This window comes from Falco rusticolus, chromosome 2 (assembly GCF_015220075.1).
Source record: "Falco rusticolus isolate bFalRus1 chromosome 2, bFalRus1.pri, whole genome shotgun sequence".
NCBI classification, from domain to species: Eukaryota; Metazoa; Chordata; class Aves; order Falconiformes; family Falconidae; genus Falco; species Falco rusticolus.
In genome coordinates this window covers 95,998,122-96,059,183 of record NC_051188.1, presented here as the reverse complement: position 1 = coordinate 96,059,183, position 61,062 = coordinate 95,998,122, and the positions used below count along the sequence as shown (strand labels likewise).

The window sequence follows — 61,062 nt, the reverse complement described above, 5'->3', positions numbered from 1 at the left end:
AGTATTTTCTTTTTCCTGAGACCACACAGTTGACAGAGTATCATTGGAAGAAAATACCAAAGAGTAAAGCTGATTTGGTTTTGGAATCTGTAAATGTCAGTTAAGTGATTTGCTTGCACTTTGGAAAATCTCAGTATTCTTGGAGTTAAAAGCTTCTTAGGAATGTTTCTGGTTTCTTATTATTTCTAATAGTCTCTTAAATGTGAACATAATATCTAGGTTATAGAATCACATTTTCTATAGAGAATTAGGTATTCTGTCCCTTTTAGTTTTTTTACGGTTAGACCATCCAACTAAAAATACACATTCAGCAGGAGACTCATTGAGTTCAACTGTGGTAATAGGCAAGGAAAAATTAGGAAGTGAACTGAGGAAAGTCCGTCCAGGATAAAAAAAAGAGGAATTGAGACCCTTGTGCTCACTAGGTTAATGCACAAAATTTACTACTCTGTGTCTAGGGCACGGTGTTTGTGTTACAGTGTGTCTTGTGGCACAGAAGTTCCCGGGTGCAGATGTTTGTGTCTGACCAATTAAAAGCAACTTGCTGTTTTCTGTATTTTCCCCTCATAAACTGATTAAGGCAAATTGCAGGTACATTATCAAGAAATAAACAAACACTGAGCGCTTAATTTAACTTCCTCCACAGCATTCAGTTGGCCTATTAATACTGATTTTAACGGGCCCAAAGAACAGCCCATGGCGGGAAGTTAGGGCTTTTATCGCTTTTCCAAACCTCACTGACATTGTTATACTAGGCCTGGGGCTGTTACTGATCGGGGAGTGGTAGAGAACTGTGATCTGCTGTGCTGTCTGTGAAGGGATTAATCAAATCTCTTCTCTCAAGGTGTGTTCCTCACTCCAGAAAGGTGTGAGAACTTCAGGTGAAGCAAGCTGAGTGTTCAAATTTCACAATAAAATCCAACATGTGGCTTCTGTATGGGGAGTCTGTACCAGAAATAAGGAGTACAAGAACTTTCTTCAGCTTGTAGACAACATTTGGAGGAGCTGTATAGCCATTCTGAAAAAGGGGTTTGTACACCCTGTATCAACTGGCTGGCTTTGCTGGGCCGGGGCTGCCTGCTTCGTGCATCCATAAATACCTGCTTAAACACACTGGGACTAAAAGGTCTTCCAGAACTGCATTCCTTAGCCTTTGAAGTGAGTGGAAGTCATCGTGTGCCTTCCTTCACCCCTGGATGTTTTCGTGGCTTGTGCAAGATCTCCCTCTGCCTAGCTATTGCATCTGCTTGGTAATACAAAGCACATCCCTGGATACCCTTAGGGGCAAAACCAGTCTGCACAATATTTAAATATGAGAAAATGAGCAGTAAGGTGAATGTCCTGAAATAAAACACATTGCACATGTACAAACATGTACACAATCTTTACCAAGAACAGTTACAACCTGTTGTGCCTTGTGGAACGTGAGCCTAGTGGCTTGTGGCACGGTATGTAGAGTCAGAACTTTGGAAATTATTATTTCATTTTAGAGCTCAAATACATTGTAGAGTATAATAAAATTGTTTAAAAAAGCAGAAGAAACAAACCCAAATTAAGAAAACACAACCCCCAGATCCCCCCAAAATATGATTCTGAGATGTAATAGTTAACCAAAATGTGACAGGCCAATTGCCTCCCCCCCCCCCCGACATTTTAGGATGTTCTAGTTTTTAAATATTTGATGGAAAAACTAAAGCAGAAGTTTTGAAAAGGAAGAGATGGCTGGCATATAGGACAATCTCAAGCAGCGACAGTTGCATTGAAGAAAAGGCAGAAGTCTGCAAGTGGAGGGCTGCCTGGCTGGCTGGTGGGGAGAACAAAGAAGGGAAGGTAATAGGGATGAAACCCTTGAGGTAAGCTTGCAGAGCTTGAACGTGATGCAGAAGGTAGAAGGAAGTCGGTCTGGTTAAGCTTGAAATGGAGCACTGGGAGAAGGAAAAACGCAAGGGATGGTGAAATTGTGGTTTCTCTCATTTCCAAGCTGCTGCGATGACATATTTCTTAAGAGATGAAAGAAAATCCGACACCTGGGTGTTGCTGTGGTGTCAACAGGAATACTTCTTGGTGTGCACGTTGCGTACTTACCGTGCTTTTTCCTCATGAAAAATGTATTGTTGTTGCTGTCGCAAAAATATCCACAACCCCTTTTAAAAATAATTAGCTCAGGTTAGGGAGGAAAACAGGCGCAAGTGTTCTAATGGTGACCGAGTAGGTAGGGCAGGGTAAAGAGGCTTGCAGTTTAATCCTGTGGGATTACAGCCTGGTCCATCTCCCTCTGTCCCCGTCTCCTGTCAGATATCCTATAGACTGAGGATGCAGTCACGTGATTGTTACTGCTTCCTCCCCATGACATCACTGCTTTTGCAGCCATACCACCCAAGAAAGGATGCTATTAAAATCTTTGGGACTGGGCTAAATGATGTTGCATTGCAGGTAAGCAGCATAATTCTTTGAAAAATTGATTTCCCAGTTGCTCGAGTGCTGCCGTCCTAGAGCTCCAGCTCTGTTGGGCAGAGTTTCAGCTGAAAATAAAGCGGCACAGTTTCTCTGCAAGCAGAGGGGTTGCAGGTGCAGAGGCTGCCTGCTGGCTCTGTGCTGATCTCCCGGCTGACATCTCCGTTAGAAATGCTGCCAGATGGAGCTTTAAAGCTGAAGAAGGCCCTTTGTCCCTGTATTTTGCTATGGCTCCTTCGGGTGTCTGCTGAATTCTGTATTTACGTGAGCAGCCATCATCATCCAGTCATGCAGAGAGAGAAAGCAGCAATAGTGTTTCGCTTGCATTCCCTGTTTTGTTTTGTTGTTGGTTTTTTGGTGGTTTATTTTTTCCTGGATGCCTAAAGGAAGTTATTGTACAGACAGATGTGTCTAAGCTTATAAAGGAATGAGGATTAACTTGCTTAGGGGGTTATAGACGTATTTGGGGAAAGAGGCTTTTCCTTTACTGTTAATTTTTGCTGATGTGGTTTCAGAGTACTTAGTGCGGCAGGTTTCCTGCATAATTTGCTGTAGTGTAAGGTAGGTTTTGCTTGTCATCTAAGAGAAGCATGAAAAATTATTTTCCAGGAGGAACATGCAAGATGACAAGCAGGTTTTTACTTCTTACACAAAATGCTAATCACCAAAAGGCATAAAAATCCATGCTAAACTGGTTTTTTTGACTGTTGGTATTTACATAAGCAAAGTCCAGAGTCTGCTTTCTTTTCCTGGTGTGGGTGTTTAACTACACACTCTATACAAATATATGAAGACATGTATTTGTGGAGAAAAAATGGTGACTCTTCTGTGGTTTCTTTTTCTCTTCTGTATTGCTTTTTAAATGTATATTAGGTTTTAAAAAACATTTTACTACTTTTAAAAATTATTCTAATATAAATGCTAGAATGCAAGAAGATGCGTTAATTTTTGAGCTTATGCTAGTCAGAAAAATGAAATGACACCTTTTCTTTAAGAATTCTGATAAATAATTCTGTGCCTTTGCCAGAGAATGGAGGATGACTCAGCCGCAGCTTCACCAGGCAGAAAGTCAGGTGACTTTTCACTCCCAGCCTGCAGGAAGTTTTCTTATTCTTGAAAATCCTGTTCTTTGTTCAAATGAATTTTTCCCACTATTGGAAAAATCTGAAAATCTGGCAGGCGGAGGGTCTCTGTGTGCTCACCCATACACTCATGGGGAAGACTGGATCTCCTGTGCTGAAGGAAGCTGTACATCCCGGTGAGAGATAAGGTCTGGTTTCTAGTGATCAGGTGTGCAGTCGTGTCAGGATCAGAAAATGAAGGGGAGGGAAGGATATGATGAATTATTGAAGTAAGAAAGGACAATGGTTCTTCATAACTGATTATTATAGTTAAAAAAAAATATTTTTCTCCAACAGAACCTCTGGGTTTTTTTCCAAGACTGACATGAGGTGGCAGGGGTTTGCATCCCGACGGCACCCATGCTGGGTTTGTTCTCCTGACTCCCTCTGAAGTCAAGGCTGAGTCAGTTCTCTCCAGCACTGGTCCCGGTGATCAAGCTGTGCTCTTGCTCACCAGGTGTGATGAGGCTCGGCTCTTTGCCTATGTGAAGTGCACAGCAGGGCTGCCACACATGGGCTATAAAAATGCAATGGGTTCTCCCCCCCCCCCCCCCGGGGCATATTTAAATACCCTATGGAAATATGTGCGGGGTGGTGGTTCTCCTGGTCTCCCAGTTTGAGTCAGGCATCTGTTGTGCAACAAAAGACAAGGTGCCGGCGTTACAATTTATGCTGGGGCAACTCAGAGATGAAGGATTTAGTCCTCTAGCAGTTGTTTAGTATAAAATGGGTGACCCTGGAAACATCCCTAGCTGGAGGGCTCTCTGCCCAGCAGCACCGTGGTGCCGTGCCCTGGCTCACCCATGCCCACGGGTGCTGAGTGCCTGTGCGGGCTGGGGGCTGCCTTGTAAAGGTAGTACCTTTTCAAAGGTAGTGGCTGGTGGCTTTTAAACAATGACTAGACGAGGAGGGAGGAGATGGTGTTGGAGGGGAATGTTTGCGTGGGGTTGGGTCCTTACCATCTACCTGGAGCAAACAGGCTCTCCAGAATGCCATAACCTCCTGGATCTGGGAGCTGCTTCATCATGAAGTTGTCTGTTGGCCTGGAGAGGACAGTGAGCGGGATCCCGACTGCAGCCCAGTGCTTGTGCAGGGGGAAGGGGGAGGCTCCCACCCCCCGGCTCACCTGTGGTTCAGGGCACTCTCGCGTGTGTTGGTGGTCGGTGCTGTGTCGTGTGAGCCTCTCTTAGGTCTGAGCTGCTCTCGGCTTGGCATGGTGCGCAACCTTCAAACAGTGACGTAGTGCCCATAAGTACCAGTCCTTTTCCAGTTTGCTTTTGCTATCAGGCTGCAGCTTGCAGGGTGCTCGAGGAGTGTGTGTGTGTGTTGGGTTTTTCCCATGGGATCAGGCTGTGGGTCAGGAGCCGAATTCATTTGTGTGCCTGTGCATACATACACACCAGGTATTCTGATGTCTTCATCTCTAGCCCGGCAGAACAGAAAAAAATCACACACAATCATTAATGCCCAAAGAGAAATGCTGGCAGGGTTCTGTAGGCTTCTATTTCTAAAACACTTTTGACATGTTGCTCTCAAACATCACCCCAAGGAAAAGTTTTCCCTGTCTTGTAGGTGGGGGAGCTTCCCTTTGGCGGTGCGAAGTACCTTGTCTGTAACTGTGCAGCCCATCGGCATCAAGCGTAGCAGTAAAACCCCGTGCCCAGCGAGCAGGAAAATGTTACCCTCTCTGTGTGAAAGTGACTCACTGCCTCGACTCAAATCATGAGAAGTGACGTGGTAGAACAGATTAATGGCTTTTCTACTACAGGTTTATCAGCTTTATTTCAAGCTGAAGGCTTAAAAAGGTTTTCAGTGAGAGGTGTGTTTAATGCCATTGAACACCCCATTTATGGGGAGAGCTTTTTAGGAGTGACTATATACTAGGGCATTTCCCTTCTGACAGTGAAACTCTGTTCTCTCTGAATGTATTTGCCTTTTTTGCAGTCCAAGAACTGTTCCACTCCCCTGCCCCCCCTTAATCCCATCATTTTCTGAGGGAGGAGACAGAGCAGCACTGAAAAACCAAACCTGGTGCTGCAAAGCTCAGCTGTGTGGCATGAGGAGGAAAACTGCATAGGAATCCTGACCCTTCAGCCCTGGCTTGGAGCTCTCTGGCAGTAAAAATAGCTGCTCCAGGAGGGAAATTACCCCTCTTTTTTGTGAAGAAGGGGACTGACTAGAGGGAAATCAAGAACAGAAACTATGTATGTTGCTACACTGGTAGCTGGATTTCCAGTCTGTCTGGTCTTTGAAGTTTTGATTTTTACCCCAGATGCGAAGGCTTTCTGAATTTTATCTAATCAAATCTTATTTCCTTCAAGAAACAAGGGCATGTGGGATTTATGCAGGCCCATGGCGCTCATCTGCCCAAGCTGATGGACTGTTAGCAGAAGAGCATCCTTTAATAGAGATGTTTCAGCTCGGTTTGAAAAATGCAGATGGATGTTCCAGAGTCAGCAATGCTTCCCTCCTGCTTTTTCCACAGCCCTGACATCTACGCTAACAACTAAATTTATTGGAGGGACCTTTAAGACTCACTGGAACCAGAGACGTGAGTTTAACATTTTCTTGTATAGAGCCAAAATTCCACTTGAAGCTCACAGGGAAAGAGCTGGGATTTCCCCCCCCCCCCCCCTTTCCTTTCTGACATAACTCAGCAGCTGAACTAATTTTGCTCAGACTTTCCAAGAAATCTTGAACAGAGATCAGACACATGATACTTCATACCAAAAGGAATTGGTTTCTAAAGGGAGCGTTGTCCTGGGATGGAGTGGGGTGCAGGACACTGGGGTAAGGTTTTTGCCTTGGAGGAAGAGAAGCGTGGTGACCAGAGGCCTCCCAGGAGGAGAAAAGGAGAAGACAGAGTGTGGCTGTTGCTGAAGGGTTGGAAAGCCCCGATGGTTGGTTATCAGCTCCTGGGGTGCGCTGGTGTGCCCCATCTCCCTCCATGCCTCCCTTCACCAATGCTCCTGGCCAGCCCTGTTATGTCCTCTGCACTCACCCCATAAGCATGTGTGGTGGTTGAGGAGAGGTGGTCAGAAGCTGCGGTTTGGTCTGGAAGAGCCTTTTGTGCCTCAATTTTCCACCATTTATCCCAAATGTTCCCTTGCGCTTTCCCTTTCTCTCCTGGGCACTCTCCCCTGTGATCTGGTGCCCTGTCTTTTTTGAGCTCTGCTGTGGCTTCATAATTTTTTCCATAGAGGTTACTCAGGGTAAAGCTGCACATCAAAGATGCGACTGTGTTTAGCTTGCCCACACTCTCATAGCAGGAAACTCCTTAATATGTGATGGTGGGGCCATGCAGTAGGACGCTGCAATATTTTACAGTAACGTTTCCAATATTGCAGCCTGCCTGTGCTTGTGTGGCAGGAGGCTCAGGGTTTGCAGTGCTATTTACTCGTATACAGAGGCTGTGGAATTAGTCCTTGAATTGCAGGAAAGGCATCTGCCAATTTTAATATCCCATCTTCCCTCTGTATTTTCCCAACTTAATTATTCTCCACATAATACTGTGCCGTATTATGTTTCCAAAAAGGCCTGTAACTGGGTTCAGTGTTTTCCAGGACCCTGAACCTTGCTCTGATCCAAAGCCATTGTAATATTTATTTTTTTTAAATACCATTGTTAAAACAGAAGGTCAATAAATCAATCAGCTTGTTCAGTCTGAGGCTTCTAAGGTGAATAGTCTTAAATTGCCCATGGGTATTTTCTGACCTGCAGAAAACCACCTGTTTAACTTGCCAATGAGTCAGGCTGCTTGCTTTTGCTGAAGACATCTTCCTTGCTACCCAACAGCATCTTAATTCTTGTTTAGAAGAATGTTTCATAACCATTTCCCTGCCTCCTATATCCTGTAGGGTGTGATGTCACATCGCTGTTTCTAGACTGTCTTCTCCTACGTGGCAGGCTGTGGAAGGGGAATTACACACAAACACAACACCCCCCCTTGGCCTTCCTGGCTCCAGACTAAACAGACCTCATTCTCCAGCCCCTCCCCAAAAGACATACACCCCTAATCATATCCCTGTACTTTCCATTCATGTCTTTCAAGGTGTCTCTTAACAATCTTGCTTGCTGACTTCCTCAGCTACCAGGTCCCATTTTCTCTGTCCAGGTAGTTCTTAAGACCTGTGGTGTAACCGTACCCAGCTCTAGGAACTTTCTCCCTCAGCCTCATCCTTTTAGGACTCCTTCTCAACGCTGACCTCTTCAGCTCACGCTGCAAGCAGCGCTGGCCTCCCAACTGCCTGGATTCGAGGCCTGGGTGGAGGATGCTCTGCGTCCATCTCTGTGGCTGTGTCTAAATCCCTTGGGACTGAGGGGTGGGTGGATGCTGGCAAAGAACCCAGCTCTCAAGGTGAGGTGCCTTTGCTCAACAGATCGCATTGAGCAGGTGACAGCCATGAGGCTGGGACACCATGCTTGGCTGTTTTGAAAATACGGTACTAGGAACAGTCAATACAAGTATTAAGGGCACAGCGAGTGGCAAACCATCCGTCAGCGCCAAGGGGGCTTGTGATGATTGCCAGTTAGTAAACCAGTAAGACTGCGTTGTTCATTGAGTACTACAGAAAATAAATCCCGTGGATTTTCACAGCCCCCGTGCTCCTTAGTTTGTGCAGTACCTGCCGTCATGTCATGCCGTATGAGCACAGCTAATCTGACCAACCATTCAGATCAGTGGCGTGCTCAGCCTGATGGAGTCATAATTCAAATGACCACGAATCACTTCAAAAGCATTGTGTCTGGAGTAGAATCTCCCCCTTTTAGTATTGTATGTATATCATTGTATGTGTATTGGTGCCAGAGCTTAGAAAAGCCCTGAGATGCACTGTCTTCTGCTTTTGTGTGTCAGCTAACTCATGCCACATTTGGAAGATATGGAACGGGTGATACTTTGGACACCCTGGAAAAGTCACTCCAAACTAATGTGAATTAAGGAACTTGCAACTGGTCTTCAGGCTTCTGTTTTCTTCCCCCAGCCTCTTGCCGGGTTCACTTCTTCCTTATGCTACAGCAGAAGAGTCGCTGAAGAGAGGTGTGCTTTGCTGCCTGCACACTGTGATGTTTCACATTGCAACTCCCCCACTACTGTCTTCAAGGAAAGCGGCACACAGATGAAAGCATGTAGGTGAATGTTCATCTGCTAGAAACGTTTGAAGTGTTGAAGTAATTCAGTAACTGTGATCTGTTGAAAGTAACTTGAAACTCGTTGGACTTGCATTAAAAAAATGTACTGCCTGCCTCAGTGCAATGTATCCAATTAAAACAGAAAACAGGATGAGGAGAACATAGCATGGAACTAGCATGTCTAATAGCAATAGGCCAGGGCCAAGACTTTTCCTTTGATGACTGTTCAGCTGGTTGTTTCCCATCAGTATACTTTTCAGCTTCTTTGAAACATGGGATGTTTTGGTCTGTGCTTGCCATGTCAAATACGTTTCAGATCCGACCAGTCAGTCAACATAATACCTAGAATGTCAGTTCATCAATAGAGCTCTTCTGGCTGTGGCTTCTACATTCGCACGTACTGTAATAGTGCTATAAAGCTGAGAGGTTGTCAGCGTTCCCATTGTAAATGTAATTTATCGCTCTTCTATAAAACTTGGCTCCAAGCTGCAGTGTATCGTACAACTGGTCCCAATCACATGATGAGTTTACTCACTGTGAGACCTGCAGAAAACCCATGACCTTAAATATGATAATACTTCTGGTTCTTTAAAAAAACAACAAGTGAGTAAATGTAACAGAAGAGACCTGCAGTCCATGCAGTACCTGCTGTGGTTGTTGGTGTGCCCCAGCCTGTCGGGCAGCTCCCTGTGTTTGCACTCTGGCTTCTGTAGGTTGTTTGCACTAATCTCTGCTTTCTTTATGTAGGAGGCTTCAGTGGTTAAATACAAATTATCCTACAGTCATCAAACCTCAGGGGCCAATCTTCTTGGTCTTTTGACCCTTACTTCCAGCTGCTCTCAGACAGCACCTCCAACATTTGTAGGGCAATGTCTCCTTTCTACTTCAGAATATTGTGTGCCAAGCGTGGCTAGCTGAGAGATCTGGGACTGAATATCAGCTTGACCTGGCCGAAGGTTTCTGGAAGGTATCTAGGATTATGTGGCAGCCAGGAGAGCCTCTATCAAGAAACACAATTGCCAGTTCAGCGCTGTGGCCTCTCTCAATTTGTGAATTGATCCCTGCTGGGCCTTTGTTCCATCTATAGGACCGCAGTAGTCTGGCATGGGTCTAAATCCAGGGAAATCTGCTAACCAGAACCCTCTGAGCTCAGGAGCTATGTAGTTCAGTCAGATTTCTTTGTTTCCTCATTCAGTTTTCAGCAAGAACCTGTTTACAATTATTAAAGCAGAGTGTTGACAAAAATGTTCAGTTGTATATATACTAAGCTAGTCAGTAAAAGTGAGAGCTTACTGTTAAATGCTGAAGAAGGCTCTCTACTGTATTTCAGGGTATAAAATAGCAGATGTAATTCAAAGTCAATAAAGGCAAAGCAATGGGGAGAATGTGCCTAAGAGACCACAGAATGATGGGCTCCAAACTGGCCACTGAGTTTCATGGACCATAGCCTGGAGTCAGCAGACTGCTCAGTGAAAATGTTGGATGTCTGCCCTAGGAAAAGCTGGTGGAATGCCAGGAATTATTAGGAAAAGAATGAGGGACTAAGCAGGAGATGTTTGCCCTTGCACAAATTGTGTTGCATCAGCATCTGGAAAAGTAGTGGAAAGGACAGCAAGGATGTCTAAGACACAGAACAACGAAGGGGGAAAATACGTGTGTCAGTTACTCAGAAAGATTCAACAGCTTCCAATAAGATTCAATATCAATTCAACAGTTTCAATAAGCTCTGCCAGAGTATCAAAATCTCTTAGGTGCTCAGGTGTTCAAGTGACTGTGACTTGCATTTGTTACTAATTCTGCATGTAATGGTATTGCAGTGTTTTCTTTTGAATTGGTAGTGTCGGACTCATTTGAGGAGATGTGGATGTCTACCTGACATCTTTGTAAACAGAAACTAGCACTTCTGGGAAACAATCTCTTTGTAATGTAAATATCTAAAATAGATCTGATAAATTACATCTGTATAGAGTTTACTGCCTCTCATCAGCAATGAAAGGAGTCTAGTTTTTAGTGGCCAGAGTCTAGTGCAGGTTTCTCATGCCGGGTGAGATAACTCGCATCATGAATGCTCATACTTTTGCCATCATTGGAGTGGATTGCTGCAGTACACGTGGCTAAAATTCATGTTTGGATGAGATTAATTTGCCCTTAACTTGTATGTATTGCATTCAAATACATATAACTGAGTTATATGTGTAAGGGTCCAGTTCTGCCAGTAGAACTGGAAGCATGTCTTCAAGCATCTCCAAGAGGGCAAGTTAGCTTCTCCTGAAATAAATTTTGGAGATTATTTCAGATGCTGAAGTAAGGTGACATAAATAAATGCAAAATAAAGAGAAAGAGATACTTGTAGTGCTTAGTGCTAGGACTTAAGATGGGAATGCTGTAGTACTTGGTTCGAAAGTGCTGTAGCTAGGTTTTACTTACTAAAATTGGGGTTTGCATAATCTGGTATCACATCTCTGTTTTCAGATGTGTAGTTAGTACCTGAAGTGAACTGTAAGGCTGATCATCATTCAGCTAGCTGCAATTTCCAGGTATTGGTACGCTACCTAGTTTAAACTTTGTTTGTTTTCTCAGTCTTCCATGTCCCTGCGGTCTCTAGCACATTTTTCTCTCCCTGGACGTGTTGTGTAGCACGTATTTTTGGGGTAGATTCAGGCTGAGATTGTAATTACCCTACATACTTGTGGTCTGGCCTGGTATTATCCATCACGATACTGTCATGTGCTGGGCATTGACAACATACTCAAGAAGCTATTTTTTATGTGATATAACTAGCATGTTGGGTAGTTTTCTTGTAGTATAAGGAAAACTTGCCAATGCTTTCAGCACAAGAGTTCCCAGAAGTTTGTTTATGTAGCAGGGAGGGCTGCCTTATGCAGGCAAGCAGTCTGAACGGCATGTTCTTCACAGGTCCTTCTTCACTGTCTGGGAAGTATAGGGTGAAACAAATGATCTGCAAAATATCACAGCGTTACAAAATAATAGCATGGTCTTAATCCTTTCACCTCATTTCAGGTTTCCATTCCGGTTCTTGGTCATGGTATACAAGACACTGAATTCAAGCTCCACTTGCAACTTCAGCCCCCTGGTGTCAGCCACAGCATCCCACCTTCAGACTGTCATTTCCCTTGGTAAATGTAGGAGCGTGCTCTCATCTGGCAAAGTATTGCTAGTTCAATTGGCACTCCTCTTACCTGCTGCTTTTTAAATCTCCTCAATCTTGCAGCAGCTTATTTGTGCTCAGCAGCACGGTGAGGGACACCTGCTCTGCATTTGGTTTCCTTCCCCAGGCTGCAGCTCCCTTGCTTGATTCTCTTTCAGACAAACATGTCACGGTGCTTGGAGATTACTTGATTTCCGCACTTAAAAAGGCTTCTATAGCATTATAATGGTGACCTGCTGGTTGCCTGCAAGATAATGCTTTTCTCAGCTGCTTGTGCTAAGCACATTGTGTCGTCCAGAAAGTCCTACCCAGTGGAGTGCAAAGAGCAGACACTGACAAAGCCGAGTATTCACACTTGTTATATCCTTACAGTCCTCACCGGGGAAAAATATTACATGGAGAGCATTCAAGTAAAACTGTTGAAAATGGAGAGAAGGAGAAAAAAAGGCAGCCAATAAAGGGGGACTGAGCAGAGCAGCAGGGTGCGTGGGCTGTTGTTTAAAAGCTTATCTGCCACATTTTTGCCTGTTCCAATTACAAAACTGGGAGATTTCCTCACAGATTCAAAGATCCAAATTCTTTACTTGTGAAGTCTGTGTTTCCATACCTGATGGAGGAAAGTGGGTAGCAGTTGTTAGTACCGTGCTAGCCTCACCAGTGATCTGCAAAAGTTATCTTGTGTCAGTCAAGACTCTCCTGGGTCAGTTCTATAAACCCCCTGAAGTCTGTGTCTGTCCCCATTTTTTTTTATGTGTTTTCCTATGGTTTTTTTTTTTCTTGTATCGCCCTGTTAGCTGGGGGTTTTTTGTTTTTGTTTTTGTTTTTATTTTTGTTTTTGTTTTGGCTTGCTATTTCAGGTTACAAACCCTAGGAACTCTCTGGAAGACCCTGTTTCCCAGGCACCGATTTTAGGGTGGGTGGGATCAATGACTCTTTAGAGCAACACTTTGTTAAGTGATGTAGAAGCACAGGGCTGCTTCCTCCAGCCATCCTGGCCCAGGACCCTCCTGCCCACCTGCTGGAGCACAGCCCATGGACCCGAGGTCTCTGCCCATGTTGGGGGACACGACTGCCACTTTCTCATGTACAAGTTCAACCACTAGCAAAGCTGACCATGTATCCCAGAGGCACACACACAATGAACAGCTCTTCAGTTAGTATGAGTGATGAAGTTTTGTTTCTTGTCATGGCCTCCATGTTTGCTTTGTCAAGTCTATGTCTCGGTGTGTTTTGTTCCCAGTTCCCCCACTGTCTCCCGTAGTTTCCCAATTGACAAGATCCCCAATCAGACAACCTCACTGGAACAGACGCTCTTACACTACCCTCATCAGTGAGTGTGACTGACCAGGTTTGGTTCCCATTCCCATCTCCCTTATCATCTGCATCAGGTTTGTGTCCCTCTATGTTCTTGTTCAGGCTTCCTCCTTTGCTTATTATCCCTTGTGGCATTGAAAAAGGTCCTTGACCAAATATCTTTAAAGGAAGCAGGCACTCTCCTGCCACACACCTTTGCACACACCTTCCTCTGTCTTTAGAAGCAGCCTAGGTCGTTCTTACCGTTCAGGCACCAAACATTTGGATGGCTGAAGTTAAGTTGGATTAATCCAACCCTGTGTGCTTAAACCACTTCATTTAATAGATTCTCATGCTGTTAAAGGCTTCTCTCACCAGGAATGAGGTCAGCCATTTCTGGAGCTTGTCATATTAGTGACTACTTTGGGACCTGACCTTTAAAGGAGATAACAGTCATTTTTCCACCTAGCCAGATGTTGCTAAACTCTCTGTGGGAAAGAGAGGTACAGTCGTTATGAATTAAATTCTTCGTGCTTTGCTTATGTGGATTGCATGAAGGAGATATTGTTTCCAGGACCTCAGAGCAATGGGCATGGATGTGACTCTGCTCTTGTATCTGTAGTTTGTAAACCCGGAAACCATGTCCCCCAAAACTTCTGGGCTGAAAATGTCCACTTAGCCTGTGTGCCATACTCTAGAGTGTGTATTATTTCACAGCCTAGTTTGATCTCCTCTTTAACTATCAAATGCCTCTGGTAACTGCTTGTTTTAGTTTGGGGATAGGCATCTTCATATTTCCTCTTGCGCTTTAGCAGGACATGTGATGTCGGTTTGTCCCCCTGCTTTCTTACAAGCAAATTTGGAAAGTTTGTATATGGGACAGAGGGTGACCACTGAATTTCTCCCAGGAACAGTTCTGCTCCTAGCCTTGAGAAACAAACCTAAGGAAGATACTGCATTTCTAGACCTCATGCAAAGCAGACATACCGTGATCTTGAGCTTTGCCTTCTGAACAGTGGAAGGAAAGTGAAGCAATGCAGGGAGCTTTGAGCATGCAAAACCAGACAACACTACAGAGATATGACTGATGGTGTCATGTAAAATCTGCATTTCCTGATGAATTGTAAATTCTAGTGAGTTATCTTTTGTTTTCTGAGCTAGTGACCTGGCCTACTCCATGGTCTCCCTGCAGGCAGGGCACTTCTGCCATGGGATCAGGATGCATCATTGCAGAAGAAGACCTGAACCATCTTCGGTTTTGCGGCTGTTTTCAAGAAAGCTGGTACTTCTGCACATGGGCACTGTGGTTTTTGTATGTGTGTTTTAGGATTTCCTAAGCTGTTGAAGTAGTATTCAGCAAAATACTTTTTCTAGTGGCAATGCACAGATTTCAGTAAGTCCTCAGCAGGACTGCTGACTCACGCTCTCTTGAGTTTGTGGTTTGTGGAGGAAAACTTGATTCTGAAATGTCTGGCAAAGCTGCATGAATTTATTGACATACTTATTTTCCCTCTACACACAGACCCTAATATGGTCAATGCAGGAGACATGAATGGTTCTGGCAACCTGATGGATTTTCTGGATGAGCCTTTCCCTGATGTTGGAACTTACGAAGATTTCCACACCATCGACTGGCTGCGGGAGAAATCACGTGACACCGACCGCCACAGAAAGGTAAAGGTGTCTGGCCTTGATGCTTCACAGCCCCTGGGTTACAGCCGTCCTGGTGGTGAGAGAAACAAGCGGTTTTCTGAAGTTATTGCTTCCTACCTTGTTGTATGACTTGAGGAGGACTTCTAAAAATCTGGATGTGGTTTGTCTTGAGTTTGTAAATATGAAAGGACTTCCAGCAACTTAGTCAGCAGAACATCCCTCAAAAATGATTGGGACTGGGGGCAGCAGAGAAATTGTATACACCTTCTAGGAGGTTAAATATTTTTTGTTTTAAACATTATACACTAAAACTCTATCAGCCTGAATCAGCAACATGTCTATATATATCTGTTTAATTTCAGATTACAAGCAAAAGTAAGGAATCCATATGGGAGTTCATCAAGAGTCTTCTGGATGCCTGGTCAGGATGGGTTGTAATGCTTCTCATAGGACTACTGGCAGGTATGTGTGCGTTAGCGTTACAGTTATGCCTGAAACCATCTCACCTAAGTTTGCTGCAGTACCATCAGCTTCTCTTTTTACTTCATTGCCTCTCCACTGATGTTTCAAGCTAAAAAGACAGCTATGCATCCATGTAGTTATAATTCTTAAGAAAAATATCCTCTTGCAAAGTCTCCTGCTGAGTGCTGACCTAGAAAAAGTGTTATTTGCAAGTAGAGGGATTTTTTATTGCTTTTGGAAATATGCATCTGAGCGCTTTACACTTGATGGGCTACTTTGACTTTCTGAATCTTTGATCCACAGAAGTCAATTTTATTGGTAGGATTTTCTTTCTTGTCTTCACTTTAATTCTGCAAGTAGATATGATGATGAAGGGAAAATGTTGGCTGTAGACATTCAAAGGAGAGCTTTGTAAATTGCTATATTCACTGGGTTATCTTCTTTATATATGCATGAAGGGAAAACAGTTTCAGACAGAGTTTCAGATCTGCTTCCAGGACAGACAGACATTACATATTTAACAGCCTGCTCAAACTCAGATGGCAAATCCATTAATTTCCTGAATTGCTCCTGTTTTGTGCTCATTTTAGCACATCTTCCAACTTGGAAAGCTGCACTTGTCTTACCAAGTTGAAACAGCTGCCATTTTTAATGCCTTTTCAGTGATGTCAGGGTGCTCTTGTATCATGCTGCTTGGTAAAAGCGTGATGTGAAGTTTCACAGTTTCCAAGTGGTATGAATTTCCTGCTTACCAACCATCAAGTTAATATGTCTATTACAGTTGTTCAGGAGTCTCAGAAGTACTGGGGAAGTTCTTGAGAAAACGTTGCTGAAGTTACATTTTTGGCCAATTATGTTATTTTGTAGAGATACGCTTGTTTCCACAAAAGCTTTGATGGGAGGGCAAGATGGGAAGAGAGTCTGATGGCCTGTGTGTACTACCAGGGCTGCAAAACACTGCCTGAAGGCCAGGGGTTGCCATCTGGGATGGAGAATTCTGTTTGCAAATAAAGTTAGAGCAAGCCCTTCAGGGCTCTAGCAACCTCCCACAAGCAGGTCAGTAATCCCCACACTCACACAGAGAATGTGGTGCACACTCACACGGTCCCGTTTTAGTAAAAATATCCCAGAATGTTTGTTTTGGTTTCAGTTTGCAATGAAACCTCCTGCTGAAATCCTCAAAGCTGTTGGAAGCCAGAGTTGCTGACCTCTGATAAGCTCTAATGCTGCCAGGTCCAGCTTGGGAACGGAGGTCAGGGGAAGCTGCAGCTGAGATGCGTGACCTTGTGCAACCTTTTCAGTGACAAGGGTGAAGAGCAACGTGGTTTACCTCAAAGAGTCTAATCAAATTCGCCTCTTTTTAAATTGGAACAAGGACTTGTGAATCACGTGCTTGTGATCTGGGCTGAGCCCTGTAGATGTTTTCTGCCTGCGATCGAAATGACACGTGGTCTGTGCCTTCAGTGTTTCTGGGAGAGGGAAAAGATGGAGAGCCACCATCTCCCCCTCAGTGAGGGGTCAACATCCCTTTGATGAGTTGGGGGGGTTATTGATGAGTGGATGAGCTTTCTTAGCCAGGTCTGGGAAGAAAGGAGGTGAAGTTGATGGTGCAATCAAGAGGCACTTTGTGTCGTTTCCCTCTCTGCTTGAAATATTGCCTGCTCATGGCCAACAACAAGGTGATGTGGCCAAAAGGAGCAATCTTTGCCCTCCAGTGTCCCTGTCATTGGGCCCTGTTGCCTTGTGCATGTGTAGCTGTGTAGGAAAGTGAATCTGAGAACTGACTTGGTGGAAAAAATGGGTTTTGGCCAGATTAATTTTCAGCTGATCGTTGTTCTCAGCAGGGCTGGTCACCACAGAGCCACAAGCAATCAAAATATTGCTGATGGGAAGGAGCTGATGGGGGGAAGGAGAAGACTGTCCCATTTAGCAGTATGATTTGTCATTTTTGGAGTGTTGTCAAACCTGCCTCCTTCGTTAGTCCCAGAAAAGCGTAGGTGGGAAAGGGACCCCTGGAGGAGGTCTGCTCTGGCTTCTTGCACACAGCAGGGTCAGCTTCAGAGTTAGAGCTGTATGCCTTGAGTAACATCAAAGTATATTAAGAATGTAGCAGCAACCATTTGGGATCAGACCAAAAATTCACAAGTGCACACATAAATTAGCCTGAGTGGAGCCCCTTGCTGCCACCACAGTCCACCACAGCTGGTTCCCAGGCTGCTTCAGGGATGTGTACCCACAGGACCTTCAACCCTCTCAGGTGCTATATGGAAGGAGAAGATGGTGTATGATACTGTCAAGTGGCTGGAATAGAACTAAGGAGCTTCTGGAAATGGGTTCTTGGGAGCCATATCCTGCTCATTTTGGGAAGGGGGCAGGAAAGGTAACACCCACAAGTGCTGTTAGATGTGGAGATCAGGTGAAAACTGCTGGTACAATGTTCCAGAAAAGATACTGAGCACTGCCGGGGCCTGTCTCGGTCAGAAAGTTTGCACAGTTTCTGGAGAAATATAAAGCAATCTATGGGGAAATGAGCTTAAAAATGTTTAGGTATGGGTGCTGAATTTTTAGGCACTTATTTTTAAGGAATTCTGAGTTTTTACTGTTCCATCTTGCCTGCAGACCAGCGGCCACCCCTCAATCTAACCATTATTACTAGCCAACTGAAAGTATATGCTATTTATAGAACAGCAGAAGAGTCTGTGTTTTGTAAAGCTATGTGACAAAAAGTGCTATCATAGTAAAGCTGAAAAGCTCTGGTACTGGAGCTGGATATGCAAAAATCCCCTTTGCAATTCAGCGCCGAGCCGCTTGGGTGATGCTGTTTTCTGGCACAGGTGCATCAGGAAAACTGTTTTCAAAGAAATTTTTTAGCATTCTCATTAGGGCATTGTAAAACATGAGTATTAGCTATCACTATCCAAAGGAAAAGGAGACATGTAAAAGTCGAATGTCTAAACTGAAATTCAGCATTCCCTGGCTTTGGAGTGTTTCATTATTTTTCATTCTGGGCAGGAGGTTACGTAGAAAGGGAACAAGTTCAGTTCCTTTGATGGGAGAAGTAAGGAGATAAACTTATGCTCTATTACAGTCTAGACAGCCATGGTAAGCACAAGAAATTAAAGACTTGACTTTCTGAGATGCTGAATAGTCTGCAACTTCCGTTAATTTCACTTGAAGTTGAAAAGATTCAGAACTTGGAAAACTTCTAACCCTGCTCATGTGTCTTGTGAAGCATTCACTGTTGCACTATTATCCTGCAAGTGTTGATCTTGCCCTCTCATGGTTTTCTTCTGTGTGAAGTAAGTGTAGTAAATTGCATGTAGCATTTTCCTCCTTATGTGGGTCCCAAAGCATTTGGAGAAAGGGATTAGATCAGCTGCATAATTAAGCACATTTTCCTACAGGTACTGGGGTGCATGTGAGCTTGTTATATTAGAGAACTGCATGTTTGTTCCTCACTCTCTTTAACTGTATTGGGGAAAACCGTTCAAAAGCCTGCCTTCCTTTGCACCTTCTGCTAGGCAACATTAATACTCAATTGCCTGGTTAAGTGTGATGTGAGCTTTGAAGATTGGGGTAATTATTGAGGTCCATCAAGAGATGTAAGAGGCACAGCATTTGGTGCTTGTGTCCAAGGGATGAGAATTCTTCGTATGGTTTCTTAAACTTTCAGAAAATTGGAGAATTTAGAGTTTACTGCAAAACTCAGTAAGCTACACATGCTGACGTTACTAGTAGTACAGTGATTTATGATCATCTGAATATGGTTCATTGTTTCGATAGAAACTTGGGAAAATGGAAGAGGCTAAGCAAGAGAAAGGCAAGGTCTTCATGATAGAAAATAATTGGAACAGACGTCATTACTCCCTTCTGCAGCCCTTCTTTTTGTGATCTTGTCTAGTATATCTGTATAGTTCTTCAGGTTATTCCTATACAACAAAAATTCTTCACTGCTACTCTAGTCACATTGCTTGTCAGTGTGGGGATGAGTATCCTTCTTGAAGGGGTGAGAAGATATATTTATGTGTAAGGCTGTGTGAACCCTGGTGGTTCTTTCCTGTTCTATGGAATAAAAAACATGTTACATGTGCCTGAATCATTTGAAATGAGCTTTTTTTTCTCTTTCACAGAAATCAAAAGCAGAAAACTTTAGGTCAAGGTCGAATAAACTGGCTCTTGAAGCCACCTGTGGGCCCCAGCTGCTAGTGGGAAGGGGACCAGTCCCCACCCCTGCTACATGTAATTGCGTTCTTAGCAGGAGCCACAAAGCTAAAAGTTTTGGGAACATAAACCCAAACCATTTTGCATTTTCCAAAGCCTTTTTTCCCCCAGTGTGTTAATTCTGCTGAAATGCACTGATAAATTCTGTTTAAATCCATTACTGGTTTCCTGAAATTCTATTAATGATTACTCGTAAAAATAACGTTGACTTCTCCTTTCCACTGTGTACGAGAGGGGTTTGGAAAACACTAAAGTGACTCTTTAATGCTTTCCAGAAAGGATGGAGACGGGGACCGACCGCAGCCCTGCCGTGCTGTGCTGTGGCTGCTCCCAGCCTCCCCCTCCCAGCTGGCACCTGCTCTGGGGGTGCTGCTGCTGGGCAGGCTGTTACTGCTGCCAGGCAAATGCCCTTGAAAAGCAGGATTTTCTTTTTTTGTGCCTGGCCACAGCAAGATTACCTGTGTCTGTGTTCGGTGGCCACCGGGTGTCACTGTAGCTCTGTGTATTTACTGGAGAAAAATTGAAGTAAGGGTAGGTTTGGTACAGAAAGGATTTGAAGGATAATTTTCTGCTGCATGTTTGGATTGCTAATGAGGGTGCACATCGAGAGCCCGATTCTCCTCAGTGATTAAGTCAGAATCTGGCATCCGTATTGTTTCTGTACCGAAATCGTTCTTCTAAAAGGTTGTTGTGTTGGGACCAGTAAGGCTGTAGGAAAACACATGTTTCCTTCTCCTCCCCTGCCCCAAAATACACAGCGTGGTCTGAGACCTGCAGCTTAGTATGTGCGCAGAGACCCCGCATGATGTCCTCTTTACCTCAGTCAAATGGTGCACCTGCCTGGGACAGGCTGCAGGGTCAGGCCCTACGTCAGTTATGCCTTCCCTAGTCAGCGATCAGTCAGTGTGAGAATTGCAATATTTAAAATGAAAGCTGATGAGAGGCCATTAAAGCTTAAACAACAAGCTGGTGTGCCTGTTTCTTTGCGAACTCGTGATTGCCCCCAGTTCTTTGGTGTATTCATGCTTGCATTGCAGCTGCTTCCCCAGATCATGTGGTTTTTTGTGGGTTTTTTTGCTGTTGCTATAATTGGATATATTTTCCTTGCAACTTGATATTTTTTAATGCCACGGTTTCTCTTTCTGCATTTCTTTTCCCAGGCACGTTAGCTGGAGTGATAGATTTAGCTGTGGATTGGATGACAGACCTGAAGGAGGGTGTCTGCCTGTCTGCCTTCTGGTACAGCCACGAGCAGTGCTGCTGGACATCTAATGAAACTACATTCGATGACAGGGACAAATGTCCCCAGTGGCAGAAATGGTCTGAACTTCTTGTAGGCCAGTCTGAGGTACGGGAGACCTGATTAGGTTGGGGTCACAGCAGGCCAGGCAATGCCTTTTTTTCATACTTGCTGATGCTCCCTCCAGAGAGTATCTCTGAAAGAGAAAGTAATGAACTGAATGTGCTGCAAAAAAAGACATTTCCACAAGCAATACCTGCTTAACTTGGAAGAGGTCCTATTGTTTCGGTGTCATGTGTGATGGAAATTGGAAAACTGCAAGAATGCTTTCTCTTTTTAGCAGTATTAAACTAAAAGTGTTTCATAACACTCATAACATATTCACCAGGGAACCTGAGCTGCTATCAATTTTTTTTTTCCTTTAAACAAAGTTTTATGGGGCAAAAGAGATGATGCCTAACAAATACATTTAAGAGGAAATTTGGGGGATTGCAGATGGTTTTTGTGTATTCAAATGCTGTGAGTAGTAGTGGAAGCTGCATAAGAACTGCTTGTTACACCCTTGCAATCAGTTTCTTTATCAAATACTAAAACATTTAGCTAGCGCCGAAGGCTGGGGAAATAATGGGCTCCCTGGGAGACAGCCAAAGTGAACAATTTGCAGGGGGAGAGGGCAGGAAGGGAAAAAGCTGATCTGGACTGACATGAAATTTGTATTTTAAGACTGGGGTTTTCTCTATACCTTTTGCTCAAAGTTGTAGTAATTTTAAATACAAAGGATGCTATTTCAAAGCAGAACAGGTAAAAGTTTCATTTTGAAGATAATCAAAACAATTCTTTCTATATTCCTTTTAGCAGGTGACACTTTCATAAAAAAAATACAAAAAAGACATTTTATTTTCAACCTAAGCTATTCAATGTCTTGAATAATATTGATCCCTTCATAACTCACATTTTGGTCAGATTTATTGTCTTGGATCCCCCCTCCTCCCCGTTTCTGCAGGTGACTTGAATATGACAAAAATTGAATACGACATGGAGGTGGGATGAACGTGGCTTGGAAGAGAACTGGCTTACCTGATAATGCAGTTTGGTCAATAATAGGGGAAGAAAATATATACTTCTATGGGATAAATCATCTCCAGTCAGGCAGTTAAAAAATGGGTGACTCAGACTGTCTTGGCTCTTCCCCCAGCATGGAGGTTGTCTGATCCTGCAGAAAGTGTTTGAGGGCACCTTCGTCACTGTACAAGTTTGTCATTCACATTCCCTTCAATGCTGCTTTAGGTTTACAGTACAATTACTACTAGATGAGAGTGTCTGTGAATATGTATAGCCCAATTTTCCATAGTTCTAATTAACCGTAATGAAAGTAGTGAGGTTCTCACTGTTCCTGAATATTGCCACCGTTTAATTGCAGGCAAAAATCTCTGCACATTTGCCAGTCCACAGTGCCAAGCTTCCTTTTTGCCAGAGGTTTGCACAGTTTGCACTGGTCTTCAAGATGGTTTAGGCAGTTGTCTCTTTGTAACAGTGAAGAATATTACCCTGGTATAAAGTTGCAGGACTGAGGATGATGTTGTAATTTAAGAGAACAAAAAAAATGCGGGAGGGGAAAGATGAGGAGACTGTTAAAATTGTTATGGGACTTGAAAATCCTGCGCATGTGTTTGACATGCTGTTTCTCTGAAAGGCTCAAATATATAAATGGAGCACATCCTTCAGAAAATTTATTGCTTTCACCTGCTACTTGAAATCAGTAGTCATGACTGTTGTATGCCGTGGCTTGTAAGAAAGGCATCAGCTAGGTGGGCACTGTGAAACTTTACTCACTTTGTATTCAAGATGGGCTTCTCACCCGCTAGTGTACTGTCACAGCAGGGGAAAAAGGGTTCATCTTGGCTTAGTTTTAGGCTCTTTCTCTAAACAAATGGGCCTTTAAGACCTGTGGGTTTCGGGCTGCCACAGACCGATGAATGCTGTAAATATTAATAATATACTGTTACGCTGAAATCCCAGGCAAAGCCCAACAAAAATGTGAATATGGAAAGTAAAAATTCTGTTTGGTACCAAAAAGTTTAAGAAATGGGCAAGTCTTGCATGATTTCTGTAGCTGCAGAAACTCTAGGAGGGAACAGAATACACTGAATTTGACTGGGTTTCAGGATAATTTTCCTTTTTTAATTTTTTTTTTTTTTACGTTGCTTCACTTTGTGCCCGACATTTCCATAACAGCCCTATAAAACAGCAGGGTACAGAAGGACTAATTTGGAGCACATTTTAGGCAAAAAGTATTTGAAACAATTTTCCTAAAGGTACTCTGGTCAGACACGTCTTCTTTTTTATGAATGACTATGACTCTTTCTCATCATAGCCAACTATATTTGACATTTTGGGGACTGTGATTTAGATCATTTCTTCCTTGTGGTTTTGCTGATTTAAGGCTGTGATAAACCCTGTACATGTCTTCTCACTGAGAATTGTGATGTTTCCTATGGCATTTCTTGAAAAATGTTTTCATTCTAGTTCTCCTATGAAATAAGCCCAAAGCAGAGTCCTGATATAAATTATTATGGAAAACGTAATAGCGTTATCAGACACGTACCAGGCTATGTTTTCTTCCCTAATCACTGGTTTTGTAGCCCAATTATATCCTTCATCCCTCGGGTCCTGAACTGCTTTCAAAGAACAGGTGAGGAGCTTTTTTTGATGTGAGGGAGTTTCAAAACCTCAAATTCACTGGAGGACTGGATGTGTTAAAGCACAGCAGATGCCATCCACTTCAGCTAGATCTCTAGCCAGTAGCTAGTGACTTGCACCTTCCCTATTCTGCAGATCCAGCTTGGTCCCAACCTCAACTTCACTAGAGGTGAGGGCCCTTTTTCTGGTGCCTTACACCTATTCAAATTAGAGGAACGGACCCCATGTTTTCTGTAGCTTGTGACACTGGATCCAGCAATGGACTGGATTCCCATCCCTGGGCTTTTGGATCTCCTGTCATGAAGCTAAGACCTGCAAGACAGGGAAGTCCCTCTATACTTGGAACGCACTTTCCAATTTTGCAGCCTTGAATCTGTCAGTCTTGAGGGCCTTGAGGAGGCGCATTTCTGTAAGGTCCACAGGAGGGACTCTGCAAATTGTGAGATTCCCAGTCAGTCAGAATAGAGCTCTGGGCCTCTGGAGAAAACAAGCATTGGATAGCATCCTGAGGGATGTGGTTTATTTCTGTATTCTGACTTTGTGAGGGTCGTTTTTGTGTTCCATTTGTACCTAAACTGGACTGACACCAGATCTGAAACACTGCTCAACCTTGCAAACTAAAATACAAAATTTCGCTCAGTTCCCTTACTTGCTTCATTACTGTTATTGCCCTGGTGAGTCCTTTGAGCCACTAGTGGAAAAGGCCTTAGCGGGATCGTCTCTGCTGATGAGCCTTTTTGGTCTCTGTTTCCAGCATACATGCATAAGGCTTTTACTGATCCTAATTACAGAATCACAGAATGGTTGGGGTTGGAAAGGACCTTTGGAGATCATCTAGTCCAACTCCCTGATAAAGCAGGTTCGCCAAGAACAGGTTGCACAGGAATGCGTCCAGGTGGGTTTTTCTTTCTCCAGAGAAGCAGACTCCACAGCCTCTCTGGGCAGCCTGTTCCAGGGCTTGTCACCCTCAAATTAAAGAAGTTTCCCCTCATATTCAGGTGGAACTGCCTGTGCTGCAGTTTGTGCCCATTGTGCCTTGTCCTGTCACTGGGAACCACTGAAAAGAACCTGGCCCCATCCTCTTGACACTCACCCTTCAGATATTTATATGCATTGATAAGATCCCCTCTCGGTCTTCTCCAGGCTAAACAGGCCCAGCTCTCTCAGCCTTCCCTCATCAGAGAGATGCTCCAGTCCCCTCATCATCTTCATAGCCCTCCCTGCTGGACCCTCTCCAGCAGTTCCCAGTCTCTCTTGAACTGGGGAGCCGCACTGGACGCAGCACTCCAGATGTGACCTCACGAGGGCAGAGTAGACGGGGAAAGTCACCTCCCTTGACCTGCTGGCCACACTTGTCATAATGCACCCCAGGATCCCGTTGGCCTTCTTGGCCACCAGGGCACACTGCTGGCTCATGGTCAACTTGCTGTCCACCAGGACTCCCAGGTCCTTCTCTGCAGAGCTGCTTTCGAGCAGTTCAGGCCCCAGCCTGTACTGGTGCATGGGGTTGTTCCTCCCTAGGTGAGAGCCTTACACTTACCTTTGTTGGACTTCATTAGGTTCCCCCCTACCCAACTCTCCAGCCTGTCCAGGTCTCACTGAGTGGCAGCGCAGCCTTCTGGTGTACCAGCCGCTCCTCCTAGTTTTGTATCATCAACAGCCTCGCTGAGGGTACTCTCGGTCCCTTCATCCAGGTTGTTGATGAGTAAGTTGGACAGGACTGGACCCAGTACTGACCCCTGGGGAACACCGCTGGCTATGGGCCTCCAGATGGACTCTACACCATCGATCACAACCCACGCTGTGATCATGTAATGAATGAGAAATGAGCCATTTGCTATACTGAGTTACTAACTACTTCACTTCCCAAAGGCTTTCTTATTACTAATCATTAGAAACTGCTGCAATTGGACCTGCAGAATGCCAGATATCTGGAAAATGTAACAATGAAAGTTGTCCCAAGGGGTAAGACTGAACTGGCCATATAGACTCTGGTGGGGTCCTGCCACAGTGCTGTAGGTGTATGTGTGATTGCAGTAATGAGCTGACATAGTTTTCACATGACTTCTGACATGTGAAAGAAGAAGTAGTAAAAAGAAACAAAGTTAATTTGACTCCAGTGAATTTAGAAGCAAAACTACAGCTTTCATTCAATGTTGTAAGGCCAAATTGTTGTAATGGCATTGGTCTTCTTTGGAGTTACTCCAGGTTCACACTGACAGGAGAATTTTGCCCTGGGGCAGAGTTTTCTCTGGAGGAAGAGTAAATATTGTCATAGCTGTTTGTAATTGAAAGCACTAGGAGAAGACATTCATGAGACTGTCTTCAGCTGTAGCAACAAAGATCTGTGGTTACTACAGATGGATGTCAATCACTGTAAGTGTGGGATCCATGACTGCTTAGTCTCAGGGCATTGGCAGATGGCATAGTAGTGCTCTTCGGCTGTTATCAGCAAAGCTAGCTGCTAACTTCAGCAAGCACAAGAGGACCCTAACAGACTGCCCTTCTTCCAAATATATCTGTAAGGATAAGGGCAGTGATTCTTTTACTGTCTTTTCAATTGGACAGAGACTTGGAAAATGAGGCTGGCAAGCATCTGTGCTGTTAAAGGTTGATTCCTTGCAGGTTTGCAAAGAGGGATGCTTCTTAGCTCTAGTTTTTTTTTATGACTGGGAAATGGGCTCGGCCTGCTCTGTTAGCTGAAGACACAGTACAACTGATTAATGCCTGGTTTCCTACTTGATTTATCATAATGTTGATATCCAGGCTGCTGTTCTGCAGAGCAGATATAGGGGCCCTGATGTTCTTGAGCAGCTGGGATTGCATCCGGTAGGGAGAGTTCACTTAGAGGTGAAGGATTCATACCAATTCATACACTGAGGTTCATCTTGTTTTTTATTCTGTAGTGTCATGTTGCTAGAGGAGATTGCCTGAAGGCTTAAGCTCCTTATATCAATTTGATACCTCTGACTAGATTCTCCATTGTCTGTATGGGTGGGGTTTTTGAAATTAATCTAAAAATTATGCTTGTGAAGAGGGAGAGATATCTAAGGCAGACTTTAACAACAGTTTTGACTTGACCATTGGACGCACGTAGAAAGCCTGAAGGTCTTATATTATTATATTATTATTTATATTATATTTATATAATATAAATATGTACTTCTTATTATATTATATTGACTATGCTTTCACTATGGCACTGCACAGTCAATGGTTGCTAATGATCATTAGCATTTCCATTCTGTTAGTAAAGTAAAGCTATTCAGTTTGAAGGTAAGTTTCATTATTGACTGGAATGCTTCTAAAATATCAGGGCAAAAATGACCGAGATGTGTCTGTGTGCAATCTGTCAAGCTGTTGTGTTTTCAAATGATTTTCAACTCTATCATAGATAGCATCATATAGAAGAAAAAAAATTATTTATGGTGTTACCCTTCCCGTTTGTGAACTGAGCTGGCTACTGATATACACAGGGATGTCATTTGAAAAGATCAGCATCTGCATGGATAGCTGATCTTTGAATACCAGCCCTCAGAAAAAGATGTATCAGGGTCTTGTTCCCTGTCACCCACCATGGAATGAACATAGCAGATTCCTTCATTAAGGTGCTTTTGTATCACCAGTTACTTTTGCCCTTATGACAGGTTTGTTTGATGTTTTGGAACTTTTTGTGGTTGGCTTAATTTTTTAGCATTTGAAGGATGTTCTTTTTAAGGTGTTTGGGTTCCTTGCAAACAGACTATATGGATTAGGTTAGGTATATATTAGTATGCTACTTCTTTCCATGAGTAATAAAATTGTTGGAGTATAAAAAGTCATGTGTCCTTCCTGAGAAAAAGCAGCAACTAGCATGTAAATGAAAAGACCAAGCTCAATGCCATCACGATCCCTAGTAGAAATGTGAGATTTACCAACCTGCATTTGTCTAACAATGTTTGTTACTATTATTTTTCTAGGGTGCAAGTGCTTACATTCTAAACTATTTTCTATACATTATGTGGGCTCTATGTTTTGCTTTCCTGGCAGTCTCCCTGGTCAGAGTGTTTGCTCCCTATGCCTGTGGCTCTGGAATCCCAGAGGTGAGTTTCCCTTTGTGGGTGAATATCCAAATACCAAACAAACCAAATAAATGATAATTTGTTGTCTTTTCCCACTCCTGAACTGTACTACGTGATAGCATAGGAACGAGGAGCTTGTCTTTCCATCTCATTTGCTTCATTCCTTTGTATACTTGCCTTTATGGTGTCCATCCAAATTTTACATAGTAGAAAATGTTCAAATGGCATTGTGACAGGTTAATGTACATACTGCTTCAATGCCAGAGCTTGAATTAAAAATTAACGGCTCCCAGTCATTACTTCATGGACTCCAACTTTTTGTGGCTGAGACACATACCTACTAGAAGATTATATAGAATTTTCCTTGGATGAAATTACTTTGTTCAGTTACGGAATCAGTCTTTTTCTACACTAGGCTTTAAACAAAACCAAAATAAAATTAAGAGGGAGGGCTACAAAGCCAAGGTTTCCTAAGCTACTGAAGATATGAGAAGCCCATCATTTGGGATACCTGAAAAGTGCCTGGTGTTCATCTTCTGCAAATTGTGTCCTTGTACACAATATCATGCTGGTGTGAGAGCATTATGGCAGCCAAGATATCTACTTGGTTTTCAATGTTTTACATTTTCAGCATCAGTCTATGTTTAAGCTGTTACAATAAGGAACTCTGTAATTCAAACAGCATAGCTACTCAAAATTTTTGAAATCAGGGCAGCCTTTTGTTAAAAGTGCTGTAGAACCATTGGGATTATTACTTAGGAATCTGGCAGACAGAATCAACAGCCCAAATGTTAGAAATCTTGGCATACTTTTTTTTCTTCATCTCTAGTTGAAGCGTCCAAATGTTTCATAGCCAATTACAAAAAAAACCCTCACCCCCCCACAAATAATTTGAAATATTTAAATAATTTCCATGTTTCAAAGTAGTCACATTTGTGTTACATGTTTGATATGTCTGTAAGTGTTTTTAAAGTTTTGATAGTTACCTGTAAATCTAATATCCAAGTGGTAAACACCTCATGAGGTGATGCTCAGCTCCAGCCCATTTCCCAAATCTCACCCTGAAACCCATGTGTAATGCATGTGCATTGTGTCTATTCTAGCCACTCACATGCAAAGTTAAGAGGAAAAGTGTTAAAGTAAGATCTCTTGGACTTTCTCATTTCATAATACTTGCATGCTTTTATGGCATGGCCATTCCAAACATTTATAACTTTTTTTTTCCTTGTTTCAACTGGGGAAAGTCTGTGGTTGTTTATTTGCTTTTTTTCTGCTTCGTTAAAGTTGAGTCTAGTTTAACTCTGATCCTGTAAGCCAAGGAGATATGTAAGAGTTTCATATTTCTATTGATCTCTGTGAGAGTCCTTGCTGATGCAGGGGACCACCCATCACAACAGTAAAAGTGTGGTCTTCTTAACCCCTGCTCATATATATCCCTGTGGGAAAGTCACCCTACCTGTGGTTTCTTTCTTTCCATCACTGTCTCTTTTCAAGCAGTCTGCAATTTTTTTTAACTCCATCTGTGAGTTCAGAGTAGAAAAGGTCTCTTCAGCTCTTCAACACGTTCTTCCTGCTTTCCAGATAAAAACCATCTTGAGCGGGTTCATTATTAGGGGCTACCTGGGCAAGTGGACACTTTTAATCAAAACAGTCACCTTGGTTCTGGTGGTATCTTCAGGCCTCAGCCTCGGGAAAGAGGGGCCATTAGTCCATGTGGCCTGTTGCTGCGGGAACTTCTTCAGCAGCCTTTTCTCAAAGTACAGCAAGAATGAAGGGAAGAGAAGAGAGGTGAGGTTGGATCACTTAATTTCTAATTTCCCTGTCTGAATGCTCAGTGTTTCCAAGGACTCATGCCTCGTACATAAATGTTTGCTTTGTAGGTGCTTTCGGCTGCAGCTGCTGCAGGAGTTTCTGTTGCCTTTGGGGCTCCGATTGGAGGTGTGCTTTTCAGTCTTGAAGAGGTGAGACCTGGCAGTTTGCTTGCTTTAATAAATATATTTTCATCTGATACCTTTTTTTCTATGATTCCTCTTTATTTTTCAAATATTTATATGCTTGTTTTTCTTCTAAAGCAAAAATAATCTTTGATTTCTAGTAAAAACAAATACCCAGATATTTTAGCTTAATTTGAGTAGGAGAACAGCACTGGCAAATAAATGAATTTTTTCAAATTGGAAATGTGTCCCTGTGCTAAGGCTTCTCCAGCTTTCAGAGTGCTGCCACATGGGCAGAGCTGTTGAGCACCCACCTTACCATCTCTACCCAGCAATTTTGGCTTTACATTTATCAGTTTTTAACTGATTGCTACTTCCTATCTGAAATCTGAAAATGTCTTTTCTAATACTTTTGTCAACATGTTCTGGCTGTGGTAAGGACTAGTGCTCCCAGTAAAGTGAGACATAGTCACAGGTGAAACACACGGTGATGGCAATTAAAGCAAATTCCCTCTGTCACACTCAGTGAAATGTTTATAGTCTCTGCTTGGTTTTAGGTCAGCTACTACTTTCCTCTGAAAACCCTCTGGAGGTCATTTTTTGCTGCTCTTGTGGCTGCCTTCACACTGAGGTCCATCAATCCTTTTGGAAACAGCCGACTGGTGCTGTTCTACGTGGAGTACCACACCCCCTGGTACATGGCCGAGCTCTTCCCCTTCATCCTGCTCGGTGTCTTCGGTGGCCTCTGGGGGACCCTTTTTATCCGATGCAACATCGCTTGGTGCAGGAGACGAAAAACCACCAGACTTGGGAAATACCCAGTCCTGGAGGTCATAGTGATAACGGCTATCACCGCCATCATCGCCTACCCTAACCCCTACACCCGGAGGAGCACCAGCGAGCTGATCTCAGAGCTCTTCAATGACTGTGGTGCCCTGGAGTCCTCACAGCTCTGCGACTATGTCAATGACCCAAACATGACTCGGCCGGTGGATGACATTCCCGACAGACCTGCTGGCCCTGGAGTCTACACGGCCATGTGGCAACTCGCCTTGGCTTTGGTGTTTAAAATTGTCATCACAATATTCACTTTCGGCATGAAGGTAAATCAGGGACAGGCGCAGAAGCTGTCACGAGCACAAGGCACAGATGAGTTGCTGTCAGCAGCTATGGTTCATCTGGCAGGGTTTGTGTGCTTCTGACCTACACTCACCCATGTGGGCATCATTGAGATGCCTGCCACTTCACCTGCCTGCCAGCACCTTGCTCTGCTGGCCCCTGTTGCAGGAGAGGGATGCTCTTTCACCTCTAGTTATCTGTGATTTCACTGAGTGAAAAAGAATTTTGGGTGGGAATTTAAATCCACTTTTGCCAATAAGCAAATTCAAGATGATTCCCACTGCAGCTGTCTTTCAGCTCTCTCAGGGATATGGGCTATTTACATTGTTGTTTGTGTTGTTGAATTAATACCTTAATGTGCCTCAAGGTAGCTATGCTCAGGGAAGTAATAGCTTCACATTTACTGATTTGCACGGTTAAAAACTCACAAAAATATAAGTTGCTGAAAAGTTCTGTTTTTGAATCTTTTGAAGCACCATTTTAAGGAAAAAAGAGGGAATGAGAGAGGACTGATAGGTGCATGATTTGATTATTCTGGATTTGCAACTTTTTCATTCCCGTCCTCCTCCTCTCCATAAATGAGTGGTGAAAGGTCCAACAACAATTTATCCAAGCTTTCCATATATACAAAGATGTTTGTGGTGAGTTCTATATATCTGTGATTGCTAGAGCCCATATAAAGCACATATCTGTCTGTCTACATCTCAAATTATCGGAGCATTTAGTTCTAGATCTGATTGGAGCAGATGATGATACGTTTTTTTTTTTGTTATACCATATTTTATGTTTTATACCACACTCAAAGCTAAAGCATCTCATCTTCCCCTTAAACACTGCTCTTGAGCTGAGGATCCATCTTTTATAAGGCCTTGTACCCAAAATACAGTAGGAAGTTGTTGGAGTTTTGTTTTCTTTTCTTTTTTCTCCATCTGATGACAAGACCTATTGAATGGTAGAAGGTCCGTCAGGACCAGTGACTAAGTCCTGCTGATTTCCTGAGCAGGGAGAACAAGTGGGAGTTTAAGAGCAATTAGATGTTGCAGGTGTAATATTTCTGGAAGAGGACTTTAAATGAGATGGCCTTCACTGCAGAAACGGATTTATGGCTGGCAGCCAGTTGTTAGGCTTGTTCATTTGTTTAAAAACTTCTGAGTTTGGTTCTTTATTTGATATGTGGTTCTTTATTTACTCTATATGTTTAAAATTTGTTAGAAGTAATTGACAGTTTCAACCATTCTGTGAAAGAACAGACAAAACAGCTTTACCCACCAATTCCAGAAAACTCAATCCAACTGTATCAGCAAAATCATATGGTGGGGGAGACAGCACTTGCTGTTGTCAGCCCTAACACCTCCAGGCCATGCTGAGGCTGCTAGTTTAGTTCTCTAGAAGCTCAAGGTGTATTTTCAGAATTAAAAAGATATTACAACGCTTCTCTAAAAACAACAAAAACTCCAAGCAAGCCCATGCCACACATCTGAGTTGTCTTCCCCACCAGGAAATTTTTCTCAACTTGCAAGTGCACTTGACATCTAAAAGGAAATGCACTTAGCCAAGGCAAAGTGAATTTTAATTTTCTGGTGGTTTTTTTTTTAATTATTTTCAATTTAATACTGTTTTTTAAGGACTTGTGACTTGTTTGTATAGCAGATAACAAGATAACGATTCATAGAGCTTCCTGGAAAATATATAGCAAACTGAGATGGACAAATAGCTGCCTCTGAGCAGTCAGCCTCCTTTCTCTGAATTTTTATTTTGCATTTGACATTTAATTTAAAATCTGGCCTGATTTATCCTGAAAGAGTAGCAATAAAACTATAAAGTACTGCATGTGATAGAGGGTGAAATCAAGATGTCATTTTCAGTGAAGCGTATTCTCAGGCCCATGATGGAACCATCAGCAGCTCCTGAATTCCTGCTGAGAAAGCAATAAAGGCAAAACCAGGAACATCTTGACTTTAAAAGCAGACAAGTATTCAGAAACAACATTTATCTATCAAATTCAGTGTGATGCAGCAGGTAGGTTTCAAAATTACTTAAAAACCCCACATTAACATTTTATAAAGCTGTTAATACACAGGTAGCCACACAAACTCAGTCACTGCAGAAACCTGTCTCACACCATGGGGAACACAACTGTAGGCTGCCATAAGGCTGTGGCCTTCTGAGCTAGCATCTAATAAGGAAACTGGGTTCTCTTGCTGCCAATAATAGATTGTTTGATGACTAATTTCATTATTAGTAATTTTTTGTCAAGGTGTTCATGTATCTATGTTTTATTCCAGATCCCTTCAGGCCTTTTCATTCCCAGCATGGCTGTTGGAGCCATGGCTGGCAGGATGGTTGGGATTGGAGTAGAGCAGCTGGCGTATCACCATCATGACTGGATCATCTTCAGGAACTGGTGCAGGCCTGGTGCAGACTGTGTCACACCGGGTCTTTATGCTATGGTGGGAGCAGCAGCTTGTTTGGGTACAGTACCTGCTGATCATTGGTTTGTGCATGAATAACAGCGATGTTTGGGAGCTACAAACTGGTTATGAGGGCTTTGTGTCTGTGTTAGATGCTATACTAGAATTTCTGGATGTAATAGGAATTGAAATCCAGATGTGGTGGGCTGAATCATGGGCAACTTCCTCTAATGGTCTCTCCAGTGATCTGGATCAGACAGTCAACAGCGAGGCTTGCAGTCACCAACTGTAATCTTGTAATCCGTGTAATCTGTTGAAAAGCACATAGAAGGAAAGAAAGAATTAAGGTTAGGCTACAGCTTTCCAGGGAGGAGTCTTTTTGCTTGTTTTTTTCCTTTTCAATGTAATGAATCCACTGTAGCTGGACTAAAGCTACTTCCTTGTTAAGACTGTGGTCTCTCTCTATGCAGGGAATAAACTTCCCAGTTCTGGTCGAATTTTACGCTATACAGAGGTGAAAATTCTGGGTTTTATTTTTGCTGTGTGTCACACTGTGATCAACTGGGCTGTATTTTGGTTTTCATTTTGACCCTAGGCCAATATCTGATTCCATTCAATCAGCAGGATTTATTTGACATAACAGGAATGATCTGTTAACTATTAAAGCAAGGTCATTGAATGATACCTCACACATCAAATTTCTAGTCATAGATGCAACAGGAATGTTACAAGCATACCGTCTGAACACATTTTTGCCCGACCATATCTTCCACCTTCTATACTTGTATAGAAGTTCTACTTCCTTTTGTTGTTGTTGCTGATACTATCATTAGATGATGAAATAATCGTGGGGAGGTAAACACATGATTAATGTAATTGCATAGATTTGCAATGAAAGATGTACTCAGGGAAAAGCTGGAAAATTTCAGTTTTGGAGTCTCATGTTGGAAAAGCAGGATCATTTGTGCGATCAGTTATAGAGGAAGGAAGGGTGGGATTTGCTTGTCTAAATTTAAAGTCTGTGATGTAGACCTCAACATCTGAGCTAGCTGCGATGACACCCTTCACAGTCAAAACAGAAAAATGAGGTACTGGAAAGATCAGTTTTGTCTGGCAGTAGACATCTAAAACCAGGCAAATGAGCAGATGAATTTGGCCTCAGAAGTGCCTCTTTTTCTCTAGAGATTATAAAAGCAATCTGGATCACCCCTTTGGATGTGAACACCTACAGCAGTGTAGACACATTAAAATAGCTAGGATGAACCTCACTGTCAAAAAGAGTAAACCAAAAAGAGTCCATTAATGACCTTAATGTTCATAAAAGAAATGATCCACAGAAGTTTTGCTCTGATATTTCAGTAGATCTGCTAGTTGGCAATCACTTCTTCTTTTAAAAGGTCCAAATCAAGGTGCAGTGTTTTTAATAGTATGGTGAGACACAACAGAATGGTCACTGCTCGTTCTTAAGCCAAAGACTTAGAGTAAGAGATATGAAGTAAGTATTAAATGATCCTTACTCTGCTATCTGCTGTCAGCTTTTCAGAGTCAGAAGTTTAAGGCATTCTTCAGATGAAAGTCATAGAGGGATCATCATCTTAAATAATCAACAATTAAATTTTCCTGTATGCTGCCAGATTAAAAGCATCTTTTAATGACCTGTTTCTGATTTCTCTCATCTAAAATGGTGTTGTATTTTGAGGCCTAAAAGTAGCAGATTTATTACATTTACCTTTTGAACAGAGGCAAAGAAATGTTACCTAATAATTCAGTGATACATGCACACTTGTCTGCAGTTCTGTGATTATTTTTATCCTTTAATGTAAACTGAAGGAGTAAGGAGCTTGCTTATGAAATTAATACGGAAAGGCTAGATTGAAAAATACAGCTACAACCTTGTCTATGGCTGCATGCCTAGATGGCCTCAAACCAAGTTGTATACAGTTCAAGCTGTATGTTATACTGGTATCAAAAGCTAGGGTTTGAGCTGTAACATAGCTCTTGCAGTGGCCCTAAACTGGCCTTAGTTAGGATTTTGTAAATATGTCATGCCCAAAGATAATGCTTAGCTTTCTCTTTAGTATGAATGTGATAGGTAAACCAACGTGAAGGCTGGCTCTTGATGCTCTTACCTGCTCCAGCCGTGGTACTTTGCTGATTCTTGGAGTCATTTTAGAGGGCTAACGGCAGGATTCAGTTTTAGTTTCTCAGATATCCAGTATAGCTAATTTTTTGGTATGCTTTGTCATTTGATAGCTTAGTCATTTAGCATTCGTTATTTGCTTTTCAATGTTACCATCTTTGGCTTGAGTAAGTTCACTCAATCTTTTTGATGAAAATCACAGTAAATGAAAAATCTCTTTCTTCAGTGAAATAAGCCCCAAAATACTTCACAAAATATACGGGAAAAGTACTCGGCATGAAAAATCTCATGGCTTTCTGAATGTAAAACTCAAAAATAGAAATGAGTTGCTTAGTGTGTATACTTCAAGAGCAATGAGGGAAACTTTCCTGCTTTCCTTGTTGGCAGGTGGTGTTACTCGAATGACGGTCTCTCTGGTGGTGATTATGTTTGAGCTAACTGGAGGTCTGGAGTACATTGTACCTCTTATGGCTGCAGCTGTCACAAGCAAGTGGGTGGCAGATGCCTTTGGTAAAGAAGGGATCTATGAAGCTCACATTCACCTGAACGGCTACCCATTTCTGGATGTGAAGGATGAATTCACCCACCGAACCCTGGCAACTGATGTCATGAGACCACGGCGTGGTGAAGCTCCTCTCTCTGTTCTGACGCAGGACAGTATGACGGTGGAGGATGTTGAAACACTAATCAAAGAGACTGACTACAATGGCTTTCCAGTAGTGGTTTCGAAAGACTCGGAGAGACTTATTGGATTTGCACAGAGACGAGAGCTGATTCTTGCAATAAGTGAGTAGAGTATTAGTGTACTTAAGTTTCATTTTTGAAAGGAATTTTGGTAGGGTAGGATGTTACCGGTGTTATTCACTTTGAAGACTGGGTAAATAAGAACCAAACTGAACTTCTTCACCAGGTCTGGCTTTTACTAGTTGCTAGGACTTATAGCTGGAAGGTTTTCTATTGCAGCATGCCACCTGGTAGACTTCTGTGGGCTTGACATTTGTGGGCTTAGTTTTGCTGTCACTACAATACAATTCTGATTCTGCTAAAGACAATAGAGATAAACTTGACTCATATGTCCAGGATTTTTATCACAACCAGATCAAAAGCCACTGCAGTACTGAGCTTCCTGCAGTCTCCGTGGGTTGCCAACAGCACCTGGGGCAGTCGTGAACTTTTGTCACCCTGTGACAAAGTGCAAGTCCCTGTCCTTCTTTCTGTTGCTCTATCAATTTTTCTCACATGCAGGTATTTTGTGCTAGGGGTGGAAAACTTTTCAGTAGAGGATGTTGTTGGTAAAGATGACTGAATTTTGTCAAGCATCCAGTGGATAGCTGGCTGATTGCCTGAGAGCCTGATCCAGGTCATTAAAAGTTTTGACCCATCAGGTCCTTTCCTGACTGGCCTGATGGCGAGGTGGGGGTTGAAGAGACAGGCATATTGGGTGAAAGCGGTGTTCCCACCTTCCCTGTTCCCAGGGTATCTGGAGCTGCAGAGGTCTGCAAGCCTGCCAAGTCACCCCCATGGTCCACTCCCAATTCTGGCAGTCCTGTGGAGCTGAAGGCCAGCGGGGCAGGCAAGCAGGCTGCTGGCTGGGTGTGATTGCCTTACACTTTGCAGGGGAGTGGAATATCTGGCATATCCTCATCTCTTGACATGGAATTATTCTCTGCATGGGCCATTTTCACCACTCTGTTTCTGGTACCTTTAAAAAGTTGTTGTCTCAGATGGAAACTCCCATATTCTTCAGAACAGAAAATCCATAAATGGAAAAATCAGGGCTATTTTAGAGAATAATTTTCTGCTTGCTTCTTAAAAAGCTGTAACAAAATTTGAAATCACAGTGCTCTTTAAAGCATGTGGTTTTCTGATGCATATTTACATTCATCTCCTAGACATAAAAAGACTCAGTCTAAGTGATTAGACCTAAAATTTATATTCATTTATTTAAGGGCACTCAGCTGTCACTTGATTCCCCTTTCCTCATCCTATAGCAGAAAGTCACTAATGCTGCATCAATATTACATGCAGAAGAAGAAAAGAAATGACAAAGTCCAGTTTTCTCTCCTTAAATTATAGTAAGGAATTCTCTTCAGTAAGAAATTATTTTCTCATTTTTTCCTTTCTGTGGTGTGAGTTGTTATTTCAGTTACAGAGAAAATAATGTATGAACTCAATTCATTTTGCATTTAGTTTTGTCACTAATTTCTCAAAACATAGGAAAGCAGAACAGGCCTTAGTGCCAGTTCTATAGCTCTTCTAATTGTACTGTTATAATTAAGGATTTTACAACTACAGTTGTAATTCCAAGTGTGGGTATCTAACTTTTTCATTAAAAGCCCACTGTCACTGGTTGTTCCTCCCTCCCTTCCTCCTCCAAAAACGAGTAAAAAAAAAGAGTCTCCATGAATCCTCTGTATACCCGTCTAAGAAGATATTAAAGACACTTAGATGGAATTCCAAGGCTGCTAGCTGCAATACCCCTTTCAAACAACTTGATTTTCTCAGAGAGCTAATCTTCTTTTGGTAGTAACAAAAGATACTTTGTATGGCCAAGCTAGGAAAGCATCTGAAGCTTCACCAAATGTGTAAATGCCAAAAGCTGATACCATTTGTAAAACAAATAGTTTGTATTTCATCCTGCTTTTGCTAATGATTTTCAAATGTCTTCTGTATTCCCCTGTGAGAAGTGAAAAATATGAATTTAGATGTATTTGGCCTACTCTGTGCCTGTCTTTCACATTGTCCGTGCCATGTTGTGGCTGTAACACTTGCCGCCATCCTAATTTTATAGCCTTTTGTGTCTCCTTTGCAGGGAGGTATGTCAGTGGGAAAATTGCACGGAGTGAAGACGCAGAGCCCTCACTTTAAAAGCAGAAAGATCAGATGCTGTCTGAAGTGAGTCAGAGAAGTTTGAGGAACTGAGACTTTTTATTCAAGTTATAAATGGCAACATGACTGAATGGGCTTGCTAGATGTGTGAAAAAGTCCAGCTATGCACTGATAACAAAGATATCAGTTATAAATAAAGTCATTGAACATATCAGATTACAATGTTTTCCTGGTTGAAAACCATTTAATATTCACAGTTTCCAGAGGAGAAGGTACAGTTTCCTGATCAGCTCTAATCAAGAGCATCTTTCATAGGATCTGAGGCAAAACTGAGATTTAAAATTAAGAAGTTCTCTGCGTAGATAAGTTTTCCTAAAATCCTCAGCTGTCAGGAACCTCTGGTGACCCTTTTTCTCTTGGGTTGAGTATGACAGCTCCTGATGTCATTCTGTGCTGACTCTGATAAACAGTTAATCTGTTCAGTAAGGTTTGTGTCTTTGTGATTTAAAATCTGGATTTGGTTTCACTTTTCCAAAAGACACGTTATATGTTTCCAGTACAGGGCACGGGAAAACTCTGGGTTTGTACCATGCTAGCAGCTTTTTCATAGCTAATCCTCTTTCACTGAAGGCAAAAGTTCCTTTGCATTAATTACAGAAGTCATCACTGCTCATCATTACCACACACTAGCTAATGTGTTGCTAACTTTCAACTCAGTTTGCTTCATAGTTATGTTCATGGAGTAAAGGTCACTAAGCCTCCTTGAAGTATAAAATTACTTACCAAGAGGTAAACACCACATGTGGTGGTGTGTTTTATTCTCCTGTTCGAGTTCTTATCTCCTGCTCAGTTCGACAGCATCCAGAGATACTGGAGTTATGCCTGGCAACAGTATAAGCCCCAGCTATGCAGAGCTGTAGCCAAGCAATGAGGTCTTCGGAAAAGCAGTCAGGCTCAAACGAGTATCTCTTCTGTCACTGCGTCGTGCCCTGCAGAATGCCTCCGCAGTTTGAACTAGCTTTGGTGCCTCTATGACAACACATTGCACTATGTAGAGATTTGCTTTCAACCAAGAAGCTTCAGCTTCTTTCTCTGGCCCAACAAATTGTGCATCAGCAGTGTGGTGGTCCAGGAAACACTCTGGGGAATAAATACTACGATTCCCTCACACGCAGCTCTCCACCTCATGATTTACCCCTACATAATATCTTTCTTACTAAGTGGAGCACTAAGCCCGCTCTAGAAATGCATCCAGACCCTATAAAGTGAATGGCAATGCCACTTCCAATTGCTCAGAAGCACCTTCAGGAGGATTGCATCCTTCCACTTGTCCTTGCTGAGCAGGTAGGGAGGTCAGGTGGGAAGAGATGACCTCTGGGAATAGGTGTCTACATTTTAGATGGTACCTACTTTACAGTCTTATGGAGGGGAGTATTCGACCTTGTAAAGCTCTTCTTAAATTTGGCCAGCTTCAGAGGCATCGTACAAAAGGCAGAGTCTTGGACACGAGCCACGTGGCCTGTATAATGTACTTTTCCCAATATGGAGTTGAGAGAGCAGTATAGTTGATACAGGCTGTGAACTGTGAACTCCTGAATATGACAGGCCATTTTTCATGAGCCTTCGGCATAGATTACTCTGTAAACCCAGGCATCGACATCCATTTGCTTTGCTCTTTCTGTTAAGTTATATCTGTTTTTCTTACCCACTGACTGCAAAAATGATCTGTTCTTCTGTTTTACCTTTACTCTAACTCCCCCATCCAGTGAGGCTGCATACAAAGTCCACCATTTTTCTAATGCCATGGAGTTTGCTCAATAGTACTACATCATTCAAATTTCTCCAGAGAGATGTTTGACTTTGAAGAGTGAAGTCATGGCTTTGGCTAATCACTGTTGTTCAGGGTCATTGCTGCCTTGGGAGCCACGATGCGGTAACTGAAATGCTTGGGCCTGTTGCTTTGGGTGGAAATACCACTTCAGGAAGGAAATACCTAGCTGTCAAGGGTTTCTAACAAAGGGTGGGAGTTGCCTTCAGTTTGATGAATGTTGCCTCTTAGCACAGATCACATATCAAAGAGCTATACAGGCATATTCACACTTGAAGTTAGATGTATGAATCAAACCAAGATGAGACCAAGTTAGCATCATTCTTATAAATTGCAATAGGGCTTGTAATAGGAGGGGTGAGAAGGTTGAAAATCATATACTGTACTGATGTTAGGTTAGAGTCAGCATTGCTCCAGTTCCAGAAATATTGCAAGAAAATGATCATTAAACGGAAAAAAAGTGCAGCTGGAACATGTTGGAAACCATTACTGTCTACACATTACAAGTCACAGGAGCAGGCTTCTGCACTTTGATTGATGTCAATGCGCTCCAAGAACATATACATATGCTTTGAGTATGTCTGATTTGCTGTACCTCTCAAGAACAGAAGCAAAATATATTAATCAAAGATAATAATACTAAGCATTTCTAAGAATTAAAAAAGAAAAAGAAAAAGAAAAGAAAAAAAAAAAGATGAGTTAAACCGTCACAGCCAAACACATGATGTGCTTCTGGGGAGAGAGAAGTTTTCTATCATTTTGAAATCTGTGTCATAATTGTCCAAAACCTGTACTGTTAAGTAGAAATGAGGTAAACACTAAAAATAAACTACTTCTATGCTAAGAATTCTTCTTGAAGCATTCTTTAAAGTAAAAGGCTTGCACTGATCATGTAAACCCCAGATGCAGTGTGAAGTTCACTTCATAGTTTGATCAAAGTATGAATAATAGCTTTTGAACTTTTGAAAGTAGTCAAAAATGTACTGTTGAGAAAATTGTATCAAGCTCATTTACTGCTATATATTGTTCTTCCCTTCACTATTTTCCTTTAAGTGGGATGCTAATTTTTTCTGCCCTTTTAAGATCTAGATATTCAAACTCTATTTAAGGAATTAAATGCAAAACCACAAAACCCACCCTGCATGCCAGAGAGGTGTGTTGGTCTAGAACAACACCCACGCTGCCCTTGGATCCCTGCGACATGAATTTGTCTTTCCCTACTTTTGTGTTCATAAATCCATTCACCATGCCCAGATTTCCCCAACTCCACTGAGAAGTCTGGGAACAAACATGCTGCTCCAAGCCAGCTGGGACTGTTGACTGGGACACAGCTGTTGACTCCACTTCTTCAGGCATATAATAGAAGTTTCTGTTGTGATTCTCACAATGGAGGAAATTACATATAATTATTTGAATTGAACAGAAGTTGGATCAGTGAAGTCTGTGAAGGCAATGAGCTGCTTATTTATTCAGAAAAAGCTTTATCCCAACCAAGCAAAAGCATGTTTGTAAAAGTATCACTTACATTTACTTCAAGGGAACAATGTCTCAAGGAAATTCAAGTTTGCTCAGTAACCCCAACTTCTGGGACCTCAGTACACTAAGAATAAAGAGCAACTACTACCTTTGCTTTCCAAAGGAGGATTTTTTGTTTGTTTTCTTTTATTATTAAGCCTAACTCACTGTCTACCTTGATCTTTCTGTTGTACAGAGAATGCAAGACAGCGCCAGGATGGGGTGGTGAGCAATTCCATCGTGTATTTCACTGAAGACCCCCCAGAACTGCCACCCAACAGTCCCCATCCGCTGAAGCTGCGGCGTATTCTCAACCTGAGCCCCTTCACTGTCACTGACCACACGCCAATGGAGACTGTGGTAGATATTTTCCGGAAACTCGGACTCCGGCAGTGTCTTGTCACTCGCAGTGGGTGAGTAGATGCTAAGTCAAGCATGCTTAGAGAATCTGATTTTTTTTTCAGCATTAACAAAACCACCGTTTTTCCTGCTTAAAGCCAAATATAGACAGTAACTAATTAATCAGCACCTCTGAGACAGTCAAGTGAATATTTTGATTTTATCTGTTTTGTGAATGGAAGAATTGGGGAAGCTTGCCTAGTGTCCCTCCAGGGCAGCAGCAGAAGTCAGACTCAGAACCAAAAGGGCACTTGCTAGTTGTCAAGTTTTCATTCTGTTCTCTCAAATCTTTAGTGTCTTGGCATTTAGATAAGGTGAAGAAAAATACAAACCAAACTGTTCTGACTCCCTCTTTTGTTGAGTTTTCAACAGAGGCAGATCTGGCAAGTAGTATTGTTTCCAAAGAACGTGCCTGTTTCTAGACTTCCAGCTGGATTAGATGCTTGTGAAGACTGTGATAAAGACATCAGTGGAGGAAAATTAATCTGTTCAGCCTTCTTTAATGGAAAAGTGTATAAACCAAAAGTCCACAAAAACCAGCTGAAGAAGTGTGGGCAAACATGAAATTAGGAAAGTAAAAAGCTGCCCTATGTGCACTAGAAATAATATCCCATAATTCCAATGGGATTTGAGCTATTCTGGGATCATTGCTCATCCCAGGATTTAGTGGTAAGAAGAAACTTTACAACAGGATAGCAAAACTAGAGCCACCATTTTCAAATGTGGAAGACTAAAGTTTAGTCTTCTGCAAAAAGACTTTTTGTTATTAAAAAATATTGTGTATCAGCTGCTACTATCTATGCAGTGTCCTCAGCATTAAGAAAAGAAAAGCCATTACTGGGACACAGATTTAGGTCCTGATTTGAGGTGCCTGGATTTGGAAATGTTTATCTTGAATACTAGCACTTACATGAAATTAGAGGAGGAAAACCTGTAACAATACCATAATTTCAAAATTCAGTGCCTTGTGGTCTTCAAGGACTGGAAATAAAAGCCCTTGAATAATGACAGTCTGGAAATTTTTGATTCTTGGGGCCAGACATCCCATAAGCCTCATCAATCTTAACAGGTATAATTCATTTAGGTTCACATAAATGAGAAATTATCTCTCAAGTTTGAAGGAATTATGCTGTTGGACAGTAAGGGTTTCAGAAAGTCTGTGCTTTAGCTTAGTTTGTGTATTACTAAACCCCACACCATAGCTCAGGGCATCGGTGCTTTGAGTTTGTGCTGTTGGTCCTCTGCAGCCTGAGCCTAAGGAAACTCATTACTTTGTTGTACAAAGTTTCAGTAGTTGTAGCTCCTCACTTAAGTCATGTTCCCAACAAAAAGAGGTAACAATCCAAAGTATTTCACTTAATGAGTGTGGCTGAGGTAATAACAAAACATGAGGTGAGAATGCTTTTTGTAAAAGATAGCCATTTGGGAATGGATGAGATGGACAGTGCTATGTGGAAGCACTCACAAAATGTCCCTACAGCTGAACAGGGAAAAAACCCGGATGATATATGAGATGATTGTTGACCTTTCCTTTCCTTTTCTCCTCTAGGAGGCTGCTGGGTATCATAACTAAAAAGGATGTATTAAGACATATGGCTCAAATGGCAAACCAGGACCCTGAATCTATCATGTTTAACTAGACTGGTAAAGGAAGAAGAAAGTAACCCCAGAGGAGTCCCTTCTAGATTAACACAAAGGCTATGTTCGGTGTTTCATTTTGTTTAAAGAGAAAACGTAATGTGTATGAGGAATGGCCCACTATGCCTCTGACGGAGGGAGTGGATGCAGGATGGCACTTACTTAATGAGGAAGGCAGTTTGGAAGCTCTGAGCAGCTGCGGGCATCAAGCTGCGTTTTCTTAACGAGATTCCCAACAGCTCAGTTGGAGGGTTGGTGGGTGTAAGTGATGTGGTGCTTAGAGACAAAGAGCCAGGAGCGCTAGTGGGATGCAACAATGTTCACAGTAACTCACGAGGCAGGTGTAAAGACTAGCAGACACTTTTTATGTATAAGTTGTTAGGAGACATAAAGATTTGTGTTCCAAACTAGAAAGCGTGTATGAGTAATGTCAGTTGCTTTTGTTACTCAAATCATGGCTATTTATTCGCTACTGAATTATACCATTTTCATGAAGGAAAAAAATTGTCATATTTTAAAATGAAAGTTCTTGTCATCTTCATTTATTTTTGTAAAAGTTAAGTGAATGAAGACTGCAGTTAAAGGGGCAAGAACACACTTCATCTCACTTTAAAACGTAGTGTCTCCTGCTCTCTGCTTTAGTCCTTTAAATTTTATACAGTTTAGCATTTCTGTCAATCAAGTTCCCTTTATTACTGTTGAAATGTGACTTATTTGTAAGGATTTATTGCTTTTATGCAATTTTGCATTCAGGTACTTTAATATTTAGTATTATGTAGTTTGCTGTAGCAACAGGAAAAAACATAGAAGCCTGTGGAGGAGTTTTCAAAAGCACTTAAGGGAGACTGTATCCATTACTCATCAATGTTAGTGACAAGAGATTGAATCCCTCAGCTCTCTGGCCTTGTGCACATCATATTTTTTCACAAACTAATGAAGCTCTGCATTGATTCCTGATTCTCCATTTAGTTCCTTTTCATCATTGTTATTTCTTAGCATTTGTGTGCACCTGCTGAGGGATTCCTGAAGTTAAATTAACGGTCACAGACATTTATTCTGCAGCAGATCTACTCTTTATGCATCTGCCAGTTCTTAGGACTATGGAATCACTGCCCACAGCGCTGTGGCTGGACAAGATCAAAGGATTGAGAATGCAAATGAAGATAGCAAAGCTTTAATTATTGATCTGTTTGCACCAAGAACACAAGATTTAACAGTCCCCAGTAGGGACCTCCAAGTTACTCAGGTAAAAATGCTAAATTTTCCAAAACCCTTGTTCTGGTACTGTGTGAGATGCACAGGGTCAGCACTGTCTGTGTTAATATACTAGCACTTTAGCCAATACTGCTATTAGTAACAGAAGACCAAATTCTACTGTCAGTAACATATAATCCACACTGCCCAGTGTTTGCTTTATAATTATAAGCTTAAAGACTGGAGAGAGGTTGCATCCTAACTTAGATACTCTGAATCCCCTTCAGACCCTCTGAGAGCCTAGTCTCTTCATTTAGGGAAGACCTCTGGTATTTTTGTTCAAATTCATACAGATACCAGTTGCTTGAGTCCATTGTGTCCAGATGGTCTTCATGGGCAGAGATGAGTAGAGTCCTTTCATGCCAGAAGACCCTGTTGCTTAGTCCAGACAAAAGCCAGACTGTTGACCCAGCCTGTAGGCAATATGCATGATTATTGTTTCGCTGAACTGAGACAACTAGCCAGGTCCACCCCAAATTAGATGCCTGAAGTTACATTCACAAATTCCTTCTCTTATCTCCAGTGACCCTGCTTCCTTCTGGCATGTGTCCCACTGCATTCACACAAAGTATGGCCCAAATTGTTTAGGTAAAAGAAACGGAAGTAAAGGGATAATTTTAATTTGCAGAGTATTTCATATAACAATAGTGTTTGCAACGGGCTGACATAAATACATGTAGCTCTGGCCAAAGCCCATAAATTTTTCAGTGTGTATACTTTTTGTTAACTGAACATCTGCAGTACAATGTATTATTAAAGGAATATTGTTAAAACTATGTGGACTATAGAACAGAGCAACCCTTTCCTTTTGAAAATAGGAAATAAAACATAATGTTGTTGTTTCTTACATTATTCTTGAAGCTGTCATCAGCCAAACTCCTAAAACACCAACGAAGCCAACAACCAAGCTTGTAAACATTGGATTCCCTCATTTGAAGAGAGATGCCATCACAAAATAAAATCAGTCCATTCCCACAACTAAATCCAAGCAAGGCTTAGTTCAAATGTCAGTCTCTACCCAAAACTACTGGAATCTAAAGGATTTTGGCTAACATAAATAGGCTGACTTTTGAGAGCAATCTTGTTCTGAAATTAAAACTGAAGGACTGTGTTCTTTTCACTTTTATAGCTCTTAATGTTAATACACACATGTTTGATGAACACTTCCTCCATCTTTCTTTATGTTCACACGGGAAACAAAAGTGCATACAGGTCCCCACTCGGACACTTCTAAATACCTCTTCGGCTCACAAGCAAGAGCAATAAGTTGGGAAGTGAGTTCATCTGTTATTTGAAATCAAACTCGAGGCTTCATATACGTCAGGGAAATGAAGAAGTCTAAAGCCTTCTCTGTTAGTGAGGAAAATCTAAGTCCATGTCGCATCATAATGTAGTCCATGGCAGAGCTAACTCTGAGAAGCATTTGTAGTACTGAGGGCAATGTTTGCTAGCAGGAGCCAGGATGGTATATCAACACGGGAAAACGTGGTCATTTCCTGAGAAAGGCATGGAGTCACCTAACCGAGGTTAAATTGGCCATGAATACAAACTCACTTGGGTATTGATTTGGGTTATCAGCTTAAACTCAGTCTGTGGCTATGCACAGGCATAAACTTGTGTAGCTAATTCATATTAATACGCAGAGGCATGAGCCACTAAAACCAACAGTCAGCCCTGTGCTATCTTGTTGCCTTGTCTTATTAGCCTGTGTATGAGGAGCCCTCAAGGCTTGAAAACAGGATCCATAAAACCCGCATGGTGGTTTGTAAGAAACAACAACAGAAGGAATTGAGATTTATGCACTCATTGCTGGTGCAGTTTGACCCTGGGACTACCACCCAAGTAGATGGCAGTTAAATAGGTGTACAGCTTTTTTCTGTCAAACATGTTCCTCTTTAGAAGAAACAGTTTAAATATCTAAGGCATCAAGGAAAAAAGCTTTGGATTTGTAAACGTGTACGGCTGCTCCTTGTTCCAGTGTTTGCTCAATATATGATAAACCGCCTTAGAACAGGGACTGATAAGTAGCTCTCCAGAAATGGCATAGTCATAGCTAACTTCAGCTGCTTGGCATTATCAAGGCTGAGATGACACTAGAGTGACAAGGAGGGCTTTGAAACAGGGACAGACTTTGCAGATTAGAAAAATTCCTCCATGCTATAGTCTTCATTGCTTTTAGCATGAGCATCTGACTGGGGAACACTCTTACTATAAATTAATAACATGCTTTTCTCAAAAAATACAGTTATGATGTAATGATTTAATGTATTTCGCCATAACAAGTCCATTATCAGTCACTGTTTCCCATCTGTATTCCCAAATATGTCTCAGAAGTTATTCCAAGAGGCACAGATCTCAGCCTTAAGTATTTATTTAAATTTGTAGAGCTCAAAAAAGTCACGTAGCCTGATCAATCTGAAAGTTACATAAATACTTCAGTATATAGTGTTCACTTTATGTAGCCTCAGTTCAATCCTTGTGTTCAAGCAGTTGGACTTTGAAGATGTCAAAGTAAACAAGAGAATAAAAACTTTTGAATGATGCAAGTTCAGTATTGTACCTTTGTTTTGCATGAATTGTGTTCAGTTACATTCAGCTTCTCATGTGTACTTGAAGCAATCTGTACCAGAAAGTTTATTGTTCAAGTACAGAACATGGATGACGTAAGCCAGACGCTTTGGCTGTCAAAGTGATACTAATCATTAATTCTTATGCTTTGATGAAGCAGAAAAAGAATGTTTTAGAATTACAGGAGACTCACTGATTCCGTGTTGGAATGATACTACAATTATGAATATAGTTTTGCTTGGTTTTTTGGTTTTCTTTTGGTTTTTGTTTTTTTGGTTTTTTTTATTGTGTAAAATGGTATATATGTTGCACCTTATAAAAAACAATGTTTGGACTCTATTTTTTAAATAAAACTGACTACAGTACTGAAAACATTTCTTGAACATCTTATTAATTGGAGAAGTATTTATCTTAATGTCTCTGTATGATTTTGATTTTTCTTTTCCCACCTATAGGGATAACTCAAGCCTGATGAATGATTTAGGTTATCTAACTCAGTTATGGGTTAGCTAATATTAAGTATGGTGTTAGTAAAGTTCATGCAGTGGACTTCAAAGGATCAGCCTTGACAGTTGGCTCTTTTATTTTCAGAGCAAAATATTTTTTATTTCAGCATCATAAATCCTTTATTAAAGAAATCTAAAAAGAAAAGAAAAAAGATTTCTCCTACCAGCTTGTTCTGTTTACAATAACCATGAAACTTCTTTAAAGCTAGATGTTGCAAAGCCCTTATGATTTTAGTCTTTGTACATATTATTCAGAGCTAAGCTCAAAGACTGAAAATGGCAGGTTCAATCATGCCCATTTAATTGGATGAAACATCCCTTAAATCTCTGTCAGAGGCTAACTTTTAGGTAGTAGCAAAGAATATGGGCTTCATCCTGATTTTGTACTTGCTTGGCTAGTATGTTAGGCACTATGGCTTTTTGCAAATGGGACATTGATTAATGTTTTATCCAAAAGAAGCATTACAGATTTCAAGACATGCTTCACAGAACAAGTTTGATAAAACTGATAGACCAGCAACATCCTAGTTTAAGTTAAATTACTTATTTCAGAAGCTGATGCTGGAGTCCCAGGGCCTCTGGCTTCTTCTCTGGATGGCTGTGGCCCTAGCACGTTCCAGCGCATCTACCAAAAAGCCAGGAGGCATCAGGCATGCAGCAAGTTAAGTAGTAATAGTTCCTGTAGCTTCTATTTGGACATGGGGGACTGAGCCCTCGACCTACCTGTCGTTGCTTGTGATGGCACAGCTGGGAAAAGCTGAGAGGGATTCAGCGCTGCCCTGGTACAGCTGTGTACTGTGGATCCTGCCTAGGTCCTCATGCTGGCTAAACCAAGCAGCCTATTGCCATCCATGAGCATTTTTGCTTTTTCAGGAGTTCCTTCCTCCCCATGTATTTCCTACAAACAACATCATTCCCCTGTGCTGTCCTGCTCCTCTACTCCAACTGTGACATTGCTTCCAGCTCCTCTTCATGGTGGTGGCCCAGATGCTCACCAAGCACAGACACTGTGTCCCACACAGGAAAGGTGCACCTGTGGTGGACAAGCCCCTCTCGTGGCATACAGGATTTTGTATTGCTGCCTGCTGGAGGGCACGCACAGCAAACACAGCCTTACTGGCACTGGTATACTGCATGGAGTTTTTTGATTGGTTTTTGGCTTGCTATCACAAAGCAATACCAAAAATATGAAATTTGCAGAAAAATAGCTGCTGCATTTGCACAGATCAATCTATACACATTCACCATCTCAACCAGTAACTAGTGACTTCACAGTGAAAGCCACCAGGAACTGGGACATGACTGTAAGAACTGTATCCCGAAGCAGTTGTGAGGTCTTGGGCAGAACGAGACAGGAATTGCTGACTTGTAGCTACAGCTTTTGATGAACTCTGCATCCCTCCTTTAATCTTTCTTGCATTCTGAGCATAATTAAGAAGCACAGTTAATGATTTCAACCCTTGTTATCCTCAGAATTATCTCATATAGTCAGGGTCAAAACAATCTGAGTGTTCCTATAGATACAGTGCTTTCCCCAGCCACAGCAGTCAGTTGGTTAGGAAGACACTACCATATGTAACAGCCGGATCGGGGAGAGTCAGTATTTGGCACTTCAGCTGTGTTTCATTTGAGAAATGATTCTGCAGCCTGAATAATCAGTGCATGGCTCATTGTGGGGATTTACAAAGCCCCTGTGGTCCATTCCTGGCTTGTACGACATTCAGAGCAATGTCTGTGTGAGCCAGCTGTCTTTATAGAGCACATACCCTACAGATTAACCAGCCTTTCTTAATCCACAAAGATTCAGTAAAGGGGGGGGGGGGGAAGTAATATAGTCAACTGTATTAGCTAGGAAGAGTTGCTTCATTGTCTCAAAGTTACATCCACAGAGGTATCTAACTCTTGGGAGAACCATCCCCTGTGAAGCATTCACTGGCTAGCTTCATCACTAAGAAGGAGTAATACCTAAATTAAAGCTAAAATCACATCTGTTTCTATAAAGTACAACCAATGTTATTGTTTTTCTTTCCTAATATATTCTTAAAGACAACTTTCCCCACCTTTGAAGTAAACTTTTTCTTTCAATAGCTGCTAGAGAGAACTGGGCCGTGACTGTGCTGCACATAATTTGATGCGGAGTGCTGCAAGGCTGGTGCATCAAATGCTAGCTGAGCATTTCTCCTTTGATAAATGCAGCAGAATGCGTGGCTGCAATAATTGTGCCATGGCAAAGCACCATTCCAAATAATTAAAAAGTGAGACGAACTGTAGTTATCTACTTCTAAGGTTCCCCACCAGGTAACATAGAAAGGTATTTCCCTATTATGAAGCCTTAAGATTTATAAAGTATATTTATGTTTAGATCACTGCTAAAGTTGCACTTTGCCTAGAGACAGATTTTACTCACTTGACTCTCAGATTAGATGACCGTTAGGCACCAAAATTTCTGAATAAATTGGAGAGGGCAACCAGACTGCTCGAGTCCCCCAGCCTGGGAAGAAAGAGACTTAAGTTCTGCTGCAATTCAGAGATGAGGGGGAGGACACAAACTCTACAAAAGTCCCCAGAATGGCCCTGGTCAGCACTGAGTTCCGGATTAAAACAAAGCACAAAAGATGCCATCACCATCCTTTCTTTTTTCACACTAGCTACTATTACCTAATGTTAGGTAAATGTCCTAAACCCCATAATGCAGGTCTTCTAGGTGTTGAGCAGCACCTGACCTGCTGATGTAAGCACAGCTCACTTATGTACCCCACTGCAGGTCCTCCTCTGCTAACTGCTGCTCAGGTTGGCTTCCTGGCAAGCCAGAAGGAGCATTGTCCTACAAGCATTTTAGACTTCTTACAGACATCTCAGCTGGCTATTCTGAGTGATGTTGAGATGCAGGCTCCATATTTTGATTCTTATAGGGAACTTTGGCTCCTGCTTATACTCTCATGATTACCATACCGGGGGGATCCATCAGGTTTTTAGGACTTACTGTAGCCTGAACACAGTACTTGACTTCATGTAAGTACAGCTACAAGAACAGAATGGACAAAGTCTGAGTTTGTCTCCGTAAAATTCCTCACTTTTGAAAATCCAGGTTTCCAGACTGCTAAACAGTTGGTTCACAGTTTCTCTTTCCTTAAGGTATTTCACTGGCACAGATTATTCAAATGGCTGAAAAAACCCAACAGACAACGCCGAAGGACAGAACACCTAACATCCATTTGTTGTTGACCAGAATATTTAATCTTCTACACAGTCACTACTTGAGATTAATCATCATTTGGATGACTGCAGTAATTAATGATTTTTGATCTCTGCCCTACATTTTAGCACCTGTTTCATCATATTATTTATTTATTCAATTAACTAATTCAAGTGATACTATAATTAGAGGTACAAACACAGTCTGGCTGGAGGTTTTCCACATCACAGATAATCAGCATTGAATGTGAATTATGTTTTGGCCACATCTCAACTTTTAAGGAACATTACCACAAAGCACTAGTCACAGGAGCACAAGGAATAAGTCATAGTCTCTGCTGCACCTCTCCTTTCCAAGCCTGTGGGAACATACATGAAACCATTCCCTTTCTCTCTGCCAAGCTGGGTTTAGGCAACAGAAATCCCTGTGCTTTCAGCAGCTACAGTAACTCCTGTTTAGTAATCTCACCATGCCAGAGTGCCTCCTTCCAGATACACAGGCGCTGTTCCAGGGGTACCATTTTCCCTCTGTGTAAGGATGATTAGGTAGGGCAGGTAACTAACACCCTTATCCCCCTCCTTCTTTCCTCACTTCCTAATCTGTTCCTAACACTTCTGCCTTTCTTCTTGTTCAACCTTCAGTCCCAGCCCATTCTGCCTCCCTGCTTCTCTGTAATAACCCAAAAACCCCCAAACAAATCAACACATCTGCTCTTTCTATTGAAGTGGGACTATCAAGCAGAATGCAAATTTGCCAGGAACAAAGTCATTAACTAAGCAATATTCTAGTTCCCAACGTTATTTCCACTGAATAAACATTCACTGCTGGTGAATTGTAAAAGACAAGATGTTGAGGGGACCAGGACCAGAGGCCAGCCTGCTCATCTGATGGTCTAGTACATATAGACCACAGTAGCATACACTTTCTCATTTGCTCTTCTTCTGGCTCAATGTTATAATTCTGGCTGCTTGGTGTTCAAGCTTCCTCAATATGGGGGGGAAAGGGGGAACTATTCCCTTGCCAAGATCCCTTTTTCTCAGGAGAATGCCCCATTCAGGAGCCTATGAAGTATTTTGCCTTTCTTACCGAAGCCGTTTCATTCTCCATGAACATATCCATTAGGCCAGGGAAGGAAACAGCCTTCTTCCCAGTGGTTACATTTGCTCACTGGATGGAGAGGCGAGAACTGAAGGTAAGGCTCCTGCTGCCCATCTGCCTCCCTGCTGAAACCATCACGATGTTGCTGTTCGAGGTAAGCCTGCGTGTGCAGGGAAACCAGGGATCTGTGAGAAGTGGCTGGTGCAAGTGCCAAACTCAGACATTGTGAGACCATCCTCTCCAGCGTAAAACCCTACAACAGCTGTGATTGCTTGATGGGCATAGCGGGAGGGAGGGGGGAGACTACAATGTCTTCCTATGGCAAAGGGACATGCCGGAGCACATGCAGCTGCCTGGTGCCAACCCCTCACAGACAAGTACAGGACCTGCTTTTCTGTGGATCACACAACATGGCTCTGCAGAAAGGTGAGCCTTCTCTTCTCACCCCCGTCAAAGAAGTTTACTCTTCTTTACTCACTATTGACACAAGATAAAGGCCCAGAAACAAGTGACTGACCCTTTGCACTCCTGCTCCCGCAGGGGCAATGCCTTCATCCTGTGTGCTCCCTCAGCAGTACATTTATGTATTCATTCCCGTGGTTCCTGGCACGAACGGCCTCCAGCAAAGCCCAGTCTGCACCACTCCTTTCCCTCAAACCACGGGTACACCGGGCCCCACACATGGAAACACCAGGTGCCCTTCTCTACCTAGAGCGACATGCAAACAGCAGTTAGAGCAGCAGAGCCATCACCTCCTCCCCGCACAGCCAGGGGCCACTGCCACCACCACCTCCTCCCACCCCCATTGTCCTGGCGCTGTAGGGCTCTGGGAACAGAAACACACAGAGGAAAAAGGTGGAGAACTGAGATACTTGGCTGAGGATCCTCCCTGTTGGGACTGACTTTCCAGCTGGTCCTCAGAAGGTCTCCTGACCATTGTCTTCCCACCGCCTGCTGCTGCTAGGCTCACAGCTTGTCAGGGGAGGAGCACTCAGCACCGCGCTACGCAGCCGTGCCAGCAACGGCAGTTAGCTTATTTCTCTTCCAGATGCACACAGCCTGCCTTCCTCAGAGCACTGCAAAACCAAACCCATCCTTACACCTACTACAGCTCCACCTGCACCCAGCACGATGGGCTGGCACTTCACCACAGCAGCCAGCACCCTCCGTCCTCATTCCTTTCCTGCAGCGCCAAAAGGGCTCCACAATTGTTTTCACCTTTAGATTTTCTGCGAGCTTCAAAGACCTGATCGATCATAAGGGTGTTCACGTACCAGAGGACGCTTGAAAGAGGCCGACGTCCCTGAGTGCAGGAGGAGCACTGGCAGTGCCACCCGGGCGCTCCGCACTGACTGCCCCCGGACCCGCAGGCGACGTTTCGGGCGCCCCTGCCCCAGGCCGGGGCAAACGCCCCCCTCACGCTGCCGCTGCACCGGGCGCTCGGGGTATGTCGTGCCCCAGCGCCCCCGCCCCCAGGTGCCGCCGCAACTGCGAGCAGCTGTTCCAGGCTGCGGGGTGGGCTGGCGGCCGCCAGGTGGCGCTGCAAGCCTCGGCACGGCGCCGCCACCAGCGCGGGCTGAGCGCGGCCGCTGCGCGGGCCCGGCTGTCCGCGGTCACACCTGCCCGTCGTCTGCTCCGAACGCAGTCTTGGTCGTGAATTTTCTTAGATATGCCAATTAAAGTGTTGTGGTTTTTTTCTTTTTTTTTTTTTTTTTTTTTTTTTCCCAGCTTGATAGACTGATACTCTGGAGGGAAAGGGAAAGAAACCTTTTCCTTTGTTTGGAATAGTTGGCAGAGCTAAAGCACTACTGTCTGCTTTGGCTTCTTAAACCACGTATCACATCTGTAAAAACATAGCGGCAAAAGCACAAAAAAAAATATCTGCAGTGACTTCCTGGTGCTTTCTGTGAGGCTTTCATGTAACCAACACGTTTTTATCAATTATGCATTTAGATCACAGGAAGAGTTGGAAGAAGGAATTCCTTTGCCATTTCAAAGTTGTTGTCAGGAAGAAAATATGGCCAAGCTGATGGAACTAGAAGAAATGCAGTTTTGTTCTTCTGTCCTGATATTTTTCTTCTCCACTTTCTTTACCACCATTCCTATTTGCATAAGCATTTCCCTTGGCATAGCAAAATCTGTGTAGGGAATGCACAGAGGCCCTTGGAGCACGGAAATCTCTTATTTTGCAATGGCAATTCTAAAACATGTGTAAACACAGTGAGAGAACTGAGCAAAAGGCCTTCCCTATAAAGCATTTGGCCAGATCTAGAAAAAGGCATAGGCTCCTTGGCGGGCAGCATTACCACATGCAATCTTTAGGCTTCTGTGCAATTTACAACCCCAAGTTAGGTGCTTAAATATCCTTTTAAAAGTATAATGAGAATTAAGTGCAAGGGAATGGGTTTCACAGTAGCCACCACACAGAGCAGGCAAAACCTGATGTTAGCTACTGAAAACACCAGAGTATTTAAAGTCTCACCTCTTCCCTGTATTGGAGATCACAGGAGCCTCCTGTCGCTCCGGACCATGTGCCTGAGCAAAGTCTCGGAGCATTTGCTCACTTTTTTTCCATGAAAGATGTCTGAGAACTTGTGGAAATGCTTCTCGTGCTGCAGCCTGCATCTTACATGTGCTTAGAGCATTGAGCAGGAAGCAGAAAATGAGGGCTCAGGGCTTTCCACCCCCATAACTTCTTTTCAGGAGGCTGACATCAGCCCTCCACCCCCAGTAAAATTAACATGAGAAAGGCAGGAGGGAGAAGAGAGATATTGCTGCAGTTAGTAGAAGGAAGCTCTGCACTCCCACCCTGTCTCCCAACTCTGCTTATGTGTTTTTCTTACTTTTCTTAAACGTACAATACATTACCAGGCTTGGGAACAAGGACAGAACACTGAAGTCTCCTACCTCTGAAGCAGATGCCATAGCAGTTAGGCTAAAGAGCTTCCCTTTGCATGCCATGGCCCAGCCTCATGCATTCCTGTGGCCTAGCTTCAGCAGCAAAGGCAAAGACTGCTTTTCTTTGTGCTCTTTCGTAGCCTGAAGGTCAGGGAAGTCCCATGAGAAAATGAGGTTGTAGCTGCTGATAGCTCCATGCTGAGCAGCCAAGCAACACTCTTCTGGTGCGTTGCTTCTTACTTTCAGGCAGGTGACCCAAGGAAGTAGGTTGTGACATTCAGCACTGCCAGAGCACCAGCTCAGACTGGGGAGAGGGCAGATTTGTGAGCCCCAAAAGGTGGGAGGGGGGTGCCAGAAGGCTGGCTTGGCTATGATAAGCCAAGTTTCTCCCATGTGCTGGAGGCTGTCCTCAAAAGCTTTGGGAGTCACAGCAAAGCACAGCACCCTCGTTGGGAGATCTGCAGCTGTCTTTGAAAGATACTGATCCTGAACAAGAGGCAATGCAACTTGTTGCTTGGGCTAGCAACAATCATCCCTCCTAGGAAGGGTGGAGAAAAGATTAGCGGAGGGTAACTGTTGCACCTACAGAGCTAGAATACCCCGGGGCCAGGGTTAGTGTCTTGAGGTAGCAGTATTGCCCTGTTCCAGCTGGTTTCGGACCAATGTGGCTGGCAGTGAGTAAATCGGCTCCTACTGACCCTGAGGGATCTGAGAGAACGTGATGGAAATTTTGTGAAACCTCACCTGAAGCTGTTAGGGACCAAAGCTGCTCATTATAGAACAGTTACCTTCATAGCCCTGGGCTGAGGTCTCTCTCTGCCGAGTGTGAAATAGAGTATGCCTCTTTAATCCAGAGCAATTTTTATTCAGTCGATTTCATTTTGGAAGCAAAAGAGCTAAGAACTACTTCAAAGGTTAAATTTAGCATATTTGTACTATTTATACAGAATCATTTAGGATATTTAAATTGATTCTTAAAATAGTCTCCCCAGTAAGCAGAAAAATCTCTTAACTGGCTTAAAAGGGGAAAAAAATGTTGAAATCTGCTATAATTAAGGTTACACATGCAAAAGTTAGAAGTTTGCTTATGTTTATGAAATAAATCTGTCCTGTGAGATGGCATTTGGAGGCAGGGCTCTTTCATGCCTTCCTCTCAGAGGTGTCCTACTTTCCACAAATTCTAAATATGCATTTCACAGGGTGAAAGTGAACATCAGCAGCCTCTAGGACTTTTACCTAAGGCCCGTGGGTCTGCTGCTCCCCAGCTTTCTCTAGTAAATCATTAATTATTTACTCATTGTTGACCAGTAAGAGCAGGAAAAAAAAATAAAGATCTCTCTGATATCATCTGCTAGTCCTGGTATTCTCCTGAGGAGGCCTCCTAAATCACTGGGCTGCTGACCAGCATTAAGAAGCAAAACCGGCATGTTTGAGAATAAAAGTCTTCATTTCCTTTACTTTCCTTGTAAGTACAATGAAGTGGATCATGCTGAATGGAAGAAAATCTTTTTGTGACATTTTTGTGAGGAAAAAGCACTCAAAAATATTGCGGTCTCCCCCTACCCAAGAATTTAGTTTTATTGCTTAGGCAAAAAGCATTATTCATTTATACAGCCCCTCTTAACTCCCTGTGGGCAATTTCACTCAGATCTTACCGTTTCTTCCAAGGCTGTATCTTACTAAATTGGGGGAATAAAATCTTATCCTTTGTTAGACTAAGTACTAAAGCATCTGTTTATTTTGTGGGGCCTAAGATTTTCAGCCTGTTTACAAAAGATAAGGAAAATCAGGCTTTGAAATTCCCACTGACAAGTTTTGCAGGAGTGGAAGTATTAGCTTGTTCTAGTCAATTCCCAGTTTGAATAGTTCTGGTTTACTTTGCTCTAAACCCTGTTTACTTTCTGTTTTCCAGCATTGCCATCAGCTAGAAATTACCTTTCACCCTAGAACCGTATTTTTCCTTTGTCTGTGCAGTAGTATATATTGAAGTGTGTGAAGTGCTTTTAAGCCATAGACTGGCAGGTGTTATATAAATATTTATCTTTGTTATGATTGCTTAAGGCAGAAGGCTCAGAGGTATATAAAAGAAAAATAAAATTAAGCAGCCCCACCTTCCACCCTTGGTTTTTACACCTATTTCATAATCAATGCAGTGAGAGAAATCCCTCACAGAAAGAAACATTCAAACTGCCTTGCAGCACAAAACAAGGATAATTTTAATCCATGTTAAATTCCCAGATTTACAATCACAGTTGATTCAATTTTAAAATGACCTTCAAAACAGTTTATCTCAAAAAAATTTAACTGACGGGTTTCATAACAAAACCCCCTTTTATACTCTCTTCTTTTCAATCAATCCAGGTTCTTTTTTTGCTTTGGTTGAAGAGGTGTTTATTTAGAATATTCCAGCTAGTGGGATGGTGGAAATGGGAAGGATTTCTGTCTTTGGGGGAAAGACTATGTGGCACTCAGCAGAATGTGTGTTTGCTGGACCGTTCTTGTGCTGTTGTTCTAGGACCACTAAGGTTTACTTAAAAAACCAAAAGCTTCAGAGAGGCCAGGTGCCTTATATTATATGCTTGAGTGTTCCTTCCTGACTGAGTTGCTTTTCCCATTAGAGTTTTTTGTCCCACTCCCATTTGATGTTTTTTTTTCCTGTTCCTTTTCATTTCACCTTGGCTTTTCACGCAATGACATCCAAATAGAAAGAGACAGTCATTGCCATGGTTTTCACTCTGAAACTGAACTTCCTGGCTTTTATGGTTTATAATCAATCCCATAATGTTCTGTGATTTCAATGTATGAGTGGTAAGAAGTAAAAGGGAGTTTATTTTGCCTGTATGCAGTCAGGCCAGCTTTCACACATTAAGAGGAGCAACTAATCACCCACAACATTTCCTAAAGTTTGTGGTGCTGGCAGACAGCTGGTTTTGTTCTGATATGATGGTTTCTTTGCAGACTTCTGCTGCCAGCGGTGTCTCAACCACTTTACTAGTGCTCCATGCACCACACATCCTAAGCTACTGCCTTTAAAGCTTCTTTCTACCCTATACACACAAAAGCAAACTTGACTGCCAACAAATACCAAGGAGACAGACATGTTGTTACTATAGCCATCTGCTGTACCAAAGTGAAATTTGGTAGAAATAAAAGAGGAAAATGATAATATGTAGGCATGCATCCCAGCTCCCTCAACAGAAGCTTTTACCTTACTTTTTGATTTTTTTCCTTCACCTTTTAAATCTTGCCCTTGAAGGGCTAAAAATGCATTAATATATGACAGGATTTTTTTTTAAAAGAGTTACCTATATTCTCTGAAAGTTAACCAACGTTACTTTAAATACATGTATCTCACATATGCTATAAAAGTATAGAAGTTTGGTCCTTGCCTCAAGTAATCATTGTAACAATATTTAACAGCTCTTTAATAGTTGACTTGATTGATGTGGAGCCTAAGACACGAGGAAAAACACTCATTTCATTTGTGAAATGCTGGCTATGCAGCTTTGTAATCTCCTATCTGCCAATTTGTTCCAATGCTTTTTGTCTTCAAAGACTTCAGAAGTATGTACCTGAAGCTGAGAGTACACCCCACTGCCAATCAACTGCCCCAGTGTCTGTCAACAGAACTGGTGTTGGAAGACTGGCATCTTATGCCATGGATAACATGAGGCTGAGTTCACAAATACTGGTGTGAGGCATCCAGAAATGTGTCCTTTAACTAGTTCAGCCTGATAACTGGCAGCCTGAAGATAAAATCGTCTAGAAGTGAAACATGGAAAAACCTCAACAAATTCTGCAGATCTCTGAACTGCTGTCAATTTTTAAATATGGGAGAAGAAACAAATGAATTGGGGAAAAGGGAAGAGTTCCCTTTAATCCATCCCTTAAACAAATACTTATGAGCCCTGAGTAATGAGTTATTAACATCTGAACATTTGAGGCATATTCACTTTCTTTCGCTCCCACTGATACAGACACATTTGTAATCATGCACACTTGTTCAGTACAGTCGTGCTGTTTTTAGCTTCCATCTAATAATTATTTATATGATTATAGTTCCTAGGAGCCCAGTCACAGAGCAGAAGGATACTGTGCTAAATGCAGAAGACACATCAAAAAATGCTTGAACACTAAAGATAATAGGAAATCCACCCATTAAATTCAATGTTGTTTTTCCAGCTGGTTTTATCATGCTTCTAATTAATGTCACACAAAAAGACAGTAGCAAGAGTAATTCACTAAAAATCAGCACAAAGAACAGACCTCAAACAGGGCATGATTTGCCAAAGCATCTAAATGTCTATACTGCTCTGGCAGGATAATGCAAGTTACGTTTTTAAATTAATTGAAATGCTTTAAGTATTTTGTTAAAAACCTTACCAACACAGGTTCAGTAAGTAATGGGTGAAGGCATTATTTTCTTTGTCTTTTATGTGAACGATTGCACTCACATGAAAAAAACGAGGAAGTGCCTAATGCAGGAATTAGAATGAAATTCTGTGGGGCCTCTATTATCCAAGAGCTCAAACTTGTCAGTTGTAATGGCCCTATCCTGTGTTACATCTGAGGCACATAGATTTAAAGAAGCTGAAATAGGTGAATAAATAATGCTCCTTTTTGAAAGAACCTAACGCACAAAACACTGTCCCAAGACACCAAGGAGCACTTTTCTGCAGCAGCAATGAGCTGCCTGGCTCTCACTGAGCTGCTGGGAAGGGTTGCCAGAGCCTACTTATCTAGATGTCAAGAGATACCCTCTCTTCAGGTGACTTCTCCAGTGACTCAAAGGCGCTGCCATAGCTCCTGCCATGCTCCTTTCCATGACAATGATGGAGTTATTGTGACTGGACAATATCCTCCACCTCAGCAGGGGCACAGCCTTCGGTCTCAGCAGCAGCTAGTGCAACATAATATTACATTGATGATGGGTTTGATAATTGGGTAGGAGGGAGGAAAGAAGATATAGCAGTGTTTTAATCGCTAATCACAGGGTTCAGTATAGCCATACTTGTAGTTGCAAGGCTGGTAAGATTTGACAAGCACTGGAAACCGATTTGACATCAGCTAGATTCCTGTTAATTGCATTAAGTGTATTCGTATCAGGAATGGTGCCCAGTGGCTCGATTTAGGATTCAGGCTGCGTTAGGTAGAGCATCACTCCAGCCTCCAGAGAGATGTGTCCCCTCCAGCAAGCACAGCAAGCACAGCCCCAGCAGAGCTCTGCTGAGTGTGATCTGTCTCTGCTCCTCCTGTGCTTCACTTTCAGCCAGTGGTCAGATTTTCCCCTGCCCTGAGGAAGAAAAACATCTCTAATGGTGCTCCTTCTGAAATCTCAGGGGTTCCCCACTGTTAGCTGTCTGCCTGAGGAAGGTCACTGTAGCTCATGTCCCAGCAGCAGAAACATGGGCTCAGAATTAAAGGCAAGAAGCCATCACAGCTGAGGCCCTCCTGTGGGGCCCCATAACGGTGTGCATCCTATCAATCAACACAAAGCGGGACAGGTAACCCTCGAGAAGCATGTATTTGCACCCTTCATGTTGGGCACCTAACCAGGGTGCCTGTGCTCTTGGAACCCTCTCGCAATCAAAGAGGCAGCAAGCTGCTCCTCTGAGCTACCTGCTGGATGCAAGTGTCGTTTCTGCACTGGCTATCTGGGGAGCCAGTATCCCTGGTGTGGAAGCATAAAGGTCGCAAATGCCTTAAGTAGATGAAGTGAGTGACTCCCTTCTCTGTTCCACCTCATCAGTGGGTTGGCCATCGGCAGCAATGCACATAGGTGAAAGGAGAACAAAGGAAATCACCTTTATTTCTGGAAGAAGAAAAAGAATGTTCTATTTTTCTTTTAAAGTACGCAGGATTACAGATTCATTTATTCATAGTACTTGGTTTTTAATCTGTCAGGGAATAATGACCCATTATTTTATACTTATGGGAAATGACACTTTCTAGTACCTGGTATTTGCAGCTGTCAAATTATATATGTCAGCACCTGTCACTCGGCACTGGTGCTTAACGAACAAGTTTTGCATATCTCAGTGAGCTTCTACTAGAACAGCGAAAAATTTTAACACCTTTTCTGGCAACTGTAGGGGCTGACTGTTTTCTTGGCATATTCGCTGCTGCTTCATATAGTCTTATTATATACAGCCTGGACTGCAGAGTCTCAATGGTTTAAAAGGCTGATTAAATACATTAACAGACAGATTTCTGCCTGTAAACTGC

At 42.5% G+C, this 61,062-nt stretch overlaps 1 protein-coding gene across 6 annotated transcripts; it reads left to right on the top strand.

The window, feature by feature from the left end:
* Positions 1 to 2,316: 2,316 nt before the first annotated feature.
* CLCN4 (chloride voltage-gated channel 4) lies at positions 2,317 to 47,513 on the top strand. Of its 6 annotated transcripts, XM_037377482.1 has the most exons (14): positions 2,363 to 2,433; positions 6,061 to 6,126; positions 8,558 to 8,702; positions 14,690 to 14,841; positions 15,183 to 15,282; positions 20,664 to 20,851; positions 27,403 to 27,525; positions 29,086 to 29,292; positions 29,385 to 29,465; positions 29,996 to 30,541; positions 32,843 to 33,029; positions 35,496 to 35,894; positions 41,477 to 41,693; positions 43,229 to 47,513. In XM_037377482.1, the coding sequence occupies exons 3-14, from the start codon at positions 8,693 to 8,695 to the stop codon at positions 43,317 to 43,319; spliced, it is 2,301 nt and encodes a 766-aa protein (XP_037233379.1). In that variant the 5' UTR covers positions 2,363 to 2,433; positions 6,061 to 6,126; positions 8,558 to 8,692; the 3' UTR covers positions 43,320 to 47,513. The 6 variants fall into 6 exon arrangements, with proteins under 6 accessions (XP_037233380.1, XP_037233378.1, XP_037233382.1 ...); XM_037377481.1 differs by lacking the exon at positions 6,061 to 6,126 and having other exon boundaries at positions 2,345 to 2,433; XM_037377485.1 differs by lacking the exon at positions 8,558 to 8,702 and having other exon boundaries at positions 2,362 to 2,433.
* The last annotated feature ends 13,549 nt before the right edge of the window (positions 47,514 to 61,062 follow it).

What these genes read in the sequence shown, in the direction of transcription:
- CLCN4 (XM_037377481.1), top strand. Translation starts at nt 2,347, where the DNA reads ATGACATCACTGCTTTTGCAGCCATACCACCCAAGAAAGGATGCTATT. An exon ending in CGGCACACAGATGAAAGCAT is followed by an intron (nt 8,703 to 14,689) that starts GTAGGTGAATGT and finishes CTCTACACACAG; the next exon opens with ACCCTAATATGGTCAATGCA. An exon ending in GTGGCTCTGGAATCCCAGAG is followed by an intron (nt 27,526 to 29,085) that starts GTGAGTTTCCCT and finishes CCTGCTTTCCAG; the next exon opens with ATAAAAACCATCTTGAGCGG.